At 40.4% G+C, this 72,089-nt stretch overlaps 1 protein-coding gene across 1 annotated transcript; it reads left to right on the top strand.

Moving 5' to 3' along the window:
- Positions 1-12,148: 12,148 nt before the first annotated feature.
- Positions 12,149-64,015, top strand: TNIP3 (TNFAIP3 interacting protein 3). Its single transcript, XM_052814545.1, has 12 exons — positions 12,149-12,223; positions 21,515-21,647; positions 32,331-32,417; positions 33,795-33,884; positions 35,035-35,100; positions 36,390-36,521; positions 40,361-40,489; positions 45,943-46,059; positions 49,650-49,775; positions 51,822-51,980; positions 54,760-54,820; positions 63,236-64,015. The coding sequence occupies exons 1-12, from the start codon at positions 12,216-12,218 to the stop codon at positions 63,265-63,267; spliced, it is 1,140 nt and encodes a 379-aa protein (XP_052670505.1). The 5' UTR covers positions 12,149-12,215; the 3' UTR covers positions 63,268-64,015.
- The last annotated feature ends 8,074 nt before the right edge of the window (positions 64,016-72,089 follow it).

Here is a 72,089-nt window from a genome sequence, read left to right as displayed (position 1 = left end):
CGGCCAACCTATTTCTGAGTGAAGCAGAAGAGAGTATTTTAGCTTGGCAAAAATGTAAGTGCGTGGGAGCAGTTCTCATTCATGCACCAAAAAGAGAGGAGGGCAGCTGTAGACAGCCAGGGAGTAACGCTCGTGTCGAGGACAGCAGGCTGCATTGTTTCAGTAGAATGAATTCCTAATTCCCTAAGTGTGGTATCAAAGTATAACTTAAAACTAAATCTCAGAAACTTCCTGGACAGCAAATCTGTCTTCAGCTTCCTCTCCAGAATACTGGAGTCCCAAACTGTTTTGAGCACTTCAAAATTGCTTTTTTTCCAGTCTCCTTTCTTCCTTGTAGTGGTCTTTTCTCTCCTGAATAATACTTACATGGCAATTAAGCCCTTTACAAGTCACCTAGGATCTGGTACTTTAAGCTGCTGTCTTTGCATTATATTAAATTTTCTCTAACTCATTTCCTTATTTTTCCCCTATGGAAAGCCCCTAAACAAACAGTTCTTCAGTGGACAATAAAATAATTTGAATGGCAGCCGTCCAATCTGGACTTTCTCTAGATAAGTGGCTTGGGTATGCATAAGAAGCAATGAAACTTTTATTATTCATTTATGTATGGTGTAGCCAAAGGGGTTTTCCTCTTCTGGAGGGGGGGAGTGGGGAGGTCAGGTAAAAAGATGCATATGTGATTTCTGCTGTACCCCCACAATTTTCCACTGGAGGTTAAGAGAAAGGGTTCCCCCTTCAATTTTTCCATTGACTACTTTGCCTTCAAAAAATATTTTGTGCCTGCTTCGATGTGATGAAAATGTCATTACTTTCGTATCACTAACATTTACAGGAGTTAAAAATGAAACAATATAATTGTTTGAGTCAAGGTGGCTGTTAAGCAGGTGTTAACAGGAAAGGAAGAGCCCATGTTTTCAGCTCCTTTTCTCTGGAAGCAGCAGGGATGCTGTTCCCTATTATGATCTGCAGAAGACAGCTGTTGCTGCCACAGACAGAACAGCACATCCCTCCCCATGCATGCTTTGGACGTGGCTGTTGAGAGGCACTAGAAGTAGCCCAGCACAACAGTAAATGTGTGCAGCTTGGAATGACTCCAGTTAAAATGTTTGTAAGCATTTTGCATTTTATTCAGGGAATGTTTCCCAGAATAAATTGGCATCTTTGGTCACTTCTTTTAACTCATGGGATGGCATGCAGCCTTTCAGATAAGAAGGCACCCAACTTTAAAGGCTTAACAGTCCTGGCTTTGCCTGGTCCTGGATGAGGAGAAATCTGATTATTCCTGGCCTGCCTGGCAGAAACCACAGTGCTGCAGTAGAACAGGTGATGGATATTAAACCCAGGAACAGCACACATGGAAGGTTTTAATTTAGCCCCATCACTGTTACTGAGCTGACAGATGATGACAAAATGACAACAACCACCCCCTGAACTATTTCCAGTCCCATAGAAATTAAGCATGGTGGTCAGTCCAAAGTTGAAAGCTGTGTTTGAGTGCAGTGAAAGCCAAAAATGTAGAAGGCTAAATTCACTGTACTCTGTGTGAATGCATTTCTGAGGAAGAAGTAATGCTATTCCCTTGTTACTCAGTCATCCAGTCGAACAAGCATTTCCCCTGAGAGGTGTATCTCTTGGCTTTGATTTCTTTTGCTGCTTGGAAGGATATGAGTACATGCCACTCGCCTCCTGAGACAGTGCTCTAGCAGTTTGCTACTGAGTTTTGCTGGTGGGTTGCTTTCAAACCTCCTCTGTGGAGGCTGTTCTGCTTTTTATTAATGCTTATATAAAAACTAAACTAGAGATCAGAGTAAGAAAAAGTGACTGATGTGGAGCTGAGTGAATAGGATGCTGTTCTGAGAAGTGGAAGATGTTGGTGCTGTTGTGTTTTTTTTGTTTGGTTGTTTTTTATTTTATTTTAACCAGGCAGACAGTAAATCTGAACTCTGTTGGTAAATATCTGAACCATCAAACTAAAGTCATTAACATTTTCTCCAACAAAGTAACAGTAAATATTTCATATGCAGTGGAAGACTGTTATTGCAAAAGACTGGAGAAATCACCCTGCAACTCCAGCAGTTAAAACTTTTATCCAGGAGGTACAAACACAGTTAAACTCCCTTCAGGGAAAGGCAGGGGAAAGAGCTGAACGTTGGTCTCCCACATCCTGATCCTGGCCTGTTGTTTCTTCTGCTATAATTGCAAGTGTCTCCAGAATAGTTATGTTTCAACAAAACTGCAGTGAATTGAACATGAATTTGCAAATTATTACTGTGAGAAGCAGAGTATAAATGGTTTGACAGAAAAAGATCCAGTCTGGTCTACTGAGCAGTTGGGATATTTCTGCTAGGAGGATGAAAATGCTCTCAGGGAAGTTACATCACTAGTATTTCCAACCCAGAAGACAACAGGAGTCTCCTAAAAATGTCAGAATGGTTTCTACTCCTTGGTGCAAAACCGCACAGGTTTTGTTGTCATCAAAACCGAAACCAATACAAGAATCAGGCTTAAAGATAAACTTTTTTCTGAACATACCTGTGATGAATCTTTCTAGGTAAGAGTGTGACAATGTTAGTTTGTATCACCTGTGAAACTTGATTAATCAACTCATGTGTGCAGTGGACTATAGCCTGAAATGAATAGTATGCTCTTGAAAATGCTGCATCACTTCTTGTCTGGGTGAAGGGAAGGCATTTCTGCAGTCTCCACCTCTATACACCCTCTTCCTCAGAGAGAAAATCAGATACGATAACGTAGTGTTTCTCGTCGGGGGCAGACCTGAATGTCATTTCTGATGAGGAGACTGTAGCTGGTTGAACTGAGTGCTGATTCTGTAGGGAAACCTTTAGAATAAATTCTAATTAAAATGCATTCCTAGAAATGGGTCCCTGACCTATCTGCCCCTTACAGTAAATTATTCTACTTCTAGATTAATATTTGTGTTCTATACCTTTTGAGTTGATGCAACTTTTCCACTGTGCTAGACCGCCGCTTTTCCCACAGAGCAGCTTTTGCTGGTGCGTGGGCGTACCATTGTGTCACTGTTCCATGGTAATCTGAAGAACAAGAGGGAATCCTCTGTGGTCTCTTACAAGCAGTGCTTTCAAGTAGATCTGTGTGGGCTGTGTTTGTTTGAGAGAGATGAATATGCTCTCAGTTAGAATGACTTTAAGAAAGGGGTTTCCCTAAGCCTGGCGTGTAGGTTAAACCTTTAGAGAGAGAGATATATTTTTGCCTCCAAACCGCTTAGTTCTCATTTGATTCAGAGAGCCTTTATTGAGACTAGTGCGCCCTAACCTAGCAGCACGGAGACGAACACCTTCCCTAAATATGGTGAGTAACTTCTGCATTAATTTGAAGCTCATATCAGTGGGTCTCTGTCTCGCCTCAGAATGAAGTCATGTGCCTCTTTTCCCTTGTTATCTACCAAAGAGACCTCAAATCCAAACCCTGACATTTTAAATTTTTTTTTTCTAAATGACTTTTTAATTTCTTCATGATTTTTATATAGAATAGCTATAGCAGAGTTCTTTTACTTTCTTTTTTTGCACAAAGCTGGAAAATGAAAAGTACAGGAATAGTGAAGGATTATTGCCATATAGAGCATTAAGGCTATGTCAAACAGTTATTTTGGGGTAAATCTAGTGATACAAAGATTCAGTGCACCTGTACTGGGTTTGACCCACATTCCTTCCTTGGATAACACTTCTGCTGAGACCTTTGGAAGTTTTATCTGTTCTGTAGAGTTTGGGATGTTCCCTGTGCTACTGACTCTGGAACAGGCACGGGATTCCCTTATCTGGGTCTGTCATTAGGAGGTGGGCCCTTTATCCACATCTGCTACGAATTGTTTTCTGTAATCCACATAGCATTTGAGGGTAGGCTAGGACTCTGGTCTAGGTGGTACTTTGCTTGCCTTGTTGCTGTAAATTGGCATTAATGCTCTGCCTCGGAAAAAGTTTTGATGTATTCCAACCCTGAGTAAGGAATACTTGGAGCCACAGTATTATAAATTTCAAGTGATGTTTCCGATTAATAAGTTTAAATGAGGTGAGCTATGAGGACTAGTGAGATGAGGTTTGTGTAGAGGGCGAAGAAAACAAACATGTGTGTGCCTTTTCCTCTCCTTGTTTTAATTACTTTGATAAAAATGTAAAGCTGCAGTATTTCTGTCCATCGTAGTGAGAAGCAACCCTTCTGTTTTCAGAATCAGTGTTGTTCGCTGCCAGAGGGCATGCATAGCCATTGTGCTGGGGCAGCTGTAGGAACTCCAGACTGCTCTACCTTCCCTCTCTCAAAAGGAAGCAAAAGTTGTTAGTACATCTGTGAGGATTACAAAATGCTCACAGCAAACCATTTAGAAGCCTGGAGAAAGAGAGCTTCTTAAAGGGTCATCTTTCCTTGCCTTGCTCCTGGATCCTTAGTACACCATGATATGCTGCTGGCTGAGTTCTAATTTCTAGCAGCAGCGGTACCCGCGTTTCCAGAGGTAAGGGCACACTAGAGCGTATGGAAAGCAACATGCATTTCTGAGTTGCACAGGACTAGTGTACCTGTCAGCCAGGCAATGCCAAGGTTTTTTGCAACTGGCTTGTTAGATTTTCCCTACCTTTCTATGGGCTGTCCTTTCTCTTTTTTGTACTGGGATTTTGAAGCTTGGCTGGAGAGTGTGAAATTTAAATAAAACAGAGCTGCATTCCTCATCTAGATCAGATCCTTCTTACCTTCTCACCGTTAAACTTCTGTTCTTGTAGTTGTACAACTTTTTGTAGGTAGGTCTGCCTGTATCTTGAATTCTTTTCTCAGAGCCTTGCTAGCCACATGGGCCCTGTACTTGGAGTGATCTCCTTTCTGTTACTGTGCTACCCCTTTATACTCCAGAGACTCGATTCCAAAGTCATTGGAGTTGATAGATCCTAAATCTTTTCTCTCTTGACTTGGATTGCACAATAAAATTCCATCATTTTGTCTTTCCTATCACAACATCACAGTTTCACTGTAGTGAGATGTGCATTAAAAATTGTTCAGAAAGACCATCCTGGGCACAATCAATGAATATCATAGTTACTAATCTTGCTTTTATCCTGCAGCATTTTTCCTTTTCACTCCTGTATTTTATCTCTTGGAAAGTTTCCTATCCATTCCTGTCGATACTTTGGCAGCGATTAATAATACAGAACAATTTTTTTACCACATAATTTAAAGCTGACATTTAACAAATACCTAAGTACTTCCTATCTTGCCCACCTCCAAATAATCTGTCGTGCTAATTAAAGTTGGATATAGATGATGAGAAAATACCATTGGAGAGGCTCATGCAGTGCTATTCCATGAAATATGCCTAGTTTGCGAGTGTTTTTCTGAAGATTTGTATACTTGGCAGATTTCTATATATTTGACAGATCTGTGATTGCCTGTTAAATGAATTCTAAACAAATCAAAGATATTTATTGTTGAGGGTTTTATTTTCTCAACATATAATTTTTTGGAACTAATTTGTATTCTATTAACAATTTGCTCTCACAGAAATTGTGTACGATAGATATGTTGAAAGTGTCATTGACTTTGCCCCCAGACCTGTGTACAGTAATTGGCTTCAGTCGCACCTGACATTTTCCAGTGAAGAAAAGGTCTGTTCTACATCTATTAAAAATGAGGAGTCTCCATGCAGTATTTGAAAATCAGGGACAGGCTGCATTTAAATATCAGAGAGGCTCAAATAACTTGAAAGTTAAAATTTGTTTCAAAACACAGAAAAATTTTGGGATTTGCTTTAGGTGACAGCTTTGGTTGTCATCATACATCTTCTAGCAACTTCTTAACAGGTTGTAAACCTCCCCAAAACAGAAAAGCTTAAATCCTCCCAACTCCCGAACTCACAACCTTGTAATAATTGGAGGTTAGTATTTTAATTTTTTTTTTTATGGTCTCCAATGCTGGAAGAGAGAGAGTGACTACAGGAATCCAGAGGAGTACTGAGGGTGTTTTGAGGTATGCTATGTGTGGCTTTGATGGCTTGATGATATTTATGACTTCCTCTGGTCACTTCTTATGTGACTTTTTTGCATGTTGGAAGTGTAGTCATGATATTTTTGGCACTGAACTTCTGTTTCGTAGCCTTTCAGATTAGCTTGTATGCTTTAAACTCATCTGAGTAGATGCCTGTGTGGAGTGACTGACATGGTACGCTCAAATGCACAAGTCTGTGTCACCCGAGCCCTGGGCATGACTGTGGTTGCCTTTTGGTAACGTTTGTGCCACAGACTTCTACTTGAAGAAGGGATGTATACTTGAGATCTTCAATCCAAAGACGTTTAGAAATTAAATGCACCGATTTCCAAAGAGAGAAATATGCCTGAAAATTGGTTTTCTCTCCGTTATAATTTAAGAAAAAAGCAATATATTGATTTTTAACAAGGTCATGTAGTTTAAAACACTGTTTTGTACCCACCACTTAAACTAGTTTGTGTGTGTCAACGAAAGCATTTTCACATGCCCAGTGGTGGAGGACCAGCACTTGTAGGACTGAAGAGCTATACAGCAAGCACTGTCTATCTGCAAAATCACCCTGCTATATCCAGTACGACAAAGCAAATGCAGAGATTACGCTGCACATTTTTCTTTCCTGGACTGGAGCCAGAGAACCCACAGTGCAGAGCCTCTCTGCAGTCCCATCTGCTCTATGCTGAAAGCCAAGCGTTCAGTTCTGGGTAGAAATGGTGTGTTCAGCCTTTAATTGGCTCATTCCTCAGTCTGGTCCACTTCAAGGGGTTTCTGTTGTTTTGGGTTTTAATTTACTGCATAGTTTGAGATAGTTGCTGCATAGTTTGAGATTATCTCAAGAAATGTAAATAGACTGCTTATCAAGTTGTGGATATCACAGCTTCGTGGGAGGGCATCTGTGAATTGAGTTCTTTGGGGTGATTGCTGTTCCAAATCTACTGTTACCCTAACCAAGGAGAATTGTACTTAATGGTGAGATCAGTTTTAAGTACTCGGCATTAACTCTTCCTGCATCACACAGAGCAGGTATCAGTTTCATTTTATCTGAACCAAATCGGGCAAGACAGAACTGAAGAACCTAACTACTCGTTATTTTTGGCAAAAATCAAGCTTCAGATTTTGAATTTTGGTTAGAAACTGTCTAAAATTGAAGTTTCAGCACTTTATCAGGAAATAATGGGGGGAGGAGAGAACTGGCAGATCTTGCTGTGTTTGTCTGTGGCTTTTTCTTGTGCTACATTTACATGACTGAAGCTACGTTTTCAGCAAAGAGCGTTGTATGCAAAAGCAGAAAGACATGTAATGCAATGGCTGGTCCAAGGCTGGCTGCACTGCATGCTAGTGCTATTATGAGTACCAAACCTGGGATTATTTAGGTAGGAGGAGATCACAGAAATGTTATATGTTTGACTTCTCAGAGCAAAAAAATCTTGAAGGCTTTAGTCCTGTTTCAGATCAGTTTCAGTGAGTGTTGCTTAGGACCTCTCTCATCAAATGCTTTTTTTATTTCTTCGATTGTTCTTCCATTTTGATCACATTTACAGTAATAATCCATTTCTCCCTCCCACTCCTCCTACACAACAGCCACACACAGATAATGTATAACCTGCTGGCTTGCTTATCAACAGCATTTATGATTATATATGTTCCACTTTGTTTCGGAGCTATTTTGCAATATGGGTAATACTTAAATGAGGTAAGTTTACTTGTCCTGGCTGTGACAGGCCCCAAATCTTTTGCAATACAAAAATAGGTATCACTGAAACGGTAACTTGTTAATGGGCTTATTCCTTAGGTGTAATTTGCTAGTATGTACTTCCATTTATTTGGTATACTATCTGTTTTCTGCTCCCTCCATTGTGACAATATGTCCTCTTATGGTGGTGGTCTGTAAAATTGAATCATTGAGCTGATCTAGGCAGGAAAAACAAAACACCAAAAATCTCCTTTCCCTTCTCTGCCTCTTTTAGGCTGGCTCATTTCTGACATTCATTTTACATTGTATTGCCACAAAATATTGCTTTGGTACAACTGAAGAACAAACGAATTACAGAGCGGGTTTGAGAAGATAGGATGCTCTTAAGCTAGAAATAGACTTGGAGAAAGAAAAAGAGAATGGGGCAAGAGCAGTGCAGGATTTAACATTTACAAGACATATGTTTGTGAAATGCATTTTGGATAACATTTTGAAACTCCAGCGTGATGAGTGTCTGTCTGTGTTTTGGTAATTAAGATGTTATTAGAATTAGTGAATCTTGTTGTCATTCTTGAATGATGTATTTTTTTTTCTCTCTCCAAATGTGTTTTTTGTATGTGGAAAACTTACTTGTTTTTAAGGCAAATTAATACTCCAACCAAAAAGTGGGGTTTTTTGGCCTATTGGGTATATCTAGGAGTACTTAAGGCTTGGAGCACTGATAAATTTGGTGGGTGAGCACCAAGGGAATTTTGCATGCTTTTTACCAAACATTTTCAATTATTATGAAAACCCATAAATCTGTGAGCAAAACTGATCCTGTTTTACTTCAGGGTGTTCCTGTTCTTAAAAGCCTTGACAGAAAGCAGAAAATTTATGTAATTCTGAGCAATCCTTTACATGACCATTATAACCCCCAGTTTTCTACAGAGCCTTAATTCTTTGAAGTAGCTGAATTTTATCCATCTTGGCTTCAATTTGTCTGATCTGATAAAAACCTACAGCATTATGTTGCATATTATAGTTGTAAAAACTTATGGTTGTTTTACTAACAAACACTTGCACATGGTACAATAACCTAGTTGCATCTCTTTTGTTCAGATTCATAACTGTGGATTTAGATTTAGCGCAACTTGTGCTGCCAACACAGGTCAGACTCATTGCAGTAAATTTTTTGTTGTGAAGAATAAAAAAATGATTTAAAAAAAAATAAATTGAAAAAACCTTTCAGAACTGACACGCTTTACCAAAAAACCGATAAGAAATGAAAGGCAAAGCTATTGCTCTGCACCAACAGCCCGTTGTGCATCAGTAGTTTGGGAAGCAGCAGAGGCAAGTCAAAGCAGGTGGCAATGCTGCTTAGCTGGCACTAGCCTGACCACACTCAGCTGGGTGTATCATGCCAGCTGTCACTGCAGGTAACTTTTTACTACTTTTTCCCATATCTTGGACTGGATAGAAGACAGTGGATGTACTCCTGTGCTATGATAATGAAATGGCTTCTGATAGCTGGGCTGGCTTGTATAGACATGTGTTAAATCAAGGTGCCCAGCACTGAGGGACACACTGCAAAATCTGCATAATGACTAAGAGTCAGGAGATATGTACACACAGACCTTGTCAAGCCACAAGGGAGGGGACCCCCCTACCCCAGCAGATGTTAGCAGTAGGACTTCTGGAGAACTGCTTGTTTATGCTGGCTGGGTGTGCAGCTGGGCCACGCAGTGATTTGGGAATTGTTGGCTTTAGCAGTTCCTTTCTGTGTTTCCCCAGCTTGGTGGAGCAGGGCCACGGAAAACCCAGAGTGCCCACTATGTGATCCCAGAGCAATCCCCAGCAGGGAGTGTGCAGCACCCCTTCCCTGCATGTCCCCGAATCTGGCTTGCCATCCTGTCACTGAAGAACCAGGAAGTGACACATCTAGTAAATAAATACCTTTTTCTACGTTCTTCACTGCTTTTTTTCTTCTTTTCAGTTTTTCAGAACTTTCTTGTCTTCTTGCATGAATTTTTACCAACATAGTTATCTTTTTTTCAGTAACAGGTAACCTGTATCCCTGTAACATGGCCTGTTTTTCAGCACATGGGCTGCAATACTGTGTGTAACTTTGGAAATGTATCTGAGACTGCTGAAATGTCTAAGACTAGTGGGATGAATTAGAGATGGAGTAGCAGTCTGAATTCTGTGTCGGTTTTTGGGGTTTTTTTCTTCAGACAAGTATGGTCAGATTTCATTTAGTAATTTCAGTTTATTTTTTGTTGTTTCAGTGGGGGTAGGGAGTGTTCATTCTAGGTCAACATTTTTCAAATTTTATATCTTTAAGTTAGGCACCTGAAAATCAAGTCTAGGCACTCCAAAGTAAGGCTTAATTCTCATTAGTACCTGGTGTCTGCAGCTCCCATTGTAATCAAACGAATACAGCTTTCCATACTTCAACATGTTTTTGTTCTGATTAAACAGACACTCATAAAACTCAGACAAGCTGGAATCAAGTTTCACATGAAACTGAATTGACATTTTTTCTTAATAGGATCCTTGTAATTAGTGATTACCAGATGCATTTAAAATGTGTGAAATGCCTGCAGGAATGGGAATTAAGAGGGGGGAGGGATGCCAAACACCTCAGATCTTCTCCTGGCAACCTTTCATTTTAAATTTCTGCTCTGCACATAGATGAAGCAGCATGGTTTCTATAAAATGTTCAGCTGTGGTTTCACATTAAGTTGATGTTACCAATAAAGAGAGTGACTTGTAATTGAAAACTTATTTGGTTATAAATAGCAGGTTTCACTCTTGATGGCTTCCCACTTTATTTCAGTGGTCACATTGCTATCCTTACAATAGGTGTTATGTAACCACTTGGGTCGAGATAAGCTCTAACCTGCCACTTTCCTAATTCCAGCAACTATCGTAATGCTTTTATTTGTTGTTTTGATCTAAAGAGAAGAATAAGACTTCTGGTCTCCTTTTCTGATGAACTAGAGATGTCCTACATAGCCTGAAGAAACATACTCAGGGCTGTTACCAGCCTGCAGTGCAGGAGCAGAATGACTTCTGGATGAGGTGGCATTGGCTCACTCTTTGTACCATCTGTTCTTCCACTTGTGATGGAGAGGTGGTGGTATCAAAAAGCTTGCTTGCTTCCTGTTTGGAGTTTTCATCCAAAAGGGAGTATCTAAATGGGGACTGCTTACTGTTATCCCAGTGCTTGTCCTTTTCTCTGGGAAGGGTGTGGGTTTTTTCCCCCTCTTTGGAAATGCAGTGCTGGACAGTAGCTGGCCTTAACCAGAGGGAAGCTTGTTAGGACCTTGTACAGTTCTTGAACAATGCAGTTGTGCACAATAACTCACACATAGCTCCTTTTCTCTCCAAATGATCTAGATCAGACTCACTACTCAAATTCTCTTAAATCTGGAGCAGTAGTTTTACTGGACCCTTCCATGAAGCACATGAATTTCTGGTCAATGTAAGGACATGCTCGAACTCTAGAGTATTTAAGATAGTTGATTCTTTTAGGATGAATAATAAAAGCCCTTTTTGCAACACTTCCAATGTTCCTGCAACTGCTGACAGCTTTGCTCCTTGGGGAGATTCTTGCCACCACAGCCAGAGTCTGTTATTGCTCCTACCCTTGCAAAACTGTCCCTGACACAGTGGTGGACTTAAGATGATGCTGGGAAGGAAGTAGATTCCTGGCTTACTTGTCAGCCATTTATGGTTGTTGTGGTTTAACCCCAGCCAGCAACTAAGCACCATGCAGCTGCTCACTCACTTCCCCCCCCCCAGTGGGATGGGGGAGAGAATCGGGAAAAAGAAGTAAAACTCGTGGGTTGAGATAAGAACAGTTTAATAGAACAGAAAAGAAGAAACTAATAATGATACTGATAACACTAATAAAATGACAATAGTAATAATAAAAGGACTGGAATATACAAATGATGCACAATGCAATCGCTCACCGCCCGCCAACTGATGCCCAGTTAGTCCCCGAGCGGCGACCCCCCCGCTCCCCCCAGTTTATATACTAGATGTGACGTCATGTGGTACGGAATATCCCTTTGGCCAGTTTGGGTCAGCTGCCCTGGCTGTGTCCCCTTCCAACTTCTTGTGCCCCTCCAGCCTTCTTGCTGGCTGGGCATGAGAAGCTGAAAAATCCTTGACTTTAGACTAATAGTTACTTAGCAACAACTGAAAACATCAGTGTTATCAACATTATTCTCATACCAAACTCAAAAACATAGCACTATACCAGCTACTAGGAAGACAATTAACTCTAGCCTAGCTGAAACCAGGACAATGGTACATGAAGAGGAAAACAAATGCAGCGAAGACGTGGTTATCTCTTCTCATTGTAATCATGTACTGAAATTTTTCTTCCTAGATTGTTAATCTTTTTATTTCCCCTTTAAGTCTGTTTTTTTTTCCTCCCTGTTTCTAATAGATTCACTGCGAGCAGCTCAAAAGGAAGAATAAAGATGCACAGAATCATCTAGAATTGTGCCCCCATCAGTGTGTTGAGATGGAAAGGTATTAACTATCTTAATTTTATGTGGAGAAATTTCTTTTATTTTTTTTTTTTAAAAGTAATTTACATTACATTATTGGAAATATATATTATTGAGTGTTTCCTGTATATGTCAATCAATTCATCTTCCAGAGACCCAGGTTAATGTTTTTTTTTTTTTTTCCTGCTTTAATCTGTCTTGTGGAGATCTGTATCAGTTCTGTTTAAATAAGTGAAACATGGAAATTTTCTGTACTGAGAACAAAAAAATCATAGAGAATAGTGTAGGTTGAAAGGGGCCTCTGGAGGTTATCCGGACCAACCTTCTGCTCCAAGCAGGGCTTGTTAGGTCAGGTTACTCAGGGCCTGTCTGGGTGTGTATGAAGATTTCACAACCTTTTTGGGCACCTGCTTCTTCACAAACTAATATTAGTTCTACTGATAATGGCAGTAAAAGAGGTTTTACTGTAGGTTATAGAGATAAAGAGGTCACATTATGGCTACAGCCTCTAACGAGGCTGTGATGATGGCAGCCCCTTTCTAAGACTGTAAGTGATTAATAAGGAGCTTTAAGAAAATTAATAGTGCTGACTGTTGCAGTGAATACTGCTGTATTCAGCAAGATAAAAAAAATCAAGGTAGCTGAGAAATGATTAAAAGGTAGCTTTAAAAACTATTAAGTATAGTGTGTGGATTTGAGAGATAAAAAGAAAATTGTTTTAAGGTAACTGTAGAATGTTTGGAGAAGCTTAAGAAATAATACCCTACCCTTCTTTCTTCCTGTAAGAAGCATTTTTTCCCCGGGTTAGTTTATTGTGAAATAACTGGGTTTGAAATCCCTTGCGGACTGGGATTTCCCATTTATTCAAGACATTGTGAGCTGCTGCCAGTGTAGTTTGACTCCAACCTGTCTCTGTAAAGGGAGGAGGGTGCCAGGTTCCCGTCTGGCGACGGCATCCCTGGTGAAACCGGATGCCAGTCGCTGGCGGTTCAAGCCCTGGACCTGTGATGCAGACAGCCGTGCAGTGAGCTTCCTCTGCCTTTTGGCTTGGCTCCCTAACAGCTACCACAGGCAAGAAGTTGGCTTGACTTAACAGAGTTGTTTGTCCTCCATCAGCTACTGTATGTTAAATTTCTTGGCTGCATTTCCAAATGGTATTCATCTGTTTATTCTGCTTGCGCTGTTAGTAGATCACTGAAAGTATCTCAGGTCCGCGTGGGAGGCACTGACCTGAATGAATCATGGACTAGTTTTCCTCCAAGGGTGCAGCCCAACTTTGAGCCCAGGTCGGTAAGGTGTTGGTGACGCATCCGCGTCCTGGCCAAGGCTGAACTAGGAGGCAAAATGGGCAGTGCGTAAGTCTTGCTCTGTTTGTGGTGATGCCTGATTTAGGAAAGGAAAGAAGAGTAGTATAAATTACTAGTTAAAAATACCAACCATGTAATTGCATCAGAATCACAGCTTTCTACAGAAATGAGTATGTGTAAGATCCAGATAAACTTGTGGTGCTCAAGCTATATCTGTGGGTGAGCAGCCAGTCCAGAAAGCACTGTGGGAGGGTGACCACTTCAAAAAGGTGCCTGCTGAGGCTAGTGGAGTGTCCTAAAAGGGGTGCAAGCTTTTCTAGCTATTGGTCTTCATAGAAAAAGAGCAGGCACTTGAAAACATCTAGATTTGTCTCCCATCTTGTTTTTTAACTCTTAATTTTCAGTTCTTTCAACACTTTCCTGCCATCTCCCACCAGCTTTCTGCATGTGGGCATTTCAGTGGGGGAATTCATCTGCTCAGAAAGCACATACTACTTGGTGGCTCTGCTTGGCCAACCTTTCCATTTGATTGATTTTCATGGCAAAACTTTAGTTCCATTTCCACTAGTAATCCACAGGGAGCTACTTGAGTCCTGGGTGACGAGTCTGGGTGACCGTGCTCCGTTTATTGCTTCTCCAGAGAGACAGTCATCTGTAACTCACTCATGGCTCATTTAAAGCCCGAGAAAGTTGGTGAAAATAATTTAATTGGCTTTCCCGACGTTTGAGCTCAGCCCAAATGCTGTCCGTCAGAAAGAAATTCAGTTATGGTCTTGGTAGTATAATTAGGCAGAAGATCCAAGTGAAAGGGGAATAATGTTATTTTCCTGACATACAGGCTGTATAGGATACAGAAGTGAGGTGGCAGCATTGAAACCCAGTCCCAAAGGACAGGAACTTCCAGGCACAAAGGGGAGCAGCACCGTGTGATAAGTAATGTGTCATTTAATGCAAACCAGCTAGTTGTCCTCTTCTTGCATGTTGTGTATTTGTTGAGGGAAATAGTCAAAGACTGGGAGATGCTAAGTGCCTGTATATCAGTAGCTTTACTTCTCTCTTCACTGAGATGGGACAGATTATAGGTGCGGCTTCACTTAATTGCTGGGTCTTTTTGGTGTTTTGGCTTATTTTCAGAGAAACCAGATGTGTTTCCATTAAGAATATGTACCTCTTTTGTTGTTGTGACTTGTGTAATTCTTAAAATTAAGCAAAAGTATTAAAGAATAATTGTTTCTGTTCACATTAACAGCACACAGCTTCTCCAGATGTGGCATTTGACAGCCAAACAGCTGCTGGCTATTAAATGTGCCTTAAAAGCTCCATTCCTTTGTCGTAAAGGGAACAGAAGTGTAGGGACGTTTATGGGGTGATAGGCAGATGTTTTGGCTACATCAGATTTGAGCGAAAGTTTAAGTGGTTTCTCTGCTATAGTTGCAGTATGTACATGTTTTAACCCCTGTCATACACCTTGCCTTATGGAGCTCTCTTCTTGGGACTGGAGTGAGATTATTTCTAATCTCACACTTACCTCCCAAGCACCAGTGCCAGCACTTTTTTCGCAACATCTGGGACATCTCACTCCAAAGACAATGCAGTTCTGCTAGGTGGAGGTCAGCTGCTGCTGGTGGCTGGCTTTCTAGCTATGGTTTTGAAATACTGGGTGAATTTTTTTGGTGAAACTTGAGTTAAAAAATTAAGTTGGAAATAACTTGAAATAATGTGTTGCTTTTTTTTTTTAACTTTCTTTTTAAGTATGTCCTCATAATCATCAAAGGCAGGTGTTCTTTTTGTATTTGTACCAGTGCAGTATGCTTTATGCCCAATAAACTTTTTCTTATAGTCGTACATGTGAGGTGGAACGTAGAACTAGTGGAGCTCAATTTCAAGAGATCTGGCTCAAATTTCCAAGCCTAAACTCTGAGTGGAGATCCGCTCACTGGGTGTTGAGTACTGGAATAGCGCCACTGATCCTTAGGGAGCTTCACCACATTGTAACTATTCTCTGTCAGCTCAGAATCTACTAAACTTGTAAGAGCTCATGAGACTGCAAAAAATTTTTGCTGTAACAAAAGTCTTTTTGTTTTCTTGGCAAATTTTTGTTCTTCCCATTGCTTATTGGACCGGAAATCCTTTGTCATTTAGTCTTAACTGGGTAAGATTTTAATATAAAAACCCCAATGTATTTACATGAAAAAAAAAAAATCTAAGAATTCTACAAAACTGAATTAAAAGAGAGCAAAAATCCTGTAAAATCATATGGAACATAAAAGAATAGGCTAGTTCTACAGACAAACTGTCATTTTTAAGAATTATATGCCTAATTTTATTCCTATTTTAAGTCTATTTCTAGTACAAGTTAGATAAATATTCTGTCGTCCAGGTCTCATTCTCTCCCATATTCTAAAGGCCTTTTTCTGAAATGAAGTGTGTTATCATAAATAGGGGAAATATTAGCTGAAACAGTTTGCCTTGAAATTTGCCATGTTTTTTAATTTATCCGAACTGGTTCATCCTCCATAATTCAAATGCAGAAATTTATTTCTTTCTGCGGATCTGCTCCTTAGGCTTAGCCAAGCAAGAATCCTACATCCCAAATGCCCACCCAAGGGGATGAAGCATGTGTTTAACCCCTAGACTCTGGAATTCATTTCCCGTCAAAATATGACTCCGTGGTGTTGGCGTCTGGCTGTAAATCCTGGCTTAAAACCTTTTTTCCACAATTGTTTATGGTGTGTATTTGTGCTTTCACCAATCACAGGAGCATGACCCCAGCACACCAGCCTTGAAATTATTATTTCAAATAGAGTTATATGCCTTTGGTATTAACATTTTGCAATAAATGCTCTGGGACATGTTGTAGGTATGTCCATTGTTGCCACATAACTTCTATTAGTAAGTAATAATGCCAGTTTCCAGTGAAAACCAGGGAGACCCAAGAGCTCACAAATGGTACCTACCAGCTGCAGAGCTGGGACTCTGCATGGGGCTTGTACCTGGCTATTTGATAAACATGTATTTCTTGGCCATCAGTCTGTGCTGCCACAAGCCCAAAGCATGTGGCTCATCAAAAGAGCATGGGGCAGGCCATCAGGAGCTTGAATGGGTTGCTGTTCCATTATGAAAACATGTATTAGTGGGAGTTGTTCTGTCTTCTGCTTCTGCTCCTGACCAGGAAAAGATGGATTGCAAGGAATGCCCTTGACGCTATTAGAAGCTGCCGGTGTGTCCACATCTCACGCTTCCTTTCTGGTGCCGTCATATTCTGGCTTTAGTTTTGGGCCAAATATAGGTTTTGCTCTGGCTCAGTTACATGCATGATTTAATAAAATTCCCTGTGCATATGCAGCCAGCGCTTCACTGCCTAACCCTGTGAGGACAGACAGACCAGCACTGTTTATTTAGCTGGGTGGCATTGATCTGCGTTGGAATTTCAGTCCTATTCACATACAAAGCATGTGCTGGGTGCAATTTTTGTTCTGGCTCCCAGCTGAAAAACTGATTTGCTGTAAAAATTATGCAACCATTTATAAATAATTAATTACAAAAAGCCAGTAGAGCCTAGAAATTGAAATGGCGCTAAGATGTACCATAGAGCAAAAAGTGAAAACCAATTTAAAGGCATCTAGGTGAATATGTGGAAGAAATGAAAATATCTTTAATGTGGTGCACAGTTAGTCTCTAGTAGTGAAATCCTGCATGAATGTGGCAACTTGCAAACCAAAGAGAACAGACCTAATTTCTTATTCTTGGAGGACATGGGTAGAAGGATATTGGCTACTACTTTTCAGGTATGACATGGAAATTATGAGTAAGGTTGGGCTTTCTCCTTTTCCCGCAAGCTGCTAAAACTTAATGCTGGGAGACCAGCTTCCTTCATTACGTCTGTAGGTTCTGCTTCCATGTGAAATGTCTTAATTTTCCCAGAAAAGGAAATCTAGCAACTAACTCAAAGTTTACAAAGAGGAGTTAATATTCTAATCTTTTATTGGCTATGTAAGTAGGATGAGTTGCGTATTTTTTTATATCTTCATATGCTTTAGAAAGATTTTGCACATAGCATGGGTATACTTTGTCCCATATGAGCACATGAAATGCTTTTAATACTGTATCTCCCAAATTTGAATGGATTTCATTTTTCTGATTTTTTTTCTGCCAGATTGCCTATTTGCATAATTTAATTATTAAAACCGGAAATACCTAATTTTACAAAATGTTGGTAACAGCGTAGAACAGTAAGGGTATTAATGGTGCAGAAATGTACCTGCGAACTTCACAAAACCAGAAGTAGTTTTGAAAAAATTTGCTTTTTGCAGACGCTAAATGCTGTGTGCCCTCTAGAGCTCACCAGGGGAAGCTCAGGTAATCATCAAGAACTGTCTTGCCGTGGGATAGCTCCTAATCACCAGTATCTTGAAGATTTATTCAAGCACTCAGATAATCTGTGTGCTCTGAGAGTCCAGACTGTAAAATGGATCTATACACCAGATATGATTAACGTTTTACATCACAATAAATATATCCTTCCAATTATTAAAATGGCTAATATTAAAATACAGATAAACAGAGTAATAGCTTCTGGTCAGAAGACCTTAGTCTAAAAACTGAGGGAAAACCAGATGCACTGAGAAATCCAGTCAATGAAGTAATTTTCTGACTTTCGTGATGATGTCGAAATGCACGAGTATTACAGAGCAGCAGTCAGTTTGTAGGGATTTGAGTCTTTTGCAGTTCCCTTTCTTTTACCCATGCACAGCTGGTTCCTGCTCCTGCCCGGGTACTACTAAGCCTTGAAAGGAGAATGCGAAGAAACAGGGTAGGAGCAGCCAGAGTGAACATCATTTACAGCCACAGTGTCAGACAAAGTGTGGGGAGGAGAGCAGAGGAATGAGCGCCTCCTGACTGAAAAGAAATATTTAAAGCCAACCCACCATCTTTATGGGGCATTTCCCAGCTTGATTCACGCTCTGATCTCGGGAGGCTGTGGTCACATATCTTCTCCTGCTGTGGCTGAACCAGCAGCAGAGAGGAGTGCAGCCTGCCTAAATACTTGCTGCTGCACTCCTGCCAGAGATTGCTGCCCATCTTTTACTGTCCTCAGGACTGCACCTAGCCATTGCTTCTTTATTTTGAACAGCTGTTTTAGTCTAAGCTGCTTTATTTAGCTTAAAAGTGTTTAAGAAACCCTGACTACTTTGACCAAGCCGGGTGAGTGGGTTGTGCTGGCAGTTGGGGATGGTAATTTGCAGTAGAGAGGCAGTGAAAGTGGAAAGTGGCTGGGGCTGTAGAGGAGTTAGACTCCGGCTGGCTTTGCTGCAGCTTGAGCAGGATGTCTGACTGCAACCCTGGGCAATGTGCAAAATACCCTTTACTAGAAGCCACTTGTAGGCCAGAGTTTTTTCTCTCGGCTAAGTGGTAAGCTGGTTGCTCTACTGATCTCACACAGGAGGTGTGTGGAGCAAGGAAAGAGGAGAGCAACTAGCCTGCCTTTGGTTGGTTGCCTAAGCACAGGTAAAAACCTGAGGTTTTGAAAGCTCAGTCTGAAAATATTGGCCTGTGGTTTTAGCAGCTCTGTCCGAAATCCCTCAGTGCTGCTTAGTAACGTTTCACCTCGCTTTACTTAACCTCTCCGTTCCTTTTGCCATGTTTCTAGGGGCTCTAAGGAGGCTGCAGCAGTAATTTCTCCCTCACTATGTAGATACAATTTCATGCACTTTTCCTAAAACTGCACCATGAGCGACTGCTTCCATGCTGTGGCTCTTCAATTCTTCCGAGCATCCTCAAAAGCACTGAGTGGTCTGCACAGTGTGTATCCAGTTCTGTCTTGCAAAGCAGTCTCAGGCTGGGTAAAGCATGGGAGTGCAAATGAGCTGAAGATGCTGTTTTCCAGGGAAGTGCACTTGAGAGAAAAGGGGTGTTGCTACTTATGTTGCAAAGTTTGCATTATGTAGCTGATTAAAAAATGAAGGCAGAGCACTTGGTCATGCTGCTGCCTGAGAACTTACTGTCCAGGAACCTTAGCACAGAATTGCTTAAAAAAGAAAAAGTGCCACTTGCACTGGTCTATTCAGGATTTTGCAATATTTAGCGAGACAGAAAAGGGCTGGATTTCTTTCGCGAAGTTTTGTTGTTTTCCTTCTGTAGTTTCTTCAGGAGCTGCCATGTAGGGCCTGTGCTGCTGGGGCTCACCTGCCACCCACGCACAGCTGAGGCTTTGAAAACTGCCACGAGCCTTCAGAGCAGCTGCAGCCTGCTGCACCGCCATGAGGTTCATGAAAATGTGCATCGAGAAGGTCTTTCTCTTAATTGACATGGCTTTGAAAGGGAGTTATGGCCAGTTGAAGTGGTCTAACAAAAGACAATACCCTCTTCAGTTGGGTAATCTGTTCCTTTGAACTGGCACTAGTTGCTATATTGGTTTAAAAAAAAAAAAAGGCAAAAAGTTAGTACGAAGAAATATCTTTCTGCAGAGAAGAAAAATCATGTGATGTCTTCTAGTGTTTCAGGACCTTCCAGCGCTAAAAAACTCTGGTCTTGCTTCCTTGTGTAAAGGTCCTATTTCCCTATGCCATAGGTCTAGCTCTCGAAACACATCCAAATATCTTGTTTCTGCCATTAAACTTTTTCTTGGTGCAGGAAGGCTTCATGGCAGCTCTGAAACTGCCATGAAACTCCAGCTTGTCCAACTACTAGGCAGCAAGTCAAAAAAAAGCATCCGAGTTTTACTTGCCCTTATTTGCTACTGTTAGTATTTTATTGTAGTACCTCTGCAAATGATTTTGTATTCATGCTTAATGAAAATACATTTCTGTTATAGTCTCTGTCTTGTAAATATTGAGAATAAAATTAATCATTTTATGCTATCAGCACGAAATTTGCCACTCTTATTTACTCTTATGATTAAGATAGATGGGTTTGTTTATTGGATAATTTTATCAATTGCCCTTCAGGAGTTTCCTCAGAACCTGCAGCGTGATCCCTGTGGATTGCCTGTCTAAACTGCAATAAGTATAACTGATAAATTCTTACTGCTTTCAGTTTTTCTGGTAGTTGAAATGAAGAATTTAGTATTTTCTGCCTAAATCAAGAAGTAATCTTGCTATAACAGGTTGGTAATACTTTTGAGCCTTGCAGTTTGCTTTCTGGTCGTGCATTACTTATATTTAGAGTTGGTTTAAGATGATTAGGGGATGAAGGTCTGAGCTTGCGAAAGAGATGAGTATTTCTTGAAACCTTGGGTTGGTCTAGGACTTTCGGGGGTTTGTTTTAATTACGTCTTGGTTCATTCTCTGAAATTCACATTCCACCATTATTGTGTATCAAGTGAATCAACTGTAATTGCTAGTTAGTTCTGCAAATTTGGAGCAAGCCTTTAAGTGCATGTGAAGTCCTGTGTGTCCTTAACAGAGAGACTGAAAGAATTTTCCCACCAAACAACTATCATTTTAGTGTTCACAACAGAGCAATTTTTACAAGATATGAATGTTTTTAGAAGGAACATTCAGGAAAAAAATAACTGAAAATGCATGTCAGGTATCTATTACAAAGTGTTACAGAAAACAAAATGTGCCATCAAAAAACTTTGTGAACTGAGCACCTAGTTTTGGAGTCCAAAACCAATTTAACCATTTTGATTGCATTTTTGTTAAAGTTGAACATAAAATTCTTGAAACTGCAGGTGGGTGGCTGGGGTTGAGGGCACATGACAGTCTTCCTATAACCCCCAAAAGGGTTGACTTGGATTTTGTAGACACAAGGAAGTAAAATGCATAAAGACTGCTTGCTTAAATATTTTAAATGAATTTCGGCCACAAAGTACTTAGAGATTGCCTGTGTGACACAGCTCTAGTGCTCTCTGATTGCGTACCAGGAAGGAAGGTAGCAGGAGCTCGGTGCAGGACTAGCTCTGCTGTCTGTGCTGTCACATTCAGAAGACAGCTGACAAATTTACCTCCTCTGCGCTTCAAGTTTTGGTGTAAAGTTTAATGTTGCTATTTCTTTCTAAGCAGGTGTGAAAGTAAAGAGCTTGATGTTGAAATAAGGAACCTGATAGAGAAGAACAACACTTATCAGTCATGCGAGGACCCTAAACCTATTGCCCAAGAGAGTCCGAACCCTCAGAGAACTTCATGTTCCCTTAAGGTAAATGCAGTCTGCTTTTGCAATGTTTATCTGCCAGGAAAGAACTTTCAGGGGATGTTCCCTGGGTGACTTGATTATGCATGAAACTTTTTGATTTCTGAAATGATGCAATGAACTTGCTACACTTTTTTTTTTTTTTTTCTGATATGGCTACTTTCTGTGATGAGGAAGACTGAGTAAGAAGATATGTTTTATAGTGCTTTAAAAGGTCAGCTAAACCCACTGATTATCCAAAGTGCCACCCTCTGCAGCCAGCTATGCCTTTTGGATAACACAAATCCACAAAACTGTATATCCCAAGAGCAGTGACATTTCTTTAGGTTGTTGCGTTTGGTAGTTCTGTTTTAACTGAGGCTGAGCAGAGGAGTGGGGGACAAAGATCTTTGGGAGTGTCAGAAAGGCTTTTAGATAAATAGGAAGAAAGAAGAAGAAAAATGATGATTCAAATCCACACTCTGTGGTATTACAAACAGAAAATTGTAAGCCACCTGCTAAGATGGTCATCTTTGCTTGCAGTGAAGCAGCAGTTAACAAGCCTGACAGAAACTTGTTCTAGGTTTCCCTCTCGGTTTCCCTCCTCTCCCCTAAAATAGCAAGCTGCTTTTTATCGTGCAGTAGGAGGACAAAAGGAAACTTGTTTTCTGCAAACTGGGAAAGGGAGGAGTGAGAGGTGTGGAGGAGAGGAGTGATTAAGCCATGAATGCCATCCACCTGCAAGGGATGACACACTTACCTGCCTGTGTGACTGTGCTGTGGGGCGCAGGGGGTGGGGGGAAGGAAACCTCTGAAGGCTGCGCCCCAAGGCGTGATGCAGGAAATTGATGTGGAGGTAAAGGAGAGATGACTCTTCTATGAAATCCGAAATTACACATAGTTCCTTTCACATGTAAACTGCTATCATCAAAATGACTCATGACCTCGGGACATGGAGCTGAGCTGAGCCTAAGGAGATGTCCCAGGGTCAGACTGGTGGGATTAGAAACAGTGAGAGAGAAGCCAAAGGGAGGAATGGGGATTCCCGGCCCCAGGGGAGGGATGAACACAGTGAAACAGAAGTCTTCAGAATCAGGTATCATTGAGCTATGAAAGTACAGGGCAGAACAGCAAGCCACGAATGGTCTGTGGAAACACCTGGTTCCCCCCACGTTAGCTTCCCTCCAACAGAAGGAGATGTAGGAAAGGATTTGTGGGTGTGGGGAGGAAAAAGAAAGGATGTGCTCACCTCAACTGTTACCATGGAGTGCTTCAGCACTTCACACAGAATACTGTGGCAGTGTTTCATCTGTAGTGCTTTTATGCTTTTTCCATTTATAGCATTTGTTTGCCTGTGAAAGATGTGTGTGTGGTTTTCATAGGTTAAAGCAGAAAGGTTTAACTAGAAATATACTGGCTATTTTTTATTTATACTTTTAAGTCAAACAGTTTTTCACTTGGCTGGTTATTGACTTGGACTTCAAGTGAGTGACAGCTTGACAGTTGTGATGATAAGCTCCAACAACCTCAGTATAAGATGCTAGGAGTACATGTATTGGATTGTGTGTTTTGGAAAAGGAGGTAATATTTTTAACAAACCTACTTTGCTTTCAATAACAAAGGTTATAAAATAGTATTTTTAAAAAAAAACAGAAAATGTTAGTTTGTGAAACGAAATGCTGATTTAGACTTAAAATGAGGGGAAAATTCTGTATTTAGGAATTAGGAAAAAGTTAATAATATAACAAAAGTGTACTCTTCCCTATAGTGTTGGTCATTCATCAGGAAGCTATTTGGCAGAACCAGCAAGTAATTTTTATTATGTAACTTTTTTTTTCCTGGAGTGAAGAGTATGAATTGCACGCTGCAAAATGGCATTTCCTTCTGAGCTTAAATTGCTTTTGAGTCTGTTATCTGGAAATGTCTGTAAACAAATTCCCTGTCTCATCAGGATTTTTTTCCATGAAAGTATGTAATATTATTGGGGTTTTAAAGGCAAATATTTGAGAGAGAGAGAAAACGTAGGTCTGCAGAATAAACTAATTATCAGCACACCCTTCAGCCTATGATTCCTTTATCTGTAGTACTTTAATTGCAGCTTGTCATGATGCTATGTTCCCCACTCTAGGAGAGGGAAGGGAGGGAGGAGATTACAGAGAAACATCCTTACAGGCAGGTCACAGCAATTAGAGCCTGTTGGTGTACTCGGGTCCCTGACACCCAGATATGGTTCATTGGTATATAAGGGACTTGAGTGCCTGTGTCCCTATATGTAGTTTGTCGAGGTGAGCAAACTGTCTGGTTTTTTTTAAGTGTTAAGCTGAAATGAGAGGTGAGACATTAGTGTGGCATCATTATTTTACACTGATTTTAGCTCATCTCAGTTTAATAACATGTGTTTACTTTTGCTAGAGCCATTGATCAAAAAGGGGAAACATATGATGAAATCTTTTACTGATTAGAACAATTGGTAATTTCTAATTCACATCTACTTATCTATTCCCCCTGTCTTCTGTAACATCACTTATTGCTGCCATGTGGAGCAGGAGTGTATGTGAACGAGAAGGATTGCAAACTCCAGTCCTGCAGAGGCCGTAGTCTATGAAAATGCCTGTCCTCAAAAGGTGCCTCAGGAAGGAAAGGGTTCCTTGTTCAGTCTTCTACAAAGGGGGAAACTGAAGGCCAAGAGGATCAAGCAATTTGCTATTTTAATATAAGAAATTGAAGAAACATATTTCTTACCACAAAAAAGCAGCTTCCTTTTTCAAATTTAAGTATACAGCTGATTACATTCAACTGGAATAAGCTAGACTAAATATTACGCATCAAAATACAAATATTACTAAAAAGTACTCATGCAGAGTGTTTTCAGTATGTTTAGGGCTTCATCAAAATTTTACACACCAGAAGGATGTTTTCTGGGAGAGGTGAGGGCGGATAAAAGTATCAAATGGGAAGGGAAGAATAGCAACTAAAATAATTAGCTGTGTGTCAACATGAAGTAAAGTTGACAGAGATAATGTATTTTATGGGATCAATTGGTAGAAAAAACCCAATAAACTTTCAAGCACCTAAACTGTTTTGGGAGTGAAGCAAGAAAGAAAAAAATTTCATTTGAGGGCTATCTGTACTTGCAACACCTATGTTGTAAATCTCAAAATAGCCTGTTTGCTACAGTTACAAATTATCATCCAACTATTGTTCCATGAAACTGGGATTTTCATCATCAGGCCTGAGTTTGCAAATGCTTAGGTACTTGAGTAGCCATGCCCTTACGGTTAGTCTCATTAACGATGGTAGAAAACAGTGGATAAAGAAGCCTGTGCTGTTTTACTTACTTTGAAACCATATCTTGCTCTAATTTTATCTGGTTCCCACATATTAAGGCACACATTTGCATCTGCACATATTTTTCTGTCAGAGCGAGTACCGAACCGAACAGCACAAAAGGTTGAGGCTGACATACATACTTAAGGGAAAATCCCTTTCTACCACACTTCTCTGGGTGAAGCATGTGGACCAAGTTTAGACAGGAAGAGGTAGATTCTTCTTCTGCTTAAGAGCTGATTTTATTCTTCAACTAAAATATCTCAGTTTTTACCATTTTACCATGTGCACCAGAATGGGAAAAGGGGTTGCAATGGATATTGCAGCTAGTACTGCTGGCATAACAGCAGCTTCAGGAATAAAGCCAAAAGCAAAGCTCGAGCAAAATGTAAGCAAATAAAAGGGTCCCCAGAAGCCACCAAATTTTAACCCAGGTAATCTGAGTAAATCTAGCTTCTACAATTCTGCAACTGAACCATACAATAAATAAAAAAAACTAACAAAAAACCCCAACAAACCTCACAGCAGATACCTGATCGGCTAGGAAGAAAAAAAAAAAAAAAAAAAAAAGATGATTTTACTATTTTGTCATCATCAAGGAAAGATTCACTTCTACTTGAATCAAGCATTTTAATGGTTCTTGGTTTCGCTGCAGTTACTGAACAGATGAAATTTTCAGAAGTGACGAGTGGCTTTTATTATCTTAATTTGTGAGTGTCTATTTTGTAATACTGTAACAGAAGCCTTTCCCAGAATAAAGATCCAGCACTGTGAAAATGAGAAGTTTTATCTTCTTGTGGTACTGATGCTTGTGAGAGGATTCAGTGTTGGCCGCAGCTCCAAGGCTTTGATTTTTCTCCCATTGCAAGCTTCCCAAAGATGACCAAAAGGCTTTTACACTCAGAAAGGTCAGGTCTTCGTAGAATACAAACTAAAATAATTCTTGTTTTTAAACAGGAAAAAAACCCCCAACCTCAAAGCTGCTACTAATAGAAATTATAGAATATCATAGAAATAGAATAGAAACTAATAAAAGGCTTCTAAGCAGTTCAGCCCACTTTGCCCTTGCAGATGGGATTGTATGGTGCCACTTACGAGTTAATTCACTGAATTTCTGAGGGGCAGCAAATCCTTCCTGGTCCCATTTGCTTCCTGGGAAGCTTTTTTCATACCTGGTAGCTGACTGGCTTATTCCTGTTTCTCACGGCAGTCTCTCTACAGGAGCTCCCAGCTTCCTGCCAGGCATTCCTGGCAGCCACACTCCAAAGTATCTGAAACTTTCTTCCCTGAGTGTACTCAAACTGATTGCCATAAAAGAGGATGTTTAGCTCTTCACCTTATCTTCAAAGTAATACAAGACGGCTGTGGACAAAAATGAAAGTTAAAACAGGTACTATCTGTCATAATGACCAGAGCTGCTTGAGGAGTTTTGAAAAACATATGGCCAATTCTCTTCTGTCATCATTGCCTGTAGCATGGACAAAAATCATAAATGCCAAGGATAAGGCTTCATAGGCTAAGCATGTGAGTATGAATGGGGAGAAAAAAAAAGGAGTGTGAGGAGTGGGAGAAAGTTGGGTAAAGGTTGTACTAAGGATTCATGCTGATTAAGAGAATTTAAATTTTTTAAATTATGATTCACAGACATTACAGAAGGTTTCACACTATTAGTCAAACTTGCAGGTGCAGGTTTGCTTGCTATAATATTTTTTTAATACGTTTAATCATGTTTTGATCAGTCACTGTAATAAGAGATAGAGCAGTGGAAGCCAAGGAACAGAAAGGCTCGTGGACATTAAGGAAGCATTTTTATAATACACACAAAAGAGAAGTTATCAACTGCTCTTCTAGGAGGAGCCAGATCTGACCAGCTCTCCAAAGACAGAGTGATCATTCTTGTTGTATTAACTTCATTTTCTTAAGCTATCGAACTTCACTTGCTCATCTGGAGAGGAGACCCTGCTCCATTTCTCTCCTTTGTTTTCCATGTTTACTCAAACTATGCTCAAATGTAAAGAAAAGTTTATTTATGTTCAGTGGTGGTTGATGCTACAGTTCCATGTCACAGCCCAGCAGCAGGAGTAATGACGTTTTGTTTCTTTGTTCAGGATGGATAGAAGGAACATATGAAGGAAGTGACTTTCTGGAGAGAGAGAGAGTGGAAGGAGAAGTAAGGGATGAGAAACAGATGAAAAGAGCATGTAAATTAGTTACTCTCTTGCTCTAAAATGTGTGATGGACTCCAGCTAGATAAAGGCCTGTATGTCTGTGTATTTTAGGGAGGCTATAAAAAGTCCACTGCAGACTATGACATGGTTTTACACGTGTTTATGGAGAAGTCAGAGGCAGTTATACTGTAAGAGGTTGCCCAGTTTGTATTTTTCTACTCAGACTATTCCCAGCAGTCTGTTTTCTCTCTTTTTTTTTTTTTTTTTTTTTTTTTTTAGTGTAACCAGTAAATGCCATGACATTGACTTGTTCTTTTAAAGAGGAAGAGTTGAAATAATCAGGGAAATTAAGGTTCATGCAAGCATTACATTGGGATTTATAAAACTTGCTGACCAGTTTGTCACTGCTGTTACATCATATTTAGCAAGTCTTGATTTTGCATGTTAGTGGCTAAAGTAGGTATGATTTCACCACAGTAAAATCTGATTTTTAGTTGTCTGTGACAAGAGAGTGACTAGATTTTCCCCACAAGCCCTTTACTGCAGTGTTAGAGATGGTGCTAATTTGCATGGCAGTGTCCAGCGTGTATGTAGTCAGGGGTACTGCCTGTGTCTGAGGTGCCATTTCAGTCCATGGCTGCAAGAATGGCTCAGGCAGCTCCTGGGGAGCACTTGCCTTCGTTAGCACCGATGGACGTCCTCTCAGCACAGCACACAGCTGACATTGTTCCCACTGTGCAGAACAGGCACACTTGGTTTCTCCTCGGGTATCTTCTGAGCTTTTCTGTAGACGTTTACCAAACAGTGCAACACCTAGCAAACACACAGTGCCTTGCCTTTGGACAACACTGCTAAGCCTGTGTTTTCCTCTAAAATTTACTTTCCTGGTGCTTTGTGCAGACCTGTTTGCACTTTGCAGACACCCTCTTCAGCTGTCATTTTTGCCTTCTGTGAAGCTTCCTGACCTTCCTGTGACTGTGTAGCACTAGGACGAATCTTCCTCCAGAATCTTTAACTGGTCTGGTTATGTTTTGCAGGCGGGAAAATTTTAACAGCTTTTTTGAAAGTTTGCTTGGATCTGTAAACAGTTTTTTAGGTTTGTGACGGCATTTACAGTCTGGTCTTCAACTAGGATTCTCCAAGCCGTTTAAAGCTGCATATTTGATTCAATAGCTTCAAACCAAGTATAAATGCCTTAAAAATATTTTTCTTTTTTTGACCTCTGAAGTCAGATAGTTGTCAGAAAAGGTCCTTCTTTCAAGGATTTTTGTAGATCTCAGATTTCCGAAGTGCTGTTGTACAACTAAGTTGTTCTTCATTGTGTAGCACTAGACTGATAAACAAATGCAGTGTTGTTATCTTCACAATACCAAAGAAAATAAATGTTGTCATCTCCTTGTCTGTCTTTTCAGTGCTATTAACTGTTTTCACAGAGACAGACAACAATTTTGCTTCAACCCCTCCCAGCTTTTGCTGGAAGAATACCACCACCTCTGAAGAGTTTGAGCTTTTGTTCCCCTACTCATTGGCATTTCTTCTGTTCGTATAGGTTTCAGACATTCTCTTCTATTTCCAATACCCCGTACTGTTCTTATGTGGCAATCAGTACAGAAAAGCGCTTGTGAGGGAGGGAACAAGGAACGTATCTCCCACCAAGGTGCTCGCACAGCTGAACAGCACCATTGTTCTTGAACAGCACATTGTTGCCCTTCAGATGCATTTCCTATAAAGTCTCTTAAAAGGCATTTGACTTCAGGCACTGGGCAAAGGAACTTCAGTGTTATCTGTATGAATGCTAAGCTTGCCTATCTAGGCACTGAAGAGCACTTAATGTCATTTCTATTCTGTCATATTTTGTGTAAAATTCTTGTAGTGAAGAGCAATAGCTAAGATGGAGCAAGAAAATTTGGCACTGTTTTTAACATGTATATGTAGGGTGGAAGGCCAGTAACAAAGCTAAGAGCTTCCACACAGGCATGCCTAGCTTGGAGCTTGTTGATTGTTAGCAGGGAGCAATATGTCTTTCAAACAAGATATTAATGTTATGTGAAAGATTTGCCCAATAAATGAGGCCAGTATAAACTGCATTCACTGACAGTGCCAAAGTGCATGCAAACAACAGCTATTTCAGCAAACAGCAAAACTTGACTCAAAACACTCATGTATAGCCCTAGTGTGGGAAAGGACAACGGCTGTTGCTGCTCAGTCACTGTGGTAGGCTCACAGAGTGAAAATGAACAAATGCAGGTCGTTTTGTCATGGAAGGCGGGGGAGACATGGAGATGCTGTTGCTGTTCTAGCCTGTACTCTTCCAGGAGCTTCACCTTTCCCCCCAGGTCTCCCCAGCTCTCTCACAGCATCACGGGGGGCACGCGGAGAAAGCGGAAAGGAACAGTGTTGCAACTAGTTAAAATCCCTATAAATGGCACCTTCAAATCCTCCAGTCCAAGAAAGAATCATTCACTTTCAGTAGTTGTTAATACAGTCATTGAGATATCACAACAAAGGACTTGCTGTCCTAAAGTCCACCTAGCTTTCCAGGAAACTACTCAGCTTTCCAGGAAACTGTTTTGAACTAAGTAACAGTAAGAACTGCGTGCACTCCAGGGTCTTCAAAGACCTCATCCTCTCTTCAAAGTAATTTGAGCACTGATATCTTTCAAGTAGAAGCTGTGATTCACAAGTAGGGCTGTGCCCTGTGTTTGCTTTTCTATCCCTGCTGCAGGGACTGCTCAGCAACTCACGTAGCACATCGCACCGCGCTGTTGTGAGGAAATCGGAAACTGGGGCTGGTTTACCTTAGCAGTCCAGACCATAAAATGCAGCTGTTCAACCTAAGCTTTCTCCCAAAGCTTAGCTGCTGCTGGAACGGAGATGGGACTGCTGAGCATGGGAGCCTGGATAAGGGAAGGTGTCTGTGCTTGAGAATCATTGCCCTTGGGAGCAGATGTGCAACGTGGAAGTTTTCTGATTGTATTTTTATGAATCAGATGCTTAGTGTTGGTACTTTATAGATAGAGGCAGACTCTGTTTCCGTAAGTTTATAATCTATAGGACTGTAGCAGGCCAGCACAAGGTAGCGGGACGTTGTGAGAAGACAATAGCTAATTGCTGTTCGTGTCATTTGTGTCTAGTTACAGTACCCTCTCCTTCAGCAGCTGACTCTTGACTTTTCATGTTCCCTAACTTTAGTACAGTCAGAACACAAAATTATGCAGTGACAGCCTGTTAATGGATGCTGCAGATGCAGCTGTGACAGACAGATGGACAGACCGTGGGTGAAAGGAGACATCATCATTCTCTGATCTGACACTAACATCTGGATGACCTTTAGCATTCAGTTGGTCTGTTTCGCTATGTGTATAATAGGATTATTGCCTGCTTCTGCAAAGAGCTTTGAAGTCATTAGGTGTAAACTTTGATTTGACACAAACTTTTAATAATATTGTAATACTTGGTCTCATTTTTAAAATGCATGGTGCTTGCTCTTCCTTCTCCACTATAGGGATTTTACAGTTTAACTATTACTGCGTTCTTTCAGGTAGCACAGTATGTTTATTCATTTTAGAAGTTGGCCGCCTTGAATGTCTGTTTCCCGGAGGATGACCTTCCTGTTTCACTCACTTTGCTTTGGTGGTACAGAGGTTTACTTTGTTTTATTGCCTGACAGTTACTGGCTCATATTTCTTACAATATATTAGTTACTACAGAAATGTCAAGAAATGCAATTGTGGAAATCGCTGCTGTGTTATCAGCCAGTAGTTCTTCCTTCTTTAAACCAGTGCTGTACCTGGAAGGGATACGGTCAAAGGCTAGTTTTGGTATAGGTACAGATGAATTTTTTTTTTTTTTTAATGGGTAGGATGACACCTACGTAGAATCTAAAATGTCTTTATTAAAATAACATTTGTTTTTTAATTTCTCTCTTTATACCCCATGAGTTTTCCAACCCCTCCATAAACCAGAAAAAAAAAAAAAGAACATCAGGGTAGGGAGTATGTATTTCATATGCAATATTATAAAACAGCTTTCTTCCAAACTGGGTTTTGTATATTGCAAAAGAGGAGTTGCTTAGTCACACATTATGAACAAGAGATCTGGAATGTGGCTGTTAAATTCCAGCATTTCACAGGATTACCTTACTTTGTCTAAATCCTTTTTGGAAATTGAAAGAACTCACACAGATTTATATTATTTTATGTAAAATTTCACAGGCTAGCTTTCATTCCATTCCTTGAAAAGGAAATAAGCAACCTCTGCCCCCACTGAAAAAGCCTTAGACCCAGGGATCTTTCCTCAATAAGGAAAATTATTTTTCTTTCATGCTTCCTTCTGAAATCCATCATTATTCAGAATTCCAAGACTGAAGACGACAATACTTTGCACTTTTCTATTTCGTCCTGACTTTGTATGTGAAGTCTGTGGAAGCCTTTTCTTTGTTAAACTTTCCTGTGAATTCAACTTGGTAAGGCTAACCTCTTTTTCCAAATGGGAAACTAAGACACAAGTTTGAAGTGTTGGGTACGTTGAGTAGTCAAGTGAAGACTTGAGTAGCTTGAAGCTAGATCCATGCTTAGGTAAGGTAAGTACTAGAACTGCAAATACGATGTCCATATAACAACACCTATCGTTCGTCATCTTTGTGCAGCTTTTCTTCAGGGAAAGTAAATCAATTTTCCAGTTATGGTTTTCCCCTAAACATCTTGGAGTTTGTATGGGTGTGCTCTTCCCTGTAGCTGTTAAAAGACTTCAGTATTAGTCCTTTGTAAGCATGACTCACTAGTTTTTCTATCATGATAGTTCACACTGTCTTAATGTCACTTAATCCTTGTCATACTTGCGTAAGTCCTTTTTTACAACTGGAAGCAGGGATAGAAAACCCTGTCCTCTTATTTACTGAAAAAACTTACCCTTCCTTCCCTTACACATGCAACTTCCTCTCTTGGGGTGAACTGGCCAGTCGATTGCGATTTACATGCACACTAAGCAAAGTGCTGCCTTGCCCGGCATATTAGTCATATGCAGTGTGCTTCAACCCTTCTGGGAAGCCCCGGCCAGGAAGGAGGAAAAGGCTAAAATCAAAATTCCACCACTTATTTCTGAACCTCAGCTGCCTCCACAGGCAGCACTTGTGTATCTTCTGGGTCTTAATGCAATTCTCCTGCTCCTGTAGCCGACATAAAATACCTGTTTCATTGCTCTTCTTCTTCCAAAGACCCATAGTGAAACAAATGCTCAAGGCCGTCTTGGATGCGCGTGGGCAGGTGTGAGTGACATGGAAGCCCCAGCAGACCCACTAGAAGTAAGTGACTGTTTTGGCTGTCCTCTGAAGTGCTGTCTGATGAACAGAAATGGCTTGAACTGGTGTAGGTATCATGCATGTCACTTTGTAGATTGACAATTATGGGCTCCGTTTTGTTTTCCAGGACATTTATCTGAATTATTTATGCTGTTTAAGAGTAGAAGGGAATGTTAGAAATATTTTTGGATACAGCATTCTTGGAAAGAAAACCTTCCCTAGTGTTTTGGGTTTTTTTTTCCCCCTAAAAGTATCTGGTCATTTTAATTTACCATTGACTGTCAGGTGATTGCTTCAGATACTTGAAGTTAAACATGTCAATGAACTTCTACAGGAAGAGGGATTAAGTGTTTTCTGGCATGGAAGTCAAGTGCTCCACATTAGAGCTCAGCAGGACTGGCCATGGAGCAAATACATGGTCAGGATTTTTGCCTGTGAAAAGACACACCAAAACTATTCTTTGATCTTCTTCATTGGTATTTGGCATTAAATTCTGTACCGAAGAAAAGAAATGTATTTCAGGAGATTTAAGACCTCAGAAGTGCTTGCACTTTTATTCTAGTTTCTCATATATTGGTTGAGAATTTAGGGAGGAAAAAAAAAAAAAAAAAATCCCTGACCAGGTATCTGAACATAATATGTTTTATCTTTATGAGTATGTATCTTTTTTCCAGTACAGTTCTCTTGATATATATCTATATCTCTAATAGATCACATGTTTATTTTCATGACATTCCATAGAAACTTCTTGGAAATTATGATCTATGACATTCCCATTATAAAAATGAGGGTTTAGCTGCTGTTGTCCTGCATGGGCAAAACTCCACACTTTAAAAAATGGAACAATTGCAGACTGATTTCCTAATTTCTCCAAACGGCCTATTCATTTTCTGTATTTCTTGTTTTGAACCCATTGTGCTGAAGTTTATTGCCTTGGGCCTGCAAGCACTTACCAGCAGCAATACTACTAATTATTCTATTTCTTGTAAACGAAGGTAATTACTTATGTCCACTTCAACTTATGCTCAACTTTTGTGGCTTGTACTACTTGTTTGTATTACCATCTGTAAGATAATTAAAATGTTATTTTGTGTTCTATGTCTCAGATGGTACAAATAGACATGATTTTGTTTATTTCAGTGTCCATTTGCACAATGCTTCAATTAAAACATAGACTAAGCAGGGTTAAAGCAGATGTACACTTCAGAATCTGCTGTCAGCAGGTGCAAAGGTACTGAAATACAAATGCAATGTAAGAAAGTGTTGCTGTTTCAGTTTCTTTACCTGCACATGGCAGGGTGGATGGGAGTTTTATATGATAATCTTGACTTGAAGAGAGGATACTGAAAGCATTCATTTTTGAACATTTCTGTCCTCCAGTCAAGGCATGTATTACTGACCAAAAAGAAGAATATATCAGCCAATTCTCCAGAACAACAGATCCTCTCACTGGAAAGACAGAGACGAGAGGTAATCTTAAGTTTACCCTTAACTTTTACAGATATAACCTTTAAGACAGACATTGCAGTATCAATAATATTCCCAGGGCAGGAAATCACTGAGTGTGTTATCACTGTTACTTACACTGTGTTTATGCTGCAGTTGCTTTTACCCGCCAGTCCATCAAGGCCTATGTTTTTCTGTGGGAATCTCATCCCGCGCTCGTGCAAGACAATTTCTATGTGGACACTTTCTGCTTTGCGTTTCTTCACAGCCCGAAGTGTGAAAGCACTTAAAATTATATTTAAACTAGTTCCTATAGTCCTACTTCTCTCTGCCAAGCTAGGCAGAGTTATATTTGGAAAACTGTTCCTTAGAACAAATGATGACTTATTGTAACGCAGCTATGAATGTAGAAGAGCAGAGATTTATATGGTACAAAGGGCAAATTTTCTTAATGATCACTACTGTAAAGGCCAAGGAACCACTATGAGTAGTAGCCAGTGTTGTCTTGGTCACTGGTAGCAGCAAACTGGAAGCCATTCTTTTGCTGAGCATCCTAAAGTGTGACCCTGTATCCTGTAAAGCAAAATGCTTCGGAGGGACCTCCAACCTTTTATTTGGCTTTCTCCAATAAAAACATATGCACGCTGACTTCACTCCTACCACTTACATATGTGGTGTTAGCTGATCTTCCCATCCTGCATGTGTATGCTTGCTTGGCTTAGTGGTACTGAGAAACGCAAGTGGGGTTTGAACCCAGTAGTACTTGCAGTCAGTAGGAGTCTTCAATTCACTTGTTTGAAGTCAGAGACCTTCTGATTGGAAATATGTTTATGGAACTTAAAGCAAACTAACAAGAAAGTCCGTGGCCGTTTAGGAGTTGCAGCTTGGGATTTGTATGGTGTCACAAATGATTCACCTGTAGCTTATTGTGTATTTGCATGTTTCCTGGATTTTACTTCCTGAACGTTCATGTACTTTAACTGAAATACCAAAGCACTGGCAGATGGGCTGTAAAGCTTGCCAAACCTTTAACTTGCTTTTCCTGAAATGAACTGGCCAGATAATGAGGCGGTTGTGAACACTCGTTGCTGGAGGGTTAGAATGCCAGTCTATTTTTTATTTATTGACAATGTGGAAATAAGGGTTATTTACTGTGACTTCCTGATAATTACAGCTGCTGGAGGTGAACAAACAATGGGATCATCAATTTAGAAGTATGAAACAGCTTTATGAAAAACAGGTAACAATGGTGACTACTTCTATTGGATTATGTGTGCCACCTGCCGATAGTTAAGTCTGTGCTTAAATACCAACCAGCCATAGCTATAGTAAATATCTTAGGGGGGAAAGGCATCATGTTTACTTTGTCTCTAGCTCACAAATTAAAAAAGCTTCATCACATAGAAGTGAAGCTAATGTGTGTGCAATTTTCAGTAGGACAAAATAACTAGAGAAGCAGGGCATCTCTCAAATAGTAGGAACCAGGGTGGACATGACAGCAGAGATCTTCATGCCCTCCACAAGGTAATAAAAATTGCTCATACTTCAGAGCACAATTAACTGAAAATTAGCCTGCAGTGCCTAGTGCGCCCAGCCACTGATCTGCACCATTACATGTATTTTGGTTCTTGTCCCATGTCTTGTGGCTGGCTTGTGAAACCTGGAACCTCACTGGGGCTCCCTGGAATGGGGGAGCTCTTATCTAAGTCCTCCATGAATGCTGCCTTCCTTAAGCAGAGATACTTTCTTGCTTTTAAGAAACTGCTCTGTACAATATCTCTTCATTTAAACAAATACATTGTAAATAAATCCTTTTTATGTCTTTTTTTTTTTTTTTTGTTAAGATCCCATTGGCATAGCTTTCATTCCTTGCTTGTGGCTGTGTGGCATCTTTGCCGCAAACGTTATAATCAGCTGCCTAGTGAAGGTGGCTGCTTACAATTATTCCCAAAACCAAGTTGGTTCATTGCCTGACACTTCTCATCTCCTGTTTCCTTCTATGAAAAGGAAGTTTGCAGAGTGACCTCATGTGCTTATCAGGAAAATTTTTTATCTAATATTTTCCAGCAAGCTTTTCTGAGATCTGGATCATTTCTTTGATTTTTTTTTTTTTTTTCTTTCCCCAAAGAGAAGAGGAATTTAAATGGCTCTTCCTCATTTAATATGGGACCATTTTATGCCTCTGGCTAGATCATTTGGATGTGCACCACTGCAAAGGGAGTCCGAGTTGCAAAAGGAAAAAAAAAAAAAGCACATTAGCTGTTCTTTGGCAGCAAAACAGTGCGAGACCCAACTGGGTTAACACCAACAGAGAATTTGCCCGGGGTCATTAAGAGTCTCCACTGCAGACAGAGCAGTAGAGCTTGGAAGTGGGGAGGGGAAAGTCAGTGGCTGGGGACTTTACATGCAACCAGATCCATTCCTTTACAGTGATCTGCTGAGAGCTGAAAGGATTTGAAGGCACCTTCGAGGTGCTGTGCCTTTCAGGATCCCCAGTCAGGCCACCATGGTCTGTCACTTGCTTTTCAGCTGGCAGAAATGAAAGCAAAACTGGATGTGTCGGAGAGGAAAATCAGTGAGCTGGAGGAAGAGAGACATCGACAGCATCCAGAAGCTGAGAGGTTCCGAGCCCTGGGCAGAGAAAGGCCGTTGCAGGAAACGGTAGGAGGATGCACTCTGTTACTCTGTTTGTGCTCAGTGTTGAATGCTATCTTGCCTTTTCTCTTTCTCTTCTCGTGAGTGGCAGGGCGTGGGTTGTCACACAGCTGTAGATCAGATTGTTGTGTTGAGTGGTTTTCAATGTTGTATCCACGGCAGTGGCTGATCTTCTGTCTAATGAGAGAACTATGTATAGAGAGCGAGCCATTTCAATAGAAATTGGCAGAGGGCACAGCATTAGTGTGGGGGGGGGAGTAGAGAGCAGATTGATACAACTACTGCAGAGATTTCCTTCCTCACTGTTCAGTTCAGGGTGAATTTCTTTGTGAACGAAAATGCTACAGTGATTTCAAATGGAGTAGGAACATCATTGGAGACATTGCACAAAGCACTTGGCAAGAAATACCTGAAGGAATGAATTCAGCTCCAGGCACCCACATTTTGGTATTGACAATATAGGCTTTTATATGTGTGCTAGCTATCTCAGCTCCCTGTAAATATTAGCAATGGTGTCAGTGCAGTTATTAGGGCTGAAAGTGCCTGGGCTGATCAGCTGCTCTACAGTGGCGTTCACCTCACCCTGAGAGTGGTTGGGCACCTCTCTCAGGACTCCTTTGGCACTGGCTTTTGTGTAGCATTCGCATCTAAAGTTAGATCCCTAAGCTGAATTACTACAACAGTAAAACCGCCAACCTGAGTGATTGGCATACATATGCCCAACGTATACTCAAAACTTTGTGCCCCGTTTTACAAGCACCACTCTGTGGTGCTTCCTATTCTTATTCTGCTTCGTGGTATCACACACTTCATAACCTCTTGTAAGAGTTTCTGGCTGGTGCCCTGATGGCTGAAGTTGGGCTTCGCTATTCACTTCATAACCTGAAACAAACCTGAAAACAAGTGGCAATCGCATCACTTCCAGGCTCAGATAAGATGTAAGTTAGCTGCTGCAGGAAAAGAAATGCAAAGACCTTAGCTTTTATCTTCATAAGCAGAACATTCATCTTACTTGCTTATCAAATACGGTATGGTCTTAGCTAAGCACGTGCTTGATTTCCAACCAATAGGACCGTTCACATGTTTTGAAGCAAACTATGTTGCTATGTACTTGCTGAATCACTGCCTATATTTGCTCCGAGTGTGGATTTAATGCGAGACAATCCATCTTTCTGTTCATGTTACTATGGTTTTTACTGCCTGCCCTTTAATATATGATAGCCATGAAAAATAGCCCTAGCTACCTTTTTGGAAAGGTAAGGATGAGCAGTACACTTTCCCAACTTTTTTACTACATACATGAATAATGGACTAAATGACAATATAATCCAAAAATCTCTTAGGGGACAGGTTAACCTGCATGGAACTTTAGCCTTAGATCAGGAATTTCTTTACAAATTATATACTCAGCCAGTAAGTGCTTCTATTCACTCTGAATTTCTTTACTTTTTGGACGTCATGCAGGGATGCAGGACATCTAAACCTTTGCAGAGGTAGCTGCTAAAAGTAGAGATTTTTGAATGAGCAACAAGGATTGTAACACCCATGTCAGCAGCTGTGCCAACTCAAATTATCCTATGCTGAGCACAGGGCAGGATGAAGAAAAAGCAGTGCCAGGGCATGATTCAGAAAAATGCATAAAGATATGTTCAGCTTGAAAGCACGTGAGCAGGCTTGTTGCTTTAAAGTTCAGCAGATGCGGAAGAGGCCCAGGCTGACAGATCTACCAAGATTAGATTTTTAGAGCTTTATGTTCAGGGTTTTTTTTCTACAGCAACTAACATTCTTCATACCTGCATTTCTTTTTTTATATATATATATGTGTGTCTGTATATATATATTTTTTTTTTTTCTTTTCTTCAAAGGTAACAACCCTTTCTTTTTTAAATGTTTTACTTACCCCCCTGTAGCCATGGAGCTGGGATGGGCTATACAGGGCAACTGCCAGAGCAAAGTAATAAGATGTTTGTTCTCTACTTGCTTATCTAGTCCAGCAGCCTGAAAGTACCTTTTAAATTTGTTTACTCACAGTGGCAGTTCTCTGGGTGCTCTGCTGAGCCATTTAGGAAAACCAGCAGCACCCAACAACCCTGAGACAGATTATATGCTGCTGCTGTCTTACAGAGCTGTCTTATTTTTTTTTCAAATGCACTTGGAGGTATGGCTCTCACAGAATGATAAAGTTGTGAACTTTATCTGTCCCCATGTCCTCCATGGCCCACAGAGGAAAACCGACTGTTTTGGAGATTTAATTTTTTTGTTTTGTTCTCTCTGGGCATGACTATGTACCCACAGACAAGAATCAAAGACCAACCTAGTCACTGGAAAGTCTAGGTGCCATAACACCTAAGATTCAGTGTTGAATATGAAGCAATAAGAGGTAAGAACTGAGATGGTTCAAAAACCTGAACAAACTGGAAATCTTTAGTTATAGACAGCCATGTTCCTGGAGGTGTCAGCCTCCGAGAAGGAGGATATGTGCTAGGAGCTAGGAAAAGAGGATGGCAAAGGTGAAGAGAAGGGCATAGCTAAAAGCCTATATGGATTTTAGTGGTTTTTCTTTAATATCTTAAAACATACATGCACATGCTAGCTTGAGCTACCTCCTGGGTGAGTTCCTATGCTTAATGCAGAGATACCCTACTAATCTTGCCCAGTTTTTGGAGAAAGTGAAATGTTCCAACTAACTTAGAACAAAGGAAAATAGAGCTACCTCATGTGTAAGCAACAGTTTCTCAAGGGTGTTTTTCACTGGCTCAACTAGCACAGGATGATGCACTTCTCATGAGCCCGAACTGTAAATGCCTGGTAGCTGGCTGCACAGAAGTATGCCTGCTGCACAGAAGAAAAAGCATTCATACGGTGTCCTGTGCATGTGATTGTTGGATCTCATTTTTTTTAATCACATAAAGCAGCTGCAGAAGAATATTTGAAATACTTTTGTAGAACAGGCCATTCTGTTTCATATGTCTAAACAGCTTTGGTCTAAGTCTGGGAAAAGCAGGCTAGTGAGGAAAACATTACCCAGTGAGAGAAGCTTACACAATGCCATTTGCTTCAGGGTCTGATTCAGATCTTAGCTTCCTTCACTGTAAATTGAAAATAGTCACGCTGAAAGTGATAGAAGAGAATCAAACTTAGTTTGGCAAATCTGTCCTAGTAATTCTTATAATATCATCTTGAAAGACTAGTGTGTAAATCCTGTTGCAAGTAGAGACATCTTCCTGGTAGTTTGCTGGGGTGGCAACAGTGCAGGCACATGCACTAGGAAGGGTCAAGCTCAAGTCAAAACCAACTGTGATGGTGTCAAAGTGGATTTTTAAGCCTTGGTTGGTAGCTTGGTAATTCTTGAGCAGGCTGAGACCTGCTTCAGTCTCTCGTGCAGTGGAAAAAGCCCTCAGACTATGTGATACTGAGATCTGGTTTTGTCTTTAATGTTGTATGGCACTGGGAACAGCTGGGATTCCACCAGCGTTTAGCCCTGGCCTTACACTGTGAGTACATAAGAGTAATGCAGGTTTGGGATAATCATCTGTACAGTACTGATCTGCTTGGCCTGCCAGCTTTCTCATGCCTTTGTGCAACTGCAGACTGTAGAGAGCAGGGATTTAGTCTGGTATGTTGTCTCTGTCTCATCATATGGTGAGTGGTCAAAACAATTTCAATAGACTTTATCATATCTGGGTTTTACTAACCATCCGCCTTCCTGTTGCTTCCCTTCCCAGCTGTGTTTGGGACAACAAAAATGCAGCACATCTGCCAGACAGCAGATATTCTGAAAATTGTCTTTGAAAAATGGTTCCATCTGCATTTCAGCAGCATCTCTCTGTATTTTTGCATCCCAGAAAGAAACAAAGGTCCTTAGTGAAGCTCTCCATGAAATGAAAGAAGAGAACAAGCTCCTGAAGCAGAAGAACGCCTCCATGATCAGAAAGAAAGAACACTATGAGTGTGAAATAAGTCGTCTCAATAAGGTATGAACAAGAGTGAGCCACTGACCAGGACCTCTTCCTTTAATTCTAGGGTCTGTGTTGTCAAGCAGTGACACTACCAGCTGCCCACCTTTTCAGTCCTGGGTGAAGAACCCGTTCTTGGTAGCAAACGCGTGATCACCATTTGGGAGCTGGGGAAACAAGCAAGAACTTACTTTAGCTAATACCTGTGCATGCTGTTCTTGGCAGGCAGTAGGGTTGCATCGTAAAGAGGAAAGTTAAGAGAACCTTTGTCTTCTCCTGTGAAACCTGTCTACGTGTCATATCTAAGCTCTTTCTACATTCTCCCTCCAAACAGAAGGGAAATGACACAAAGACGCTTTCATATGCATCCAGTGAAACATTGTGATTAAAAAAAATTCAGACAGTTTAAAAACTGTTGGTTTACATATATTCTGTGTTTCAGAATAATAGCTTCTCTTCACAAGACATGCTCCTGTCTTACTTTTTATATACATACAGATATATATTTATACATGTAAGTATTGTGTGTATATATGTCTCATTGAGGAAATTGCCATAAAATAGCTAAATGGTATTTATTTTTTTTTAACTGAGGGAAAGTAATAAATGTAACTTTGTTTAATCAAAAGATCACATAAAGCAGTGGGTGTTTTCTAACAATTTTGTATTTCATGGTGAACCACAAACACTTCCTGAGGAAATGCACTGCAGTAACCATTGCTGTGTAACTTTAAGTGATACACAAGCTAAAGGGCCACGATGTGCAAAAGTCAAGGCAAAAAAGTAATGCTGCCATATTAAAAAATCTGACAGAACATTTGATCTCTAGCTCTTTTTGAAATGCATTGACAGGGCTTGCTCAAAGCCTCAGTGTAACTTTCATTCAAGGTCTTGTTTGTAAAACAACTTATTTAAATGTTTTATTTTGCTGTCTTATCTTACAATGTGGTTGGAACTAAGACAGATGGGTAAATAGACCATTCTTAAATGAAACGTCAGTTTCAAGTAACACGTTTTCCACAAGTAATTTACTGATTTTCTGTGTATTTGCATCCTTCAAATCTCATGTCATGAATGCACGTAAGACTGGAAGGGACCCTCTGTGCCCTTTTAAGTCTAGTCCCCTGCTATTGCAGGTTCAGTGACTTGGAATTTCTTACAAATTCTCTGAAATCAAACAACTTCTTCCTTAAACATATTTAAGCTCCTTCTGCTGTGCTTCTGTTGGAAGGCTGTTCTGGAACTGTAACCCTTCTTTCATTAGATGCTCTCATCTGTTTCAATTGGGCTGAATTTATTCTGGCCAGATGATATTCATTTTTTCTTCTGGTAGTAGTGTCGAACAGATCTGGTTCACTCCTTGTGTGAAGCAGATCTGTCCTCTTGGCAAAGCAGAACTGTCCTCTAGTGAAAATACGATTGCTCTCAGGGGCTCTTGCTCTTTCCCTATAGCTACAGAGAGCAATCGTATTTTCATGAGAGGACAGTTTAGCTAAGCTGACCCAGCTCTTTTGGTCTTTTAAAATGCAACTATGCCTGCTAATGTGCATGTTTTTTCATCTCAGTCATTTTAAACTGCTTAGTTCTCAGTCTATGGAAGATATTACTACTTGTTTCTAAGTACATTAACCTTTTTACTTTTGGCTTCATCCAGCTTTGATCCAGTCATCCAGAGTACCCAAAGTATAGAGTCTGATCTGATCCTTTGATGTCTGCAGCATGAAAGTGATGTTGCAATGCCATAATAGTTTGCAACGCTATATCCCAAGATTATTGGCTTTCCTGTGGCTGTTTCCTTGTTCACCATATAATTCGAGTACAAGCCAAATTTTTTACCTGTTTCATAACTTTGCTGCAGCACTATCTCAACTGTTATTTAAACATAGACTAATAAAATCTAATGTATTTCCCCGATAAGAAAATCTGTTTTTTTTATGAAAGACATCAGGTTAAAGAGTGCTTTACTTCATCCCATTTCTCATGTCTATAAGGCAATCCTCTTCAAAATTTCCACCCAAGCCTAACACACTCTTGAGGTTAAATTAAGAGGTTTCTAGGTGCATGGACCAGTTATCCTTTTTGTGGCTTTGGAAGCCAAGGTAGTTATTTTTCATACAGTTCCATTTTTGATGTTGAAAAATTCAGAAAACCTCTGTGCTGCTTGTCTTGCAATTTCAGGTTTCAGTTCTCAGTACTTCTGAATGAATGTTATTTAACACAACATTAAGTTAAGCTCAGTTTAACTCAGTGAGCTGTGAGTTCTTTCTCATTGGTACATCTTCCTTGCTGTTAGCCATCCTGCCACCGCCACAGTGCTCTATGTTCTCCTCATTATTGGAAATACTGTATTTAGTCTTGCTTTCCTGTGTAATGCCTTCCTTGTACTCATTTTTACAGTGAAAAAAAATTATATGTATATATTTTATAGTTAAATTTCTTTTGCAACATACAGCTCAGTGTGACTGTCTCTCTTACCCTGCATTTTAATCTAAAAGCTACCAAAGGTGATAGCTTTTGTTGGGATTAAATCCTTTCTCTGGTCCCTAAAGGCATTTTAGTTTTTCTTCTTGAAATTTTTCATCTAGCTGTCCCTCGAGGATTTTCCTCTACAATTTTTTTTCAGCTTCCTTGAGATATGATTTTCTGGGGGGTAGGGGAGTGGTTTGTTTGGTTGGGGTTTTTTGTACTTCGACTTTTAATGAAGTAGGAATAGCCAAATGATCTGAAAAAATTGCATGCAGGACCAATTATAGATGGTGCCTAGAAGTTCTTTGTCATTTCTCAGATTTGTTAATTTGAAATTACAAATATTAGTTACATATTTAAAATAGCTTATTTACTTTTAATTTCAAGTGTCTCGTGACAGTTTTATTCACTGCTGTTTTTTAAAACCAGTGGAACAGTAATATCTTCATTTCTTCCATAAATGACTCTAAAACAGTCCCCACCTTTTATCAGTTCAGGGTGATGGGAATTTTGAAAGAAAAATATTTGTTATATCTCTGAGTATTAGCTTTAGTAGTATTTAGTCTCTGTTTTATACTTGGGAATCCAAATCTTCTATAATGACATAGTTCTCAATAATTTGCTATTGATCTAATAGCAACATTACAAAATTTTACCTTTTCTCCCCATACCTAGCACTTCTCAGAATGTCTTTTACAATATTTCCTCAAAGTATGACCCTAAACCAATTCAGCGTTATTCATGCTGCAGTTTCTTATTTTATTTGAAATAATAAAACAGGGTCTCACAGTATTGATTCCAAATGTGATTTTAAAAGAATCTTCACTTTTTTTTCTCTACTGTTAACCTTTTGGAGATTGAATTTTCTGGATTTTTCTATTTTTTTCTTCCATAATTCTGAGATGTAGAACCTCCTCAAAAAAAACCCCCAGATAAACAAAAAACCCCTGAAGAATTGCCCAAATACCTAATAAGTCTATATCATGATATGTTTCTACGAAGTGTGCTGCAAGGAAAATAGTCAGTATAGTCACATTTGTTCAAGAATTAGGAGAACCATCAACAGCTTATGAATATACACACTTCAATTATAAAGGTGTGTTACCATTTGGTAATGTCAGGATGGCCACAATCAATAAGATACATCCTAGTAAAGGAGTTTTAATATAAAAATTGGGTGCAGCAGATGGCTGGGAAAACAGTATGTTGTGAAGGAAGCAGGACATTCAGTGGTCATTGAATCAGGGCATCTGAAGCACTTTCTTTCGAGGGTGGTCAAATATTAGAAGAGGTTGCCTGGAGAGGCCATGAAATCGCCGTCCTTGTCGGTGCCCAGTACTCAGTTGACAGGCCCTGAGCAACCTGACCTCCCTGGCCCGGCTCTGAGCAGGGGCTTGGACCACCAGAGGTCCCCTGCCACCCAAATGAGTCTCATGATTCTGTGGTTGTCAGCAAGATTGAGATGTATCCCGTGTAGGCAGGGGGAAGAAGAAAAGCATGCTTCACTCGTCACTGTCCCCAGCAGTATGCTTAACAAACCACACGCCTGGGAAAGCTGGGTTGCAGTCAGCCAGGGAACGTATCAGAGGTACCAAGATGTTGTCAAACTTCACTGACTCTTGCTGCTGTTGGCAATTCCTGCCCAATCTAAACACCAATGTGAAACTTGGTTTTAGTACTTGTTTTACCATTTGTGCAGAGCACTGCAATGTCATAACCTAAAAGGGATTAGCAGTGGCTCAAAGGGGCAAAAGGAGGATTAATCAGTAAGCTATCTGTATCTTCATCATGCCATGTTTATGTTCAACTTTATTTATGTATTGACATGGCATACAATCTTTACTACTATTATACCAATTTCTCTTCTGTGCGATTCTTAGGGTCAGTAGCTCATCAGATAAAAAGCCTCCCTTTTCTCTTCTGTGCTCTTCATGGAAAGTGCTGATTTTTTTTTTTTTTTTGGCCTTTTGATAATTAATACTAATCCTTGGGTTACTTTATGTACCAGTTCTCCTTCTTGGCCACTTCCCCCTCTGCCTCTTCCCCCTCCAGATTATCTTCCCTTCTTCCCTTATGACATGAATGGAGTGTGGTCAGCAAGGCAGAGCTGGGGATCATTAGCAGGAATTGAACTTTCTGAAATGGATGAACTTAGCTGAGTCCATATCTTAGGTGAGAGACATGAGAGACATTGAAAAGCACTGAATGGTGAGTATTTTGTGCTAGAGCAAAAGAAAAAAAAAAAAAAGTGTAGTGTGTGGTTATAGACAGAGAGGGGTAAAAATGATTTAAAAATTATTCCAGTCCAAGGGAGAGCTGTGTAATACTGTTAAAAATAACCGAAATCTGCAAAGAACTATGGCAGAATTTGGCTGAAAAATAGGGTTAGAGCGTTACCAGTGTAGTGTGTGTGTATTCATAACTCCCTCTAGTGACAAGCTGTAGAGACAACATAACTTCCTCTCAACTGGAGGGTTTACTTCAGTCCGGTTGCAGAAATTTGTACTCAGTGCAAAAAATGTTTCAGTCAGACTTTACTGCAGTCACATTTTTAGGCAATCTTTGAATATTGCTGTTATGTTCTTTGGTTTTTTGTTTGCTTGTTTTTGGGCTCAGCTGAGTTTAGACACCTGTCTTTGTTTTCCCAAATTCTGACTTGCACAGGGAAATGGTGTTTATGAATGAGATTTGCAGCTATGATTTACATAAGTAAATGTTGGTTATAGTTATAAGTAAAAGCAGAGTCCCCTAAATGACACTGTCTCAAATTCATGGATGTAGTGTGGGCACTTTGAAAATTTGGACCCAGTCAGGCACATATGTTATTCATGGGGTTTATATCCAGTGTATATAATTGAAGCAACTGCAAATGAAGGAAAAAACCTCACAAGTCCGTGACTTACTCTAATCTATTTAGAGAGCAAACATTCTAATCATTTAAAAGGATTTTTTTTTTTAATATGTAGTGAATCTCTGTTTAGTAATTTTGCTGTTTGACATTGTAGGCCCTTCTGGATGTGTTGAAAAAGCAGCACTCACCTGTTCTTGGGACTCCTTCAGAGAAGGCTGACAGGAACAGCCTTGAGGACATGAGAACCCAACTTGAAGTTCTCAGGCAGCAGGTGAGAACAGCTGGAAGTAAGCCTGAATGGATTTCATACAGCATAATTTTGCCCTTTCTCCCAAGAATTGTGCCTGGTAGACTTGCTATGTAGAGCTTTTGAAAGGAAGAACCAGTTTAGCCATAGCCCATTCAAATGGTGTTTCCTAAGATTCTGTCATCACAGCAGTGTCCATGAAATGAAACTGAATCCTTGCAAAAGACTGGAGCAAGGACTTGTGTAGGACTTGAAGCAGCAGAATGGCTCCCGTGGCTCTTAAAGACACCCTGCCAGCTCTCTGCTAGGGGCTGAATTTCATCCAGAGGGAATGCTAAACTTCATGAGTTACTGATTGTGTCTTCTGCTCCTTTTTTTCTTAGAAGTTGAAAGTTTAGTGAGTTATCTAAGAATCCTGATCTTGGAAAACTAGAGTGTTGGCATTGCAATTTTTCAAAGTGTGAGGCAAAACGTTTGCATCCATAACCTGCATACCAATCACTATAGAGAAGTGTATTTTTTTTTTTAGTCTTTGTTCTGTGCAATTCAAGTGCTTTGTGCATTCTTTTTCTTTCCATATGAAAGAATCTGTTTAAAAACATGATACTTTTCAGATAATTTTACATTTTAGGTCTGTCATCCTGGATAGTGTTAGGGTTAACATTATTGACACACAAATGGATGTGATCAGAACGGGAATTTTATTCAATGGGAATAAAATACTTGTTTCTGTCACGTTTGACAGCAGAGCCAGATTTTGCTCTCTAATGTAATGCTTGCCACATGCTGGAGAATAAAATCCTGTACTTGATTGTACAGTAATGAGTTATTTCATTCTACACAATAAAATAGAGTAAACCAATTTTTTTCAGAATTCTCTTGGGGTATCCATTTTATGAATGTCTTTTTCTAGTTGTATAAATCAGTACAGTGAGTCCAGACTTCCTTCTGCACGAAATGGAGCAGAAGGCTCTAGCTGTACGGAGGAGGGACTCTTGGGACAAACAGCGACGTGACAGAGTCTCACCAGAGCTTGGCTGTCATCAGCCCACCCCTGGCCATGACAAAAGAGATGAAGGCATTTGTTCCTTGGGGTATGCCCCCCTGTTTCTCAGGGTAGCAGAATATACAGCAAAACTGTGACAAAGTGGTTCCCTTGCAGCTTCAGCAAATTGTACAGCTGCGGAGCGGGAGAGAGGTGGGACAGCAGAGAGGGAATCGGGAGAGAAGAAATGAGGAAATGCTGAGGAGAGAAGCATGTAGATGGACAGGGGTACAAGAGACCTAGATTTCTGCAAGGGACAGCTTTGCCTCTGCTTTGGAGGGTCAGGGGCACGCATGGCTCCTCCAGGCACAGGCTGCGGAGCTGAGTCCCCACGTGGCCACACAGAAGCCTTTGTTCCTTTTACACAGTGTTATTCAGGAACAGGGTTATATCTAGTGGGGGACCGTCAGGTCCAAAAAAAAAACCTTGCAAAAATTAGCTGCAACAGGCAAGTCGTGAAAATAATTGAAAGCCCCGTGTTGACTTTTTTCTTCCCCTGAGGTATTAACATTTCTTTAGTCCTCCTGTGAAGTTATAGTGCTGCTGCTAGCAAAAAGAAAACTGGATCTGTATGATGGGCAGGTGTCCTGGTTTCAGCTGGGATAGAGTTAACTGTCTTCCTAGTAGCTGGTACAGTGCTGTGTTTTGAGTTCAGTATGCGAAGAATGTTGATAACACTGATGTCTTCAGTTGTTGCTCAGTAGTGTTTAGACTAATGTCAAGGATTTTTCAGCTTCTCATGCCCAGCCAGCGAGAAAGCTGGAGGGGCACAAGAAGTTGGCACAGGACACAGCCAGGGCACCTGACCCAAACTGGCCAACAGTGTATTCCATACCATGTGACGTCCCATCCAGTATAGGAAGGGGGAAGTGGGGGCAGGGATTCGCCGCTCGGGAGACTGGCTGGGTGTCGGTCGGCAGGTGGTGAGCAATTGCACTGCGCATCATTTGTACATTCCAATCCTTTCATTATTGCTGTTGTCATTTTATTAGTGTTATCATTATCATTATTAGTTTCTTCTTTTCTGTTCTATTAAACCGTTCTTATCTCAACCCACGGGTTTTGCTTCTTTTCCCGATTTTCTCCCCCATCCCGCTGGGTGGGGGGGAGTGAGTGAGCGGCTGCGTGGTGTTTAGTTGCTGGCTGGGGTTAAACCACGACAGCAGGGCATCAGCCACAGCAAGGAACTTCTTTGGAAATAGACTGTCAGCGGTCGTCAGTGAGCAGCCAAGAGGACATGAAAGGACTTCTGAAAGTTCTGGTGGTTGTTCCCACCCCACATGCTTTTGCTGTTATTTGTCAGTAGAAGTGCCACCAACCTCCAGCTTCTTACCAGGTGGATGCGTGCCCATTATCTGAAGAATTAAGCCAGTCAGCTTAACACAAATTAATTTACTGATTTGTGTTTTGCTTCTGAATCCATGCGCTAGCTGCCTGTGCCTGGGGTGGTCAGATATTTTTTAATGGGATGAAGCACTATGATTCCTGGTGACATAAAAAGAGCTAAGCCATTGCATCCTTCAGTATTTCAAAGGCAGCTTATCTTCTAGGAACAGGGTCAAACCTCTGTATTTCGATTTTGAATTGTGTACATAACATTCCCCTGTGCTTCTACACTGGGGCAGGTAGGTTCTTTGGGCTGCAGTTTGAGAGTATGAATTAGAAGTCCTATATTGCAGACAAAAGGTACATGGGCCAATTATTTTTTCCACATACAGTTTCTAACATCTGGGGCACAACAGCCTCCTACAGGGTTTTTTTTTCCACAGTGCTCCAGCCAAGGTCTAAATTCCTTGACAGTGCTGACTAGTCCAAGTCTTCTGGTCATTAATAGGTGACCACAGCTCTAAAGACTATCACTCATTCTGCACAGATTAGTTCTTTGGGCCACACCTTGATTAGACAGGGCAGTGGGTAAGGTAAAGCTGCAGACAGCTACGAAAAGGTGTAAAGCAAAGCAGGCTCAAGGCCAGTGGTGTTCAGTGGGCTATAAAAAGGCAGGATGTTATTTGATGATAGTGGCTCATTGTTAGGTTGGATAAGGTGATAAAGTTCTGTCAGACTGCATGCTAGAAGTCAGTTTTTTGTGCTGTGCCAGCACCTCCCATTTCCACCAGAATGCTAACTGCTTGCTATCTGGGATACAAGGGGGAATTGAAAGTGCTCATAACTGAAGAGAAAACTGGAAGAAAATTTTGGTAAAATGTTTGTCCTGCTACTGTTTATCCCTTAAAAAGATCAATGTCTTTTAGTATTTGCTATCTTATTTATAGTATTTAAAACTGATATCTGCTAGCCAGCCTTTTAAATTGCAAGGGTCTACAAATACTGAAGCTGTGGACTGTTTCGACTAATGGGTGCCATCAGAGAACAGCCCTTGCTTGTCATTTTGTATTGGTCATAAAAAAGGTTAGGGAAACTTTTGGTTGCAGGATTGTGAAGAGGTGGGATCCCTTTGGAATGCACCCCGCTGCTTGGCCAGTGTTTAAAAGCAACCAAACAACAAAGTGGATGAAAATTTCCATTGTGGCTCTGCTGAAATTCACATACTTGGTCATAATGATTGCAGGTACAAATATACGAAGAAGACTTCAGAAAGGAGAGATCTGACAGAGAAAGACTTAATGAGGAGAAAGAAGCATTGCAGAAAATTAATGAGAGATTACAGTCTCAACTGAATAAACTAAACTCTCAGGTATGAGTCAAAACAAAGTTGCCATTGCCAACACATGTGTATTTTATTTTTATTTTCTCACTTTCCACACAACCCAAGGCTTTCTGGCTTCCATTAATTGATATTGGATTTTATATGAGGTCACCACCTGGGATGAAATCATTCTGAAGTAATGCAGTAAGAAGATGAGAAATGGTTAGAGATGACTTCCAAATTAAGTAGGTGAAGGGAGTATTTATTGCAAAAACTCTTCAAACGTATCTTAAAATGGAGGGGGATAACCAAAAACAAATCCAGAGGACTGTTGATTGTTTCACTGGCACTTCATATAAGAGTTGTAACATCAAACCAACTTTTGAAATAAAAAGCTTCTGTAATTAATCCTGACCTCTGCAGTGGAATTAGAGAGTAATGTCAATATCACTGAGGAAAAAAAAATGTCTCCATCCAAATGAGCTGAGCAGCCACTGCAATAGTTTTTTGTTGCAATATCCTTTTTATCTCTTCACAGCAGTGTCAGTATTCTGTCACAGACATTCAGGAAGCCATAGTAAAATCATGGCATGCAAAACTCTGAGCTTTCTCAATCCCCATTTAAAAATGATGAAATCTCGAGGTTTCCTGTCTTGACAAAATTGTGCAATGTTTTAAAAGAATGGCCAATTACCAAAATGTTCTGTGATGATTTATTGTTCTACCCAACACTGTTGTGAAACAGAAACTTCAGTATTGGCTTATTGTCAACCAACCCATGCATCAGTACTAGTAGGGTCTTGCAATGGTATCAGAGGCAAGGTGCTGTCAAGTGCCCCTCACTCCTGTTGGCTTCAGCAGGAGTAGAGAGTAGGTTGGGCATCCTGGGCGATGCTGGGCACTGCTGCAGTAAAGCCCCAGACTTGTCAGTGCTTTTATGGGTACTTGGAAGCATTTTGTGCAAGTCTAAGAACAGCAATGCCAGAGGGAATGCCATGATTTGCCACTCAGGCCATCCCAGGCATATAGAAATACCTTGGACAAATCTGCTAGCATTGCATGCAATAACTTTCAGGTATATTTCCCCCACTCACCAGCCCACTCCTGGGTGATTCAGTAAGGTAAAGAAATTTTTTTGTAGGAGACAGAGTACTCAAAGACACCTTCTTCCTATATTTTTGTATTGTCTAGAGACTGTAAAAGACTAAATTTCCTGCACAACCCCAACTGGACAATGGATGCTGTGAGAGCTTCTCACAGCAGTGACAGTGAAGAGGGGGACTACAAATGGGACTAAAAAGCCTTTCCCACTCCTCTCCAGCACTCTGGACCAGGAGAAATACCGACAGCACTGCACATGTACAACATACCCAAAGGGCTGTACAAGTGCTGTGTAATGTGTATGTACAACTTGATTGTCCCTGTATTGCATCGACAGTTTACAGTACAGATGATCTTGTTTGTCTCTTCCTGCCTTGGGATTGGATTAAACAGAGCTTGTGAAGGCTTTTAAACATGAGAGAAACCATATAGAATTTTTATTAGTTTGTTTTCTTAAGTCAAATTATTTAGTTGTGACTCATAGAATAGGATCATAGAATGTTAATCATCTTTTACCCTTCCTTGCTCTGTCCTTAGGCAAATTACCATTGACTCTGCTGGGACACAGAGGGCCTAAGAAAAGGCAGACCCAAGTCTCATGGCCACCGACTTTGGTCCTTTACCAAAATTATTTTTCTTGTTATGCAAGTTCCTGTCCATGTAGTTCTGCTTCAGACTACTGAAAGCTACTGTGTTTAATGAAAATGTTTCTTGAATATAGAAAACACCCAGGAATGTGCTTGCCATATCTTGAAACCTATATTTTCTCACATAAAAAGTGTCAAGACTTTGGTGTGGCACAAGCCAGCTTTCTTAAATACTTTTTTAAATCTTGAACAGTCTGAAGGGTCTAAATGAGCAGCGTTGCAAAACATGCTGAGAGGGGAGGGTTTCTTCCCCATTGCTTTTTACTGATGAATTTGTACATGAATATTCTGTTGGTCGTCATATCCCGCTGCTAATGCATTTCTTCGTTTTCTTATTTTTTGACAGACAAAAAACCTCCCAGTACAGCCTGGGAAGCCCAGCTACGCACCTCCGCTCTTCCTGTCACCATGTGTTAATTATGGGAGTTGTGGGCTGGTTCTTCACTATCAAGATCCTCGAGTACATCCAGCATCGCACAGGGCATGTGAGCAGCAACAGCACTCAGTAAGGTTCCCACCGTCTCCCATTTCACATGGGCACTGATCTTCTCAAAGCATGGTGACCACTGGAGAATAACCTGGTGCCATCACAGGGCCATCCTCACCAGTAACTAAATCTGTTGTTTCCTAGTTTATTCCAGATCAAGATTTTGTACTGGTTTTAGGATTAGCCCTAGGTCTGGAACAGCCTTGGTGATCTCTGTGCAGTCTCCCTTCCCTTACTATCTGCCTCAAAATGCTGGTTTTCTCTTGATAGTTGTGTTCTTTTCTTCCTTGCTGTTCCAGTGTCTTCAGTACTGAATTGCACAGAGTCCTGCTTCTGGGGCAGGCAGACAAGCTGTTGGCAGGATTCACAACATTGTTATTAAACTGTAAGGGTGAAATCCCAGGTGCTGTTGCTTGTACCCAGTAGTGTCTTCCCTCTGGTACACTGCTGTGAAATGGGATTACATGACGAGTAAGGTTCTACTGAGGTTGAGGCACTCTGGCTGTGAATGCTTTAGGAATGCAATTTTCCCTAAGCAAGCCTTTATATTGCAAAAAAAATTAAAAAAAAAAACCCAAACCAAAAACCAGAAGTCGAAGTTATATCTGAGTGTGGCTAACACAATGGGAAATTTGCCTTTTTTCCTGGCACACAACAGCGTCCTGTCTTCCTCAGCATGAAGAATAGCTTTGCACTAAGGCAGGTTATGTGAGGAGGAGTTATCTATTTCAGGGAAAATACTGCTTTAGAGAATGATATTTTTGAAGTGCTTTGGGTTATCTAAGAGGGCTGTGCTTGTTCAAATCTAGTGAGAAAGTATTTAAACGTGGTGAATGTAATTTTAAATACACAATATCTGTTTCTGGCTATAAAGCTGTCACATATGGAAAGATGCTCATTATTTGAGAAATTATAGCCAAATTTTTGCAAAACACATATAAGGCTTTCAGACTGTAGAAATCCAGCGGAAAAGCTGTGGTCAAACAAGTCATTTCTATGCTTCACGAGTGTGCTTATCTGCCTATTTATCAGAGTTGGAAGTATTGCAGAATGTTTTTCACTGCAATTTGGACACTGTCCCAGATTATTTTGGCTCTTCTCCCTGAACTTCCATCATCTGGGTTTCTAATTCTGTGAGGGATCACTGGGTTTACAACTTTGCCATTCCTGCCGGAGCGACGGGGTCAGTTTGACTGGTTGCTTTGTAACTCCCAGTTTCATTCTGAGTTTTCTTTGAAATTCTTTGTCTGTGTGAGTGCAGCGTTGCTGCTCTGAGCTTTTGATACCTCCCTGAGCAATTTGTTTAGCAATGAAGAAAGGTGTTAGAATTTAATGAGTGTCCTGAGTTAACGTATGTAATCCTGTGAGTTTAGTCTGTGCTTTTGCTTTTTCGTTCTTTTTATATCCTGCACCTTTTTGTTCCTTTTTACATTGTTAGTAGAAACATTTTGTTTAGTCTGACATGAAATGCACCTCTTGTTTCTGAAATTCATTCAAGTTTGCATAGTGTAAGTACATATGAAAGAGTAGATCAGAGAACAGAAAATTCAACAGAAACTCAAAAAAGCAATGCACATAAGTGTATTTTGAGCCATCGGTGGAAAAACTACCTGTGCTTAACGCAAAGCAGAGTCTTGCTTTGTATCAAAGCCTATTTTGTTTGCCCACAAACACAGAATTAGTTAATAATTCCTGTGGATGGTATAATTAAGTGAAAATAGGATAGCTCCTTTTTTTCATGACAGTGTATGAGAGTGATTACTGCTATGTAACTACGAATGACAGCATGCAGAAAAGTTAAATCCATTTTCTGTACCTACAGCTTCATCCTGCTATTTTAATTTAGGCAAAACTTCTTTAGAAGTCTATGAAATTTCTTCTCTACAAGTTGAAATCTGTAAGAGTCTCCTTGGGACTATTCAGGGTTTTGTCAGAGTAATTTCTGCAAAACAAGAATTATTTTCTGAGTTTAACTAATTTGAAGCAGTAATTACCTGGAATTTGACAAGCTTGCATGTACTACTTGAACCAGGTAGACAGCTTAATACAGCTTCAACTGAGACGTCTGGTCCCCAAATTGTTTTTTCTAGTGGTAATTTGCTACTCATTTACCACAGTGTGTGGTATAAACTATAATGCACTATTTATTTCTTCCAGGATTTCCCTGGACAAAACTATGTTTGCATGGACATAACCTTCCTAATACTTCGTCTTATAAGAAAGATGGGAATTTTTCCCGTCCCACAGTATTTTCAAGAAGTAATTTGGTAACAGCTAATGTTATAGTAACGCTAATGCTAACCTGTAGGGAAGGGAGGAGGGGAGCGAACTTTATTAAATGGGTTATTCCTGTCACATGGAAACATATTACAGATGTTACATGTATTCAAAGTGGAACAGCTTCACCTGTCAGATCGATGTGTACCAGGTTTTTCTGGGGTTCTTTAGTACAGAGAATGTGATGCCTGCTAGTATCTTCTAGTGCACTTTATTCCTTAGTCCTTTTAAAATCTGAGTTGTTTCTGTTAATGTTTCTTTTGATTTGTGGGATCTAGAAAGGTTTTCACCAATATTTCTAATGAGTGCAGCATCTAAACCACGTCATAAAAAAGGAAGCAAGCTGAAGGACTCGATCAGTGGAAATATAAAGCTAAATATAAGATTTTTTGTAAACTACTTTTATATAACTAATAAAAAACTTCACAGCACAATTATATTTTTATCATGTCACTATTCTTTTGTTTGAAGTGTCTATGAAGTCCATATTGCTGTAATAATGTTTTATTGTTCTGTGCAGCCAGACTATCAGTGGTATGTTCCTGACCAGTTTCCGCCAGATGTGCAGCACAAGGCAAATGGTAAGACAACAGCTGTACAGAGCATATTTTAAATGTACTTTTTAAAATGAGGGCCTTTGAGGGATGTAGAGTAAACTTTCCTATTTATCTGTTGAGTGCTTATGTGACAGCTTTGCCTCAGAGAGCTGAGGGTGGTGTATGTGCAACACAGGTGAGGTTTCTAATGTAATACCATCTACATTACGGCTTTCAGCGTCGTTGCAGTTCGTAAGATGTCTCTATTACACATTATAGGATCACACACTTGCCTCATTAAATGCCTAGTAATAGTCCTAAAGAAAAGATATCCTCAGAGTTGTCCTTAGAGCTCTTGTTGCTCCAGCTAAGATTAAATTTAATGGTGTGCCAAACCTAGGGGCCAAGACGGGGCAGATTTTAGAAGTCCTTGGTAACAAAGTACAGGCTTTAGGATGTTGTTTCACCTTAAAGGCAAAATGCCCATTGCTGTTCTTGATCTGCTCTGATAGTTCAAGGTGGCAGGTCTGAAAATAAAACCATGTAAATGGACAAAGTTAATTAGTTGCCAAAGTGTTGGTGCAAACTATCTTTTGGAAACCAGGAGGAGTATTTAATATTCATACCTGGATTTGAAATCATGCCAAGTTCCTGGGTGTTTCAAAGTACTTGTTTCAGACCACCCAAAAGATGGATGCCAGAGAGCACAAGGAAGAAGAGACGTTGTTCTGGGTGGGAATCTGCCCCTCCGGATCTTTTCCTTCAGAAACTCCCCTAATCCACCCCTTTTCTCTCAAAAGTGGTTGAGAATTATGGCACCTAAAGTTTTATGTTTTGCTCTGTTCTCATGTCTTGTGTCCTTTTTGTAGAGATACCATCTCAGATGAATGATAGATCATCCTGTGCTGCAGGGGGACCAGCAAAGTTTGCTGGTGTGCACTGCAGGAGCGTTTGTGCTTCATGTGTCTGCCATTTCACAGTGCGAGTGGGTACCATATGGAGTGGCAGGGACTCATCACCAAAAGCTGTTTTGTAACATCTAGAAGAAGGTGATGGCTACAGAGGAACTATTCCATTATTTATTGTTGTCCACATTTGCACAGAAGAGAGGGTAGGGTGGGAACGTAGCTCGCTGAAATGGAGGATGAGCTTGCCATAATTACATGGCAACTGTTCGGAGGGTTCTGATGTGGTCGTAGGGAAAGTAGTGCTGTGACTGCAAGAGAGGACAGGAGATTAATTTTGTAGTTCCTCCCACTTAAATTCAGAATGATTTACTGCACCAGAGAATACAGGGAGGATGTTTATAACAGTGAATGAAACAAGTCCGGCCACCAACTGCAGCTGTGGTCCAGGGCAGTACACGTAGGGGAGCTGAAGAAAGAGAGTTCTTCTTTTACTCTGCTTGATTATATGACTGGACTTCTGGCTTCCTGAAAAAACTTTTTTAAAAATCCATGCTCTGTCCTTCTATTATTGTTCCTTGTCCAGAACATCCAAATACCTCCTTCTCAATGGGACAGTGAGTGGGACACTTGAAGACTTTTCCCTTCCCTTTTTTTTTTCAGTCCCCATAAAGAGGAATTCTCAGGAGTCCCATCACAGCTCTGTGTAGGATGTCTGCTTTAACATCTCCGGGGCTCTTATTTCTTTTATCTTTGCTGCTAAACAAAGATTATTTTATTAGCCATTGATCACAGAGAAGTCCAACTTCTACTATCAGTTAAAAGGCACTAGCCTGGGTTTATGTATAATATATAGTCACCTATATTAAATCTGTATTTAAGTATTTTGAGAAAGGTTTCAAAGATAGAAACTCCAAGAATACACGATGAAAGGATTCTTGATGTTCCAATTTCTTTGTTCTATTTTGTACGAGTGAGAATTACAATGGTGGGTTTAAATGAGCTATTATGTGCAGCAGCATTCCCAAGTCTCAGTTCTCATCTTTCATTTCCTCATTAGGTGATAAACTGACCAATAAATCTTTTCTCTTCTGAGATAGGGCTTCATTATAGAAAAACAAAACAGCAGTGCAGCAGCTTTTAGGTGTGAGGCAGTTTCCTTTAGGAATGCTATTTCAGTAGATTCATGTTTCTAGGGAAAACCCTTAAGTTTTCCTTAACTGAACAAATTTTCCTTTGACACTGGGTATTTTTTCTTAAGGAATAATTAAAAAATACAGGTCACAGGTTGTAACTTTAGAACTGAACACAAGTGAATTGAATCGGGAAACTGCTTTTTTTAAAAAAAAAGCCTGTTTTAAAGATATCTGAAATCTATGAGAGTCTCTACATCGACTCTAACTAGTTTGCTATAATGTCATCGGGACTGCAAAGGCATATTGTCACCGAGGAGGAATTATTAATTTTTTCTGCAGTTTTGTACAGGTGTACCTAGACTGTGTTTTCCTCCCTCTCTCCCCTCCTTTGTGAGGGAGGAAGTTATCTGCACCCAGTGTGCTTTGGCATTTGACTTAGATTCTCCAGGTCCTTCTGTAACCAGCCGTAATCTCATGTTTTCTGCATCTCGTGTAACCTTATCTGTACTTTTTCTTCTGACTGGCAACACTTTTCTTAGCTGCTCTCATATTCAAAGAAGGCTATCTTAAAGGACTGCTGCCTCTATGAAGCCTAGTTTGTCTCTCTTTTTTTCTGTAAGAAACACCTCTTTGCCTGTATCTACAGAGATAGGATAATCACTGAAATATTTGTTAATTATTTTTTTTTTAAATTGGCTACAGAAATTTGATCAATCCTATTTGATCCTATTTTCCAAAGTTTCTACTCCAGTCTGTTATTTTCCCCACAGATCTATGTTTTGGTAGTTGGCAGAGGATCACTTAGGCACAAGTCTGAGGAGCAATATTGCCTCCAGCACTGAACTTTCATGGTAGCGTGATGGTTTGGATCTGGCACTTTTTGATTTGAGGCCTTTCTAATTAGCCTGGAAATAACTTCATCAGAATACGGGAAGGATGAGAGGAATAGGGAGGCAAAATGAGAAAAAAAAAAAAACCAAAACCAAACTCAAAAAACTCTGTTCTTTTTTCCATTAAGCCTTTCTTTCCAAAATGAGAATGAACAAGAGATGTTCCACAGTAGCAAAGATAATGGTAATTATCTAAATGAAATCCTTGCAATTTAGCTTTATGAAGAGAGTAAAGCTAAGGGGAGCTGCTAAGATTACAGCTATGAAATATGGCTTTATGCAAAAACCTTATGTGTCTGTTCTGAGTTTGGAGTGATGAACACCACTTGTTAGTTAACCAGGGCTACATCAGCTCCCTCTTTCCCAAGAAATTTTTCAGTTAAGTAAGGTTGAGCAATGTGCTGAGCCGTCCTCAGTTCTTTGACTAAAACACCTCAGAGCTACCCTACACTTCTTGTTGGAGAAGTAATCTGTGTCTCTCTGTATTTTGCAGCTGGACTATCTAGGGGCCATTTAAGGATTTAATCCTACTGAAAAGAGCTTAAGTTTGTTTTAGTGACCTACCTTTCTCTTTTACAGCTAAGTATCTATGGACCAGATAAGAATCTGGATGAAGAGAAGGGTCTTGTAGCCCTTGTGGTGCACAAGGCTGAAGTTGCTCTATAGCAACAGACAGTTACTCCCAGAGTTGCCACAGGCTGGCTGCTGTGGCTTGAGAGACCAGTCCTCAGCCTTGATATCACATCAGCATGCCCTTGAACGAAGAGTTCAGAGTGTGATGCAACAGCATGCTTGAGTATCTTATCACTGCCTTGGTTCATGTGGGGCATGGAAATGTGATGGTAGGCGTGTGTGTGTATGAATAAGTGCAGGTGACCAAACACAGCTAGCAATCCTAGTATGTGTGTTTGATTACATTTACTTAACATTTTTACTTCTCTGTGTGCCTGAGTAAGTAAAATAAAAACTACTAGCTGTATGTAGGCATTCTGGCATCCAGAAAGGGATTCTGTGGATAAGACTTGGCCTTTCTTTATATTTTTGATTCAGTAGCCAAGATTTAAATTATTTTATCAGTGATTTTTTTTTTTTTTTAATTTGTCCACAGTTGCCCACAGTTATTGTTGAATTGCCTTCTTTAACCAGAAGTTGATGATCCCCCCTGGCTCCATAAAACCACGCAACTTGTTTTTAAAGATATGTCTCTGGCTTTAGGGAGTTTACTTAAAAGTTAACAAAGAACCATTCAGGCCACTCTGGCTTTGGGACCCTAGAAACGGTTTTAGTAGGCTTCATAGGTTAAAAAAACACAGCCTCTCCACTGGTAAGCATGGAGACAACTTTGACTTGCTAGAGGTTGCATGGAACAGTGAAGAATTACTAACCACATAAAATATAATTTTCCCAAAAGGATGGGAAAAAAACGCTATCCTTGATGATATGTTTAGTGAGTTGATGTATTCCACACCCTTGCACGGTCGCAGTGCAACAGGTACTAAAGGCATGCCCATGGTTTGGGGTGGCTTTCATGCCAGGCTGCACTGCAGGATGCAGTTGCCTGCCATCTGTATGTCTGCATGACCACAAGAAGGTGAGGGTTTAACCTGGTTCCTCTCCTCCTGCTCTTTCATGCTGCAATCTCAAGAGTTCAGTTTTCCACACCACCACTGAGATCTGAACTGAATCCAGAAGTATTCAACAGGCGGTTTGCAAATAGGAGGGTGTGGGCTGTATTCAGGTTTATTGGTCTGATTTTACTAGCATTTTCTTCCCATTTGTATCCAGAAAGTTTCATGTTGCACCTCTTGTTAAACTGCTTAAAAACTCAGATAACTCATACCAGAGTTCAGCTTCTCTTGAACATAAGTATTTCTTCTCCATATCTTCCCAAACATGAAATACTCCAGCTGAAAGCAGGCAGGGCGAAGAGACGGATAGGAACGTTTTGTGTCCAGCCGTGCTCCGTAGGTGGGCTGCAATGGAGATCAGGCTGCCAGGGAAAGACCACTCAGGTAGTCCTCACAGGGCGACCACCTGTCTGCAAAGCAGGATTAAGGGAAATCATCAGGCTTCCAAAAAAGCAAAGGTATTTCCTTGAAGGTCACAATAAAGAGAGAAGGGCAATGTGGAAAGGTAGGCAATGGGAGGAAGGTAGGGATTAAGGAAGATGATGAGAGGTTGTCTCACTGCACCAGCAATGTATTTACAAGAGAATAACGCTTCCTGCCTGGCTGTGCAGAAAGCCTCGTCCTAAACTGTGCTTAAATTTTTCCAGCTTAGGCTTGTTTGACCAGCAACCCTGCCTTTGGAGAGACATTAGCCCCTAAGTCTCTCCGTGCTCTGTCACTCGACATTCCTGGAACGGGTTTCTGATCTTTTTGTTCTTGGTTGTGGGTTTGGGGGATTTTGTTGGGGGTTTTTTTGTTGTTTTTTTCTTTTTAAGGAGCAAGGCAGAAAGATTTCCAGCAAGTGTACTTAATGTCACTTTATTTGGCAAGCAGTGTTGACTTCCTTCCTTATCCAACTGTGCAAAATTGAAAAGACAGTTGAAAAAAAGATTGATTTTGGAGATTTTCCCTGAACCCAGTTTTTTAATGAAAAATTCTCTGGAAAAGAGGTTTATTGCTCAAAGCCTCCTCAGAGCAAGAACCCTTTTGCATGCCACAACTGCTGGCATGTATTGCCTTTTTCACTTCCAAAATTAATCTTACTGTATTTGTTTTCTTGGCAGAAAGATTCTCAGTACATGTATTTAAGAACCCCGGTTACTCCTTCAGAACATCAGATACAACTACTGGATTTCTTTGACCTAAACTGTACGTTTTTATTTTGGATCCGGTTATGCCAGGCACAGGGAGAAGCCAAAATGTAGCCCTTCACCTACATCTCAGTTCAAGGGTGAAGCTCTGGAGGCTTGTGGGAGAGGGAAGAGCAGCTGGTCACCACCTCATCTTGGCATGCCTAGGGAAAGCAGAAATCAACCTGCAGAGCCCTAAGGATGCCCTGATGAGCACATGAAGAAGCATGATGTGTCCGCTTACTTTCATTGTAATATCATCTCTTGTTCCCTTCCACACTCTGCTGCTTTCCAGATTTTTGCCCTCAAGGTACCTACTTGGCTGCTAATGTTGTTATAATTACAGCTATTTGGAAGAAGAGGAGGGAGAAGTGTGGGGTTTTCCACTGAAAATAATGACATCTGTAGAGACGGGGGAAAAACTGAAAAATGGATTTGTGGAGGTCTTCAATGAAAACCAGACAGAAAAAAAGTCAATTAACTGACATCTTAATTTTCCTGGAAAAAATCCCAGACCCTAAATATTTTTGGTATTAGCCTGTCCTCAGTGCATACATTACATTAGAGATTATCAGTGCTCCCAACTAGTCAAGACAGATTTAATTAGCAGCTTGCCATCCCCACTGGGAATGAAAATGTGATTATTTTCAGGATTTTTACTGATACAACTTGATTTCTGCTACTGCAATGTGACAAAAAGGCCATTAGCACACCTTTAATTTCTAACTCCAGAACATGAGAAGTTGCCTTTCTTAGAAAGGTATTGCTTTTAAAAGGCCACTTGAGCTAAATACTACAGAACATGTTGTAGTTTTTCAGAGTACCAGGCAGAAAAGTCTCATGTGAAGAGGAACAAGATATGTACTTTCAACAGCTGCAGGATTTGATAATTTTATTTCCATGAAACAATGTATCGGGATTTGTCATTCAGTACCCCTTAGATTTTAAATGGCTTCACACACACTGGCTTTTTTTTTTTTTTCCTTTGAAAATGAAACATAGAGAGGAATCAAGGCATTTAAGGGAACTTGCCTGAAAGGGGATGTCAGTGGTGATATTCTGGTGATAGGTGACGTGGTGGCTGTTTTGATTAAATCATTCTCTTTCCTGGTGACTTGATGAAGCATCCATCTGCTATCTGGAAATATCCTTAGTTCCTCATTGATCATCTAAGGAAGCAATGTAAAAATTCATTCCATGCCATTTGCTTGTTAAAGTAGCAGCCAAGTGCTACCTACTCACATTACATGGAGTCCATCTTCTTTTGCCTGTTGTATGTGTGTTAAGTGTAAAAGTACTCGGTGCTGGGCTCTGAAGCCTGCTCATACTGTGAAATATCCAAAAGGTTTTGTGAATGGTTAATGCCATTCTAGGTGAGAGACACTTTGTTGGGAACGACATGTTATATCATGTTTGCCTTTCTTCTGTGGCAGACCGTGCCTGCAATGCTGTGGTATCTGCTCATTTGCACTAGCTGGGTAAGAACTTTAGGAGCCAAAAGCATCTTGGCATAAGCAGGGTGACCTCATTCTGTCCCAGTGGGACTCGGGACTGGGAAGGAACAAAAAAAATTGAATGACATCCCCACTGTATAGCTGCCTGAGGTGTTTGAATATCCAAGTCCTCTCTTTTTTTTTTTTTTTTTTTTTTTTTCAAATTGTGTTGTTATATGAATACCAACATTTGATGTGAAGCTTGGAAACCCATTTCTTGTTAGAAGAGTTTTGTTCCACTGTCTTTGTGGACACCCCCCCCCCCAAATAGGGGACTATTTGCATTAAATGAAATAAACACACAAATATCTATAATTATCTATCTAGCACAAAGAACCAGTTTGCTAATTGTCCTTCTTCCTGGCTTTTGTGAAGAAATAACATGAATTTTAGCTCTGATACTACCTACAAGGAAAACGTGTCACCAAAATTGATGATTCGCGGTACTGCCGCTTGCTACAAATGTGGACCTTTTGGATCAAGTTTTCTTTCATATACATTTGGATATCATCAGCACTGTGGGTTTGGAAGTGAATGATGGGGTTACTGTGTAGCAGCTGCAGAGCAATTCTCCTAGGCAAATTCAAAACCCTGCTGGAAATATTTCACTCTTCATGTTTCTCTTGTAAGCAAAATACTGTGTGCACTTGCATGTGTGCTACTAGCGATGTGTTACAGCATTTCCAGAATCTTTTGAAACTTCAGGAAGGAAGTATGTGTTACACCAGCAATAGTATATTTCCTTTCTTCAATTTTGTTTTGTTTTCCTAGCTCGAGTGAGTTACTATCAAACACATCTTTGAACCACAGACACCTACTTAGCTGTAGGTACTACTATCTAATTCTTCCCTCTGTCATACTTACCTACTCTCTTGGGTGCACCGAGTGCTAATGTATACCTATGAGCACTGCTGAATGACAGCTGTTCTTTTTAGAGGTCTAGAAGGATTTTACATGGGGGCTTTAAGTTACTAGACCCTACTGTTTGCTCCGTATCTGCAATCAGGACTAGATGAAAGTCGAGAGAGAGAGAGGCTACTAGTGTGCTGTATGGTACCCCTAACCTCTTTTGTTTCTTCACACTGTCATTTGTGTTGGATTGATTACAGGCTTGTAATGATGTACAGTATTGGCTCCGGGGGTCGTAGTGGTGTATGTGTTACAAAATAAAGGGAAATTAATCGTAAGCAAGTTGTATTTCTCAATGTCAAAATAATTTGTATTGATATACTTTTGCAGATTCATCCTCGGAGAAGGGAGCCCATCGCTGACACCCTATAACCTGGAGAAGCGTAGACCAAATGCTGCAAGCTAGTCTTGCAACTTCATTATTCTGTTTCATTCTGGGGTTTTTTTTCCCCTAGCTCCTTATCTCTTTAGTGCATGTTATTTATGCCTGGTGAAATAGCCGCAAGGACAATAGAAAAGCAGATCATACAGACTAGTGATCCTCAGGATCCAGTTAAACTCTGCTGGGAAGCGTTATTGCCCTTTGTTCTGAAGATGCTGTTTGTGCTGCCTATGAGAATCTGTTAAAAAGCCTTATGAGAAAAGATGCAGCTATTGCTGGGGATTCAGAGACAGTCACATCTGGTTTGAATTCAAGGGCTTATAAGCCCGGTAGTGTTGTGATATTTTTTTTGTTTGAGAATTATAGTCTTTTTTATTTGATTCCAGGGAATGATTTGTTGATATACCATCTTGAACTCTGTACTTTTTTTCTTGGTTGTTTCTTAAAAAGGAAATCTGCTTCGCTGTTGTAACAAATTTGTGTTAATTGTAAGCAGGGTACCGCCAATGCCAGGCCAGGTAGAAGGTGCTTACTCCCCTTTTTGAGTCAAGGCCAGCTCTCCTTTTGTTTTGGCTCCAGAATTATATGAAAAATGTAATCACAGTTTTTTCTGTGTGTACTTACTTGTATCAGAAGAATTTTAGTAGAAATATTTAATGGGTTTAACTGCTAAGTGAAAATGGCTTCATTTTCCAAGGGATTCTTGTAATGAATCTGAACATCATTGTGTTAACCTCTAATCTGAGAATAAATCCTGGCTTTTAAAATGAAATTGTATTTAGACCATGAATTTTTTTCAGAAAATTGTGGTGAATTGGTGTTCAGCAAACATTACTTGATAATCTACTTGCAGGATTGTCTCTTCCCTTCAGGCTTTTAAGAGGGCAGCTGTTGGGAGACAGGTATGTGAACCTGCTGGGATCCCACCTGAAAGAAGAAATTGAGATTTTCGCACCATAAGGCCCCATGAGATGTCCTGTGTGCTTTCCTTATAGCTCAGAAGCAGTTACTATGAGTTTAAGTTCCCACACAAACAGCTTTTTGAGCTGTGCAAAGACAGTCTCGTCACTTACGAGACCGCCTGCCTGTGTCATTTCTGCTTTTAGAACAGGTGTTTCCATTCCCATCAATATACAAAGGCCTGTGCATTAAAATAATAACCTTGCAGGATTAAACATGTTCAGCATTTGATTTTGGACACTATGGGGAAGAGTCCATGGGAAAGGACTTTTCTGCTGTTATATTTTACAATGATGCTGCTTTTGCCTACACGGATCAAAGAAATGACACTCCTAATACAGACTCAGGAAGAACATGAGCAAAGCACTGAGCAAACCGGCCTCTGCAGAGAAATTGCTTTTTCATGAACTATTGAAAATTAGAGTTTGACTGCAACTTTAGCTACAGAATAAACTCCCGAGTCTCTGTTAGAGAGATAGGAGTTTTTGTCTCTGCATGAATTTGGAGCTGGCTTACAGACACTGTAGCAGCAGATAGTTTAACCAGCAAACAATATAACCGCGCAACTCCTGATTAGTGATTTGGCTAATAAGGGTGAGATCATGGAAAATGCTAATGCGGTGCCTTCGGAAAATCCAATTATAATGTAACCTAATTCAGTGCAAGCTCTCAGCAGGTGACCAGTGCTGTGGGCAGAGCACCCTGCACTCAAAGATGTTGTGAATCCTCAAAACAGACAAGCTTCTGTGTCGTTGGTGTGGGAGGCAACAAACCCCCGTTTCATTCATTTCCAGTGTTTTCCCCAACTTACCACGAAGGTTTGTGCCTTCCATTTGTGGCGCTTAACTCATTATCTGACAACTTGTGCAAGCATTATCTGGCCCAAGCGGATGATTCAACGCCACCCATTCACAGTAGGAAAATAGAGTTTGCAGGGCTATCTTTTTTTTCTCTGTGTAGTCATGGGTTTTTAATGTTTGGCTGGCTTGGGCACAAGACTGTAAACCTTGACTCACACAGATCCTAATCACATTAAGTGTGGGGTATTCCTTGTATTATATGATGGAGAATTTTTATCTTTCAAAATGCATATAAAATGCCTGTACAGTTGATTTTTCTCTTGATTTTCTTGTAATGATGTATGTTTCCCAAATGCAGGTGCTGTCATCTATTTGAATTAGCATTGTCAGACTCAAACACCCCCAAAGGATACGCTTTCTGCAGTGACCCAGACAAGTTTGAGGGGGTGAGTTATTTTAGTTAAAATCAATCATAGTACTCATAACAGGCGTTTTTCTTTCCTTGAGCTTTGCCGAAACTGGGTATCAGCACTCCCAGTTCTTCCTCTGGCCTTTTAAAGAACGTTCTGGCATTTCCCAGTCTTTGTTACATATTTTATTTTCCATCTGATTCTTTCTATTTAGCGTTCTCTGATATTTTTGAGTATCAGTAGTGAGTGGACCAATTTCACAGTAAGGGCTAGTGCGTTTGTGAAAGGCCATTTCTTTTTTCCGTCCTTTTCTTGTAGGGACTGCTCAGGGTTTGGGAATATTGGAATTATTATGCACATTGCAAGAGGAGCAATTCATATACAGAGAGTAACTTTCTTTTCATACCGGACCAGACACTTATGTGAATACCCAAACCTGTAACAGCAGTAATGAACTACACTTGTGGTTTCTGCCCCACAATTTCCTCTCTCACAGTGGCTTGGGGAAACAAGACAAGCTTAAAGTGATTTTCTGTCAAAACTCAGCAGTTTAAGGGGATGTTTTCACTCATCCAGCAGAAAGACCAGTGTGACCTGGCCATGTTTGTCCTGCATCTGTGCTGGCCAGTCTGCCCACCAGGCGAGATGTATCAGGAGCGCTTGACTCGTATCCCTGTGTGACCGACTCAACTGCCATATTAAAAATACTTACAAGGTGATGAAATTTTAGGTATACGATAAGGAACTGATCCATAATGAAGCTGATTACTCAGTGTGTTAAAATGATGGGGGAGATCCAGGCGTTGGTCATGATCAGCCCTTGGAAAACCTTGTTACTTCTGGTGGGAGTGTGCGTGTTGACGTGTGTTTGTACAGATTCTAAATGACGAGTCATGACAGCTAATAGACACATGAAATTTTATTAAACAACAGATGTGGGGGAACATTTTATGTATGTTTTGGCATGAGTTTGTGTAGACTTTTCTTCTAAACTGAACTTTTTCCATTTGGTTGCAGTGTTATATACTAAACATGTTGTGGAAAAATTTTCATTTCTATGAATGAGAGCAAGTGTTTATATGTCAAGTTAAATTATCTGCTTACAATATTATTTTACATTATTTTCAACATGATATGCTGGATTCACTAAATGATGTTTTGATTACCATAACAGTAATTATCCAACATTAGAATAGGAGCACGTTTGAACTCATGGAGTCATTAACACAAAAAAGGTACTTAAAGGCTTGGGGTCTTTGGGGAATTTTTGTCCCATGCTTTATTTTTTATCTCTCTCTCTTTTTTTTTTTTTTCCTTTCTTATGGAGCTAGCAGATGTGACACCAGCATTTTGCTGACTTGAAGTTTTTTGTTTTGATTCACCACTATTTTACTTCTCAGGTATTTTAAGCTCTGTGCCTTGTAAAAAATGTATATTGTTTTAAGATTGTCTTTTTCTTCTGAAGGCCTGAAGTGACAGTCATGCCAATGCTTATTCCATTCAATTTCTATAGATATTTCTTTCTACTCTTACACATAGATAATATGTGGCATGATATGAAGATTTCATTGGTGATAAGCAAGATGTCACTAAATAGCATCCTTCCTTAGTCTCAGGCTGTCATTTGTTTTAGGAAGGAAAAACTGTTACTTTGAAATTGCTGGTAAAAGCTAGGACCTGTTTTAATTTCCTCAGAAACTCTGGATATAAGAGGAATTGGATTCATGATAATGCTGTAGGCAAAGCACATGGGGTGCCCCAAATACACACCTATGCTGTCCTAGGCTGGGAAGGCTAGATACCACAGCTGAGGATGATTTGATAGATTACAAGCAAAATCCTGGATGACATTACTTTCCTCCTTGAATCCATTCACTAGTTTTTTATCTTTTACTGCATCAATTTTAGATTTCCTGTCCAAATAATAAACATTCATCTCTCATTCATCTCCCACATAACATTTCACTCTCTCAGGCTGTCCCAGTTGCTTATCTTTCCTCTTGCCTTCCGGAGCACAGCTTTTGCATCCTATATAAGATGATGTTGCTATTGCAGAGTCTTCAGCTTCTGCCTGTCAGAAACGCTCCTGTCTTCCTTCAAATCTCTCCTGTAACCCCACTTCCCAATTTCTCTGCATGATTGATTTCTAAACCTTCTTTACTTGCAATGGCCTTTCAGATTCCAGCATATCATTCTTGTTTGTCTTTTAATAATATCTAGGAGAAGGTCAGGGCTTTAGTTCCTAGATCCACTGGCAAGGAATGCCATTCTACAGTCCCGTAAGAGGGATTAATATGTTATCCACTGCAATGCAAAGCGTTATATATAGTCATGTGAATTATAGTAAGAACACATCATCAATGAAAATATTTTCTTCTGAGATGAAATGAATTATATAAATAGTAGAACTAGATATGCACGGTGAATGGTGTGGATGAAAGAATGCACTGTACCCTTTGGCTCTGGTTCCCCACACCCAAAGACTTCCACTTCTTTAGCTCCATGCCATATTCCCAACCTTCTACCAGTCATTGCTCTGTCAGCATTTCACTTTCCATGACAACATGTTTTGGGGGAATTAGGATTATGAGATGCCCCAAATTTCCAGTCTTCATCCCTCTCTCCCTTTCTGTAGTCTAGAATAGAATGAGAAAAAGCTGGTGGTGTATGACAATACCTTGTGGTCAAGCAAGCTCAGCTGCTCCAGCTCCCCCTGTTCTTCCCCCTATAATAGGCTGGGAATGCAGCCTTACCCTAATGAGCTGGGAATTCTGCCTTGCCCATACCACCCTGTGCTGAGCTTACAGAGTATTTCTGATCAGGTTGAAGTTCTCTCTTGTTTAAAAAAAAAAAAAAATCCTCATGTTTTAAAAATGGTTTCTGTATTTTAACTTTGTTGTGAGAATGACAGAAGAATTTCTCTGATTTTTGCAGATGCAAGTTTAAAGGTCTGCAAGACTCCACAGGGTGGAAAGTATTTTTTTGATTAATAAAACACTTTCCCACCAGGAGCCAGGATGCTGGCTAATGCTGTGTTTTCACTTACGGCAGCAATGGCCTCGCTTCCACCTGCCCTATAAATGGGGAACACCCAGGTGCTTCCTGTTCAAGGGTTGCTTATGCGAGAGCAAAGGGTCCATGCTGGCCACCGACCGTGAAATGGGCTGGTGGTGGTGAGAGCAGGGCTGAGGGCAATGATGGCTGGCAGGTAGGGTACGAGATGGGGCACGGTTCCTGATACAATCTGTTGATCAATGTAGGAGTCAAGATCTTGCAAGACTGAGACCATAGACTGCAACTCTGTTAGGCTAGTGGGAGGTATCAGACCAAGGTGGGGTCTGGGGCTCTCCCCATAGCCAAGGGAAAGGATTTGGAGAAGGGAAATCTTGTGGAGCGAAAGCAGGATGTGCGCCGCTAATGTTTGTATCGCATGACTTAAGAGAGAAGTTACAGCTTTGATGAATGGTAAAGCTCCTTTGTTGGCATTTTCATCATCAGGTTGGTTTCTTTCATTTAATTATTTGATTTAGTTGAGAAGAGAGAGGGAGATGTTTTAATTTTCTTGGAGGAAGTTTTAATTTTGTGCCTTCCAGTGTTCAGGCATCCTGTATCTCAGCTCTTAGTCATGTAAATCCCAAGTTAATCCATTTAAGGTAATGGCATTACCCTGCAGAGCTGGCACATGCATAGGTCTTTTGTAAGGTTTTCACAAAACCAGCTATCTCTTTGACTAAATACACCAGTCACTAAACTGTTACTTAAGGCTAGGCATAAAGCACCAGCCAGATTATTTCCCTATGCTAAAAGTTGGGAAAGAGCTGCATTTTTCTGAAGTTTGAAATAAGAGCTGGTCTTTTTGTAATTCCTATTCTTTTACCCTCTTTCTCTGCAATGCCAAATTTGCAGCCTGTCCTTTCTAGTCATGACCCAGCATGGAATCTGTAGAAATAAAGGGTCGGAAGAAACAATCCTAGTCGTGCTGAATGGAAGGACTAGCAATGATACCAGAAAACCATGGTCATCAACACCAAAGAGCAGGTTATTTCAAATAAAATTCTTTCAACATAAATGACCTGTTCAGACACCAAAACAGCTTTGGAGGAGCAAGCAGTCTCCCCACATTTTCAGCTTTCTTTTGGGAAGGAGCATTATGGCCATATAGCAGAAAAGCCGATCGCTTATGAACTGGTATAACAATGCTCACTTACATTGGCAGTGGCAAGGCAGGGATTACTTTATTCACTGTTATAATTCCCCTGTGGCCAAGAGTCAGTGAAGGCGGGGATACCAAACAGGGGACTTGGAGCCTCCAGTGATGTACTTGCTCTAGAAGGGAAGGGAACTTGCTAAAATCGGGTTTGAGGCATGAATATTGCATTACAGCTAAAAGCAGGCTTGAGTCTGGCTCAGTAATGCCAGCAAAATTAGTTGCTCACAGGGATTGTTCCTAATCCTTAATAGTGACAATTAAAATTCAAAGCGTGTGTGTGATGTTGTTATCTCACTGTTCATGACTTCTGAAGAGACATCTGACTTCCCTGAGGATTTGGGTGTGGTTGGGTCAGAGCGCTGTAGCTGCTTTTCTATTTCTGTCTGATAAATTAATAACTCAGGACTGTGAAACACAGCTAAGAAAAAGCTGCAAAACCAGAAAACCTCACCACCAAATCAAACCCAATGTGGTACAGGGTGACCTCTGTGAACCACAATTCTGCATTACAAGATACCTGTTGGGCAACTGAAAAAAAATCCCCAGAAAAAAAAAAAAAGCAATTAATCTGAATGTGCTGTTAATTTAATAGTATTCCCAGGGGGAGCCTTAGACAGTGCTACTATTCACAAGCTTACCATAACTTCCTACTGTTCCACAGATGCTTGTGACAGGCTCCACTTTTCATGCTCATTCCTCTGAAGTCCTTTACTTTGGAGTCAGCAAACCATCTATTTGTATTTTATGAGTCAAACGAGTTTATGGAAAGTAAAATTCCCATTGGAAGTGAACTTAGAAAGGTGGTGCTATACCGCCAGGAAACTTTTCCAAATAATTGAATTCTTTTAATAGAAGTTTTCACTTTGATGAATGCAAACATTCAAGCTGTAGCATGTTGTGAGGCTCTCTGTATCTGAAAGCACAGATAAGAGACGTGGGAAAGGCAAAGAAAAAAACTTCTGAGTAGTACCAGGGAGGGGGAGAATATTAATAAGGAAGGAATATCCCTTATGAGTTTCTTGTTTGTTCTGATTCATTTAGCCTATTTTGCCCAATTTTGTTTAGTTTCTGTATGTAAACATCACTGCTGTTTACGAGCAGTATTTCATTTTGTTTTAGAACAGCTTAATCTTACGAAGGCTGTGAGCCTTTCTTCATCTGAGAAGAAAATGATATAGACGTTGCACCTTGATTTATGTATGCTAGTAGGGCGTAACACTGACATGATGTTTCATAACTACTAAGCAGATGCCACTCATCTTGGTCAATCATTCTCAAAAATACTACATTTCAGCTGCAGACATCTAAATCTCCATTAAATTCTTCAGGCTTCTTTAAACTTCTACAGCTTAGTCCCTGAAATTCTGCAGGCTTTCTGCCTCTGAAGTCCCCAGAAACGTGGTGGGACTCTGCAGAGCCAGGCTGATTCTGGCTTTGCTAAACTGTGCGGGTTTTCCTAGGAAAATAGGAAAAATACATGTAGATAACTCAGATTCTTCCAGGTGGTCTAAGGACTGTACGTGCAGGTGGTGACGTTCGTGCACACGTGAACACATCCCAGTTTGTGCTCATGTGCGTACTTGCATATTTATATTATACACATAGAAAATAAGTGTTCAGTTATGAAGGTTTGAGCGTAAGACCTGATTATATAAATATACATGCTCTTTCCTCTAGGAAAGAAATCTAGCAGGATTGCTAAAACTTTTAACCTGGCCACATAACAAAAGTCAGTATGCTGTGTCCCCAGGGGAGAGCGTTGTAGTAAGAAAAAATGAAGATTTCTTTTTAAACTGGAGTTTAAGCTTCACGAGGCTTTAATTTTTAAGTTTTCCCAGGCTGAGAAGCTTTGCTTGTGTTAACGATGCGTTGTATTCAGGGCTGGCAGAGTCCACTCCCTGCCACCATGCTTGCTTTCTCAGCGCCGGCTTTCTGTTTATACACTGGTGAGGGAAAAGTGCGTTTCCATTGATTTTTATTTACTCTTTTATAAGAGTACTTTGAGTTTACTAGGACAGTTTAATTGGGCTCCAAAGCGGTCTGTACCGCTCACAAAAGCATACTGTTGTTCCACATCTATTTTTCCTTTCGGGATGAGGGGCCTCCAGAGCTAAACCACCATCTCCTCTCTTCCCGCAGGCTGCGGAAAGGCTCGTGGTGCACCTCCGTGAGCGTTGCTGGAGTAGCGATGGGCAGCAGACGCCTTTCCTCTCCTCGGCCTCCTTCACCCAGCAGCGTGTGGTATTTCAGCAGGAGGGAGAAGGTCAGTGCCTCTGCGGCAGAGCTGTGCTCGCAGCTGAGAGGAAGGCTGGATTTGTCTGAAACTACACAATTTTAGACAAGCCTGAAAAACCACTCTGGGCAATTTAAACACCTTTCCTTTGTAGTGAGACAGTACAGTATAAAAACTGGCTTCCGCAAA

The sequence above is a fragment of the Harpia harpyja genome, chromosome 2 (genome assembly GCF_026419915.1).
Source record: "Harpia harpyja isolate bHarHar1 chromosome 2, bHarHar1 primary haplotype, whole genome shotgun sequence".
In the NCBI taxonomy this organism is placed as follows: Eukaryota; Metazoa; Chordata; class Aves; order Accipitriformes; family Accipitridae; genus Harpia; species Harpia harpyja.
This window is presented reverse-complemented; position numbering and strand designations above follow the sequence as displayed.

Bases quoted from the DNA above. Each gene is read 5' to 3' on its own strand.
- TNIP3 (XM_052814545.1), top strand. The intron at 46,060-49,649 runs GTGAGAACAGCT...TAATGATTGCAG, and splicing joins TTGAAGTTCTCAGGCAGCAG to GTACAAATATACGAAGAAGA. The intron at 54,821-63,235 runs GTAAGACAACAG...ATACTTTTGCAG, and splicing joins TGTGCAGCACAAGGCAAATG to ATTCATCCTCGGAGAAGGGA.